Raw genomic sequence first — 72,089 nt, 5'->3', positions numbered from 1 at the left:
AGGGCTGCGTTGAATTTGGTTGTGAATCCTCTGCCCAAGATGGCATTGTATGGGTAATACAGATCAACGACGTCGAAGGTTATGTAGTCGGTTCTAGCATTAGCTTGGGTTCCAAACGACATTGGGAGTGAGATTTTTCTTAATGCTTGTATCTGCTTGCCACCGAATCCTATCAAAGGGGATTCGGAGGGCTGAAGTTGATTTCTGCTGAGCTTCATTTGGTCGAAGGTATTTACGAAGATGATATCTGCTGAACTGCCAGTGTCAATCAGTACTCTACTTATCTCCCATGCTGCTATGTTGGTCTTGATTACCATTGCGTCTACGTGAGGGTAGCTCTCTAGCTGGAGATCTTCTTTTGTGAAGGTGATTGGGACTCTGGACCAATCTATGTATTTCGCTGGGCCTTGGACTGCTATGTTGTTTACCAGGCGGAGGTGATCTTTTTTCTGTTTTTTTGTCTGAAACTCCATTGATGATCCTCCGGTGATTGGTAGTATCATGCCTATTGTTGGTAGCGGTCCATGGGGGTTAACTTGGTTTTCTGGGTTTGGCTCATTTTTTGGTGCTGGTGGTTGGTTGTGAGTTGGCAGTGGAGGCAATTGCTGCATGTGGGGTTGTTGCGGTGGAGGCTCAAACCTGATTTGGTTCTATGCTGGTGGGTTTGTTTCAAGGTAGGTTATATGGGCAGATTTTGGGTTTATGTAGGTCAGGCTTGCCTCCGACCTGTAGTTTCCCTACCGGAGGCTGCTGCGAAGGCGCTGACCACCATGCTGGTAGAAAGTTTGGGTAATAGGCAGAGGCCAGTGTGGAGGGATGTATTTGGGTTGCGTTTAGCACTGGGTACATTGGGTAGTACTGCTAGTGGCCAGTTGTGTAGGTGGTGTTGACCTCTCTTGTGCTCTGCTGTGTTGGAGGTTGGGCAGTCTGCTTGTTCTTCATCCTTTCCTGTGTATCTTTTGTCTCCGGGCAATCTTTAGTGATGTGCCCTGCATTTTCGCCGTGAAAAATGCAATATGACTTGCGTTATTTCTGGCTGTGGTTTTTGTTCTAGTTTTTGCCATGGTAACCTTGCCGACCTTGGTTCCTGGTCTAGGTCTCCGGCCGTGCTGGCGCTTCCAGTTGCCCTTGCTCGAGGTGAGGTTGACCCTCGATGCTGAGGACTTGCCTCTGACCTGGTTTATGATTTGATGCATTCTGGTTGTTATAGGTTTTCTAGGAGTTTTTGATGCTGTTGTGCTATCTGTTTTGACCCTGCTCCTCCAGCCTTTTCTGGAGGTCATTGTCTAATTTGCAGTATTTCTCGAACTCGTCATACAACTGCTGTATGGAAGTTGGTTTCTTTCTTGCTAGGTGTGCTGCGAATGGCCTGATTTGGAGGCCTTTGATCGCTGCCTCCATGGCGATCTTGTCTGGGACGTCTGGTGCCTTCGCCTTGAGTTGCATGAATTTCCAGAAGTAGTCGTGCAGTGTCTCTCCCTACATTTGCTTGCACTAGAATAGATCTGTGGAAGTCAGCGACTGTGCTGTTAGCCCCTAGAAATTTGCCAATATCTTGTCCCGGAGGTTTTCCCAAGAATAGACTGTGCTTGGTTTGAGCATAGAATACCAAGCCAACGCGTCGTCTTCGGCTGCAATGACAAATGACTTTGCCAAGATGGCGTCAGCTCCGCCGGCAGAGGCTACTGCTGCCTTGTAACTCATAATAAACTGATGGGGCTCTGTCTTGCCATCGAACTTTGGTAGTGTGATTGGCTTGTACGCCGTTGGCCATGGCGACTGTTGTATGCCTTCAGAGAGTGGGGACTTAGGATCGATAGGCCTCCGCATCGCCTGAGATGGCATCATGGTCGGGCTGATCACTGGCGGAGGTGTTACTACGGAGGCTGGGATTGCGGAGGTTGACATTGGTACTGCATGCTGCATACTTAGCATCCCAGCATGTAGGACTGCCAACTGCTGCCTTATTTCTGCTGCTTGTGCTGACGCTTGAGTAGCTTGCTGATTAGCTGCAAATGTTGCTGTCATTCTGTCCCTCTCTTGTTGCGCTCTTTGCAACTGTGCTTGCAGCTATTGCAGTTCTTGTTCGAGTGTTGTGCCTGAATTTGGTTGGGCCTCTAGATCTTGAATCTATGGATCTTGGGGTTCCGGTGGTTGACCCTGGGCATCTGCTCTGGTGTCATCCACCGCTGGTGAGGTTGCGTAGGTGCTACGAGTGGTGCGCCTAGGCCTTCCTCTCTGACCCGTGGTCATTGCTGCTCTGGTGGTGGTTTTTCTTTTCCCTGCCATCATTGGTTTGCCTTGGCCTAACCACGGTGGGCGCCAATGTTGAGACTAGCGGTCTCAGACAGTGTGGAGGAGGTGGTGACCTCCACACGCCGGGCACTGCCCTCAGGCGGAGGCTCGGTGAACAGGAATGACAAATAATAAATGCAAAATCAAAAAAGTTTGGCCTGCCTGGGATTCGAGCGCGAGTCTCAGAGTACAGAGTGCGTGGCCTTAACCGTTGAGCTAGGATAGGGAGTTCAGTTAGTTTGCTTTTCTTTATTTATTTATTAATAGAAATAATGCAGTTAGTTTATATTCTAAAATAACACAAAAATTTGTGTCTTGATTATTTAATTCTATGATAATTAATTAATGGTCTATAATTATCAAATAATAGTGTTTGTGAACATCATCTTAATATTTGATTACATAGTCAATAATTAAATTGTAGAGATGCGCACAAAATATAAATTAAATATTCAGTGCAAATTACTGATACAACGTCTGCATAATGATTACATAGTTAACAATAATCTAACTATCTTTAGGTGCATCAACAATGAGGGCCTCTTGAAGGATAGGTAGGGGTACGTTTGCCCCGAATGGATGCATTTTCTGATAACCCCTGTAGTATTCTTCGTCCGTCACTCAATCAACACCGACAATCTTTCTTTTCCCTTCTAGGACTACTTTTAGCCTTCCTTTTGTCTTGTTGTCCCTTGCATAGAAGACTTGCATAACATCTCTTGCAAGGACGAAGGGGTCGTCTCTGTATGCGGTCTTAGCGAGATCAACGGTAGTGAACCCTTCGCTGTTAGTGTTGATTTCCTTGAGTCGAACCCACTAGCAGTGAAAAAGAGCTGCCTTCAACAGACCATAGGCTAGCTCCCATATCTCCTCTATGAAACCATAGTATGTCGCTAGCACGTTGTCGTTTTCGTCATGAGCATCAAAACGAACACCACAATTTTGGTATGTGCTCTTTCCATCTTGTTTTTTTGTGTAAAATGTGAATCCAATGATCTCATACCCTTGTTACTTAAGATATGTACTCGAAGGCCCCTTGGCTAAGGCATCTAGTTGATTACCCAACTTTATTCCAAGCAAGCGACATCGCAACCAGCTGACATATTCCTCCTTATGTTTTTTATCCAGCCAAGCCTGTGACCTGCTCGGATACAGAGTTTGCAGCGATTGTTGTGCTCATCAATGTATGGCATCACACCCTCGGTTGCTGGAGAAGAACAAACTATGCCTGTGTGAAATAAACAGGGTAAACTTGCATACCATCATACGTTTTTAGTGATGTGCATTTGATCATGACAGTGGTCCCCCTTCCCAAGGACAACCTCTAGTTTGTTGAGTTCTCGAAGTATCGCAGGCCCGTCTCGATATTTTGGAGGTAAGCATTTCTCAATAGTACCATTGAAATCTTTTCTGTTCCTACGGTAAGGGTGATCCTTAGGTAGGAACCTATGGTATCCCATATAAACTATCTTTGAGTTATTTGGCATATTTACCGCATCGGTGTCATCCAAGCACTCGACACATCTAGTATAGCCTTTTGTCTTCTCTCCAGACAACAAACCTTGACCTGGCAGGTCGGTGATTGTAGCGATAAGTACTCCCTTGATCCTGACATATTCCTTTTTGTACTTGTCCCAAACATCCGGCACACCCTTTTTCAACATCTCCAAATGTTCATCGATCACTAGTTCTAGAAACACATCGATGTCATTCCTAGGTTGTCTTGGCCCTTGGATCAGTAGTGGCATCTAGATGTACGATCGATTCATACAGACCCAAGGTGGAATGTTGTATACACAGAGCGTCACTGGCCAGGTGCTATTATTGCTTCTTGTTGAGACTAGCGGTCTTAGATAGTGTGGAGGAGGTGGTGACCTCTGCCCGCCGGGCACTGCCCTCAGGCGGAGGCTCGACGAACAGGCACGACAAATGGGCGTGTTAGGGAATGACACACAAAACTAGGGTTTCATTCATTCATCATCCGACCTCCCGTACTGTTACAAGTGCTCCCTATTTATAGGACTCAACTACCTCTTGACAGAATTTATTACAATGCCCCTCAACTGCTACAGTACATTCCTGGAATATTCTGCCACCGGTATCTCGTCCGTGGGGCAATCTTGCCACACCGTCTTCATGTAATGGCCTCCACAAGCGGGCGGCATGCTGTGCCTCGGTCTTCTGCCCAGAGGCCTGGGTTCCCACCGCTGACCTCCACCTTCGGGGGCACGCAGCTGCTTACACGAGCCTCCGCCCGGCCGCGCGGGGCCATGCTAGCGCGCTCGTGCGGACCACAGGCGCCTACGCTTAGGTACATGCACACACTTAGGCAAAGTTGTTTGTTTGATTAGCTCGAGAGTAGGGCGGCCTCCGCCTTTAGCGCCGGAGACACCCTTTAGCCAAAGTAGGGCGGCGTCCGCCTGAGCGGCCGGAGACGCCCATGCTCGGCCCGAGCGGAATCCGCGACATGCTCGCTGAGCCTCGTGCAGCGCCCTACAAGCATAGCCAGGAAAGTTCCTTTAGTCAGTGCCAGATCTCCGCCCTTAGACAATCGAAGACGCCTTGGTGACACCTCGCCATCGGAGGCCTTCACCACCTGCCGAGGTCGTGTTACAACACTTCTAACGTGGTCAAAAGGATTCATCCCATCTGCGCTCAAAGCAAACCAAAGGTGTCTTACCTATCTACCGATGTCCTTTTAGAACATAGTACTGACAGTCCTCCAGTCATGCCCATCGGCGAGGTGCCTCATCATTGTATCTTTCTTACGCTCTTCGCCATGCTAGCGCAACAGCTTGGCTAACTTTGCACATGCAAACAGCCTATGCACCCGGGGAGCTATAGGGAAATACCAAACGACCTTTACAGGACCTCCTCTGGTCTTGGTACCCTCATCTGACGGCCCTTCCTTGTACCGTGGAGCTCCACACTTGGGGCACTTGTCCAAGTCTTTGTATTTTTCTCCACGGTACAATATGCAATCATTGGAAGACGCGTGGATTTTATCAACCTCGAGGCCGATGGGGCAGATCATTTGCTTGGCCAAGTATGTCTTTTCTAGCAACTTGTTTTTTTTCTGGGAGCATTTTCCTTATTATACCTAACAACTGATCGAAGCCTTTATCGCTCAATCTGTTTGTCGATTTGAACTCTAACAGCATGATGTCGGCTTCCAGTTTGCTCATTGGACAATCCCTATACAATGGTGTTTTGCCATCTTGTCTCATTTTCTCTAGTTTTCTTAGCTGTCTTTCACTAAGACATCCGGTCTCTATATTACGTAGCAGCTGAGAAATGCCATCGTTATCCTTAGTGTCGTCATCTAGTTTGTTCCTAAACACATTATCAACTGTGGGCATAGGTTCCGTGTTGACACCGGGTTCCTCGTCACCATCGTGGATGGCTACGTCAGGCATGTCCACATCATCATCGTTTTCCTATAGAACATTCATACCAACCACGCCATGCATAGTCCATATCGTATAGTTTGGCATGAATCCCATGGTAATCAAGTGCGATCGTATAGACTCAATTTGACGAAAGTTCCTTTGATTCTTGCAATCTTTGCATGGGCAGAAGACAGGGTTCCCATTCCCAGCATGGGCTTTGACATCGGTGATAAACTGGCTGACGTCATGCATGGACCGCTTGTCTGTTCGAGATAGATGCATCCACTCTCGATCCATCTCTGCACAAAAAAAATACCGAGACAGTAATTACAAAGAATTAATAAGAAATCGAGCTTCATGAACAACAGTTGTAGCTCAAAAGTACCATTTTTAGAAAACATTATTGTACACTAATTATTGGAAAATTGAAATTGGTAGCCCCGGCCTTGTAAATTGAAAATCGTAGTAAAAACAATTATTGCACAATATTGAAGAACAACTATTCTACTCTAAGAACTAATTATAGCATCACATACTAACAATGATGATCTTGACCACCATGGAATAATTAGCCACGAATTTAAATGTTTTCATAGACACCAACCGTTTGGATGATAGATTCACCACATTTTTAGCCTTGCACAAATGTCCAATTGGAAAAGTGTTCTCTAGAATGGAGAAAGAACTAGAATGAGAATCAAGCAATGTAGCCATCAAAACGAAGCTAATTAAGCAACTAAATCAAAGGAGTGGATGTTTGTTACTAACCTTAAAGCAAAAAGACAAAGCCATTCTTCAAAATTCAAGCGCTAGCTTCATGGTGAAGAGCAGCCGCAACAATGGAGGGAAGGGCCCAAACGTGCGCCTCTGTTCTCGGGGTGAAAGAGAGGAGGAAGAAGAGGACGGCTACATCCTTTTTGTGATGTAGGCTAATCACCGTAGGTTCTTGGCTATAACCGATAGTGATAGAGCCCAATCACTGTCGCTTTGTGGCTTCAACCAGCAGTGATGTGGTGCTTTACTGCCGGTTTTAACCCAGCCCCAATCATTTTCTCATTTTCGAGCTCATAACCGGTAGTGAAGGTACATCACTGTCGGTTCTCATAAATCCAGCAGTGATGAGGCCGGCAGTGATGTCCAAATCTGGCGTAGTGCACAGCCCAACATGTGGGCCTGGCCATGTAGGCATCGTGCCGAGATCCTAGACACGACACTACCCTAGCGTTCGTGTCGTGCCTACCCAGCCCAAAATATTTTGTGTCACGCCATGCTTTGGACTGTGCCAAAAGAGGCCCACTCTCAAATGGCACGGCCAAGTCCCAGCTCTACCACCAACATTGAAGGTTGTCTGGTATCATCGCCGATCTGATCCGGTACCGCTCACTATGATACTCCAGGCAGCGCTCTGTTAAAAGGGTGAGCAAAAAGACCATGCCAAAAGACCGTGCTGTGGCCCGCCCTTAAATTGCATGGCCCAAGTCCTAGCTCTACCACCAACATTGAAGGTTGCTAGGTATCATCGCCGATCTGATCCGGTACAACTCACTAGGATCATCAAGGCAGCGCTCCGTTGAAAGGGTCAGCAATCAATATAGAACGAAATTAAGAAACAAATTGCATAAAACTCAGTAAAAAGGGAGAAAGAAAGATAGGGGGCAACATACATAAAACTGTTAACGTCAGCTGCCATGGTGGCAAAATACGTTATGTAGCGTGCATGTGACCATAGACGCACGCATTCGACAAATTCATACATCTATTTGCATGTTTTATCTACTTGTTGGACTAAAGCGATACAACTTATATATAAGTTGTTGTAGGTGCATTTTACTGTAAATAAATTTTTTAAGTGATTTTCATTTAACGTGGCCACCTCCATTGATGGCTCCCACATCCCCATCAGTATATATAAGCAGCATAGTTAAAACCACTCTTAGCATAGAAGAGTATGCATCGTCTTACACAAATATATAGCTAGATGGAGAGGGAGGGAGTGAGCGACAATGATGATACATGCCATCACATGAACTGTTGGATCTCCAAATAGCGCAAAGAAGAAGGCACGACCTGTAGAGGGATATCCTGAGGCTGAAGGGGACGGATGTTCAGCTGTTGGCCCAATGCAAGCAGCATAACACAATCACGGAGCTTAAGATGATGGAAGGACAAGGACCGGCCTGCCGCCATGACGATGGAGCTGGGTGGCAACAGGATTTTGGGACGGCACCATAGTCCCCATGAAAAAATAAAATTCTCCACTGATGAAGCTGGCCCAACCTGCTTTACCTTGAATGCCATTTTGTGGGCGTTTTTATCAGCGACGAGACATCGAGGATCTATGTGCTATTGTAGTATAAAGTGCTGCATTATAGAAGAAGGTTGTCTCTTGCATCAGCAGCAAAGCTCCAACTCGACGAACTATATATCTACGGTGCTTGATAATTAAATTGAGACCCGTTAGAAACCTCAAGAATTTGTTGTGCGGATAAAACTAGATACTCAAATGATTTAATCTACAAGAATTATATTACACACCCTATAATAATGGAAATTATCATGTCACTGTAAAGATCCTGGGCTCTTATAATTTAGCCTTCCACAAGCAGGAATCCTCAAGAGCAAGCTGTTACTACAGCTAGCTAATTGGGCTCCACGGAGCCCATGTCGGAACACTTCATCGCCTTGGCAACATGGCACAGGAGGCCTACAGGAAGAGCATGCAGCGCCGCCCGCTCAGACTGGGCCTTGTCCTCGTCTGGCAACACAAGCATGTGTCCACGCACCATGGGTGCACGCACTACGTCGGAATTATACTTCACTATCGGTTTAAAATACCCCATCACTATCGGATTTTAAACCGGCACAACCATACCGATAGTGATGAGGGTAAGCTATCACTGTCGGTTCCTACAAACCGGCAGTATTCTTCAACTTCACTGCCGTTTCTTTACACAACCGACAGAGTTCAGTTCTACCAACACTGCCGGTTCGTAAGACCACCCGGTAGAGTTCATTTCCACCAACATTGTCGGTTTGTGTTTGAACTGAGCAGTGTTATCATACGAATCACTGCCGATTTGTGACAAGAACCGGCAGTGATGGCTAAGCCAACACTGCCAGTTTGTGACTCCAGCTGGCAGTGCCATTCCTGCCGGTTTGTTGCTAAACGGCAGTGATGTTTACGACAATACTGTCAGTTTTTTATTAACCGGTAGTGATGTCACGTTCGCATTTTATTGTTTTATAATTTATTTTAATTTATATTTTTTCGTGGAATCGGGTTTCGCTTTATATACGCTACTTAGACGACAGGTCCATCAATATTAAACATTACAAATGTTATGGTTACGGTTCAAATGTTCTTATCAAGATCTCAATCCCTCAAAATAAAAAAGAAATGTTCTCGGACTTCACAGATTGTGCAATGTTTCTCGGACTTCTTACAATAATATGGTGAGCTGCTCTGGGCCATACTGGTCCTTGAACTTTACGGATTGTGCAATGGAAAATACTCCATATTTTTCTAATACCCCGGCTAAGATGAATTTTGCTAGCTCCGATTGCAGCACGACGATCTCCATGTCTAACAGTCTTCCGTGGTTATATTTCTTGCGTTGTCGTTCAAAAAAGATGATATCCAAAGAGGAATCAGTAAATCATTTTGTTGAATGATTAATAGACATAAATGAAATGGGCATTATATACACCAACTTATTGGCTTCTTCCGATTTTCCGCCGATGTAGCGAAGCATTGCCCACATTACATAAAACCAGCATTCATTATTTCCTGCCGGCTGTTTTAGGTACTTCCCCTCCATTTCGACAACCCCCGATATGTCTTCTTCAGAACCTGAGCAACATTAAAAGGAGAAACATTAGAAAGCGGTATGTGTGATTAGAAAATAATATGTTATTAGGATCGCTTACTAATTCAGCACCACCAGTGCATCCAAATGATGAAATGGTTTTTTCTTTGAGTCCCACACCTCGATCAGATTTTTGGCAAGATTAACACAAATGAAGACGAAATGGTGGCTGCAATCACAGAATCCTAATTATCGAATAATCTTAACAGAAAAAGAAGCATAAAATTAAAAGTCGAGAACACGTACTCGTAGTTGTAGGCAAGAAGTATGTGGGTTTTGTTCTTAATCTTGAATTCGTCGAAAACAACAATTAATCTCTGTTTCAGGTCTTCTACGTCACATCCATAGAGGCCTAGACATGTCTTCTCATTGACTCGCAAGGGTCCAAGAAGCCTATGTTATCCCTTTTGCTTTTTAGAATACAAAATTTTGCTATACACCTACATAAAATCATGGGAAGTGCTCAAAAGTTAACAATTTGTATCCTGAGAGAGTAGTTAATTGTAATATCGTGCGTGTAGGGTACTTACATAGTCCACAGCGTCAACATTTGTCTATCGAGAGAGCGTTTCTGGTATAGCTGGAACAAGCACTCCCACTCGACATCGAATTACTCTTCTTCAAGATAATTAAAAACATGTGGCGAACGGATAATAACCTCAAAACTAAAGTCCTCCATCTCTGTTGTTTGAGCCATGTAATATTCATGCAACTGGCGCATATATGTTTTCAAATTTGTATACTCTAGATCGGAAATCAAAAGATTGCCCCTTTCATACTTCATTGCCGGTGTTGCCGTCCCTTGTACATCATAATAGATGGTCGCGACCTCTTCCATTGTTAATTTGGGGTTGTCTTCGATGAACTTCTGTATCTTCCTTAAATCTTCATTGTGTATTTCATCGGCTCTTGTTGTAGTGTACTGATTCTGTGTTTGCCTTTCGAATTTGGACTTCAACAAAAATGGAGGTAGTGAGGCACAGAAATTGAAGAAACTAATACAATCTTCGAGATATGTGCTGTAAATTTTTTCTTCCATCAAGTTTGTAACGCTGCCACTGAACGACCTTTTTCTTTTTTGTTGGTCCACATTGGGAGCATTAGCGACCAAATCCAAGGACCTTTTCTACGACTGCGAGGATGCCTTTGATCTTGTTTTGGGTTGAGGTGGAGGAGGAGGATAACGATGAGAATTCTATTTTCCCGGGGCTGATGAAGATGGAGGTGGAGGAGGAGCATTTTCTATTTTCTCGAGGCTGATGAAGATGGAGTTGGACGGGGAGGAATAGAAGGAGACATCTGTCTTCTCGAGGGTGATAGCAAGGGATGAGGAGGGGAGTGATCTCTATTGGGAGATGGAGAGTGATCATCGTGGGTGGGTGAAGACTCGCAATCGTCCTCATCATCAGAGGACAATTGGTGGTGAAGCGCTTGCGCCAGGCCACTTGAGAGCCCTTGTTGTGACTAAGTTTCGGCCTGTCTTCCGCTATGGGGTACTTAATGTGTATCTTGCTGTATTTCTTATCAAGTATTCTATGAATGGTGACACGAGCGTACCCCTATGGAATTGGGCGGCCATTAATGGTCCCATCTCCCATAGGCCAAGCCTGGCCGAGCGCCACCTTGTCCTTTGTCCATTTGTGATGGATGTACAACTTGACATTGATGGGTTCAATGATGTCGTCCACCGGATGAGGCACATTCACATCTTCTTCGTCGAGCGGGGTCGATCCGCAGCTACTGTGACCCCTAAACTATGGGCTAAAGGCAGTAGGAGTAGGGTTTTGTGGTACTCCTGACCCCTTGGATAGCAAAATTTGCTGGACTCGTGCTTCAACAGTCGCCTCAATCCGTGCATCCATTCTTTCTTCCATCTCTTTTAGTCGCCTCAAATACTCTACCTCCTGATCCGCTCTACCCCTCGAGCGGCTCCGTTAAGTGTTAGATTCTTGGGGGAATGCTAGTTTCCAAGGAACAACACTGGTTTCTCTAGTGCAACCAGGGTGCTCCTTGGTTCTGAGTGCTTGAGTGAGCACGTCTTTCTCCCTATTAGAAGTGCGAGTCCCTTGCCTCAACTCCTCATTTACCTGGGAGATCCTCTGGATGAGTTCGCTCATGGGTTGATTTGTGGATCTAAAGCTCCCATCCTCTGCGTGGTGTACATTCCTCCCCATACAGTATATTACCGATCTTGGCTCCTAATTGGTGGTCTCAACCTAAACGCCTTCCTCATCAAGCTAATCCATCTTTTTAAGTTCTGCTTCAAATTCTGACATCTTTTTGGTGTAGCCATGAGAGCTGAGATGATGAGGATTCGTCGCTTTCTGTGAGTTCTCCTTATTCTTCTTTCTCAGTTCTAAGTACTCCTTGGATAACCTGTATTCCTTGAAATCCTGCCAGAAGTCCTTCTGCTTGCTAAACTGTCCACCATCAAAATCTGGCTCTTTATTTTGGAGGACAAAATTCTTGTACAATGTCCTCTTCAAATTCTTGAAGAATGTCCCCATGATTTCTTTTGCTTTTTTCTTGACTAACTCCTTGTCATACTCTGTTGGGAAAGTGAAATACTCTGGGATCTTGATATCCCATATGTAATCCTTCTCACTTTCAGGAACCCTCCACCGGTCATCATCTTTCCCAATCCACTTCCTGTACCTAATCAGGATGAAGTCCCTAACAAGTAACTCGAGGATAGTCTTGTATTTGGTCAAAGCTATAGGCGGTGAGAGTGGATCCCTGAATTCATCGAACATGGTAATGTGCTAGTGTGCATTCCTACCAATAGGAATCTTTGACATGCCTCACTTGGATCTGGCCTTCCTGCTAATCAAACCCTCTGGCTCCTCGACCGGTGGAGGCTCCTGCTAAAGACACCATGTAAGCTATGACCCTCTCAATTGATTAGCGTGTGTGGCTACATAGTCACATGATACTAAAGTTACCTGGCCATCTTGGTCATTTTGACCTAGATCGAGTAGGCCGGATGGGGTCCATGGCTGCTCGTTCTCACCGTCCTGATTGACACCATCACCGTTTAACGGATCATGCGGCTCTCCCTTCCTAGCGATATCAGTCACTTCTTGTTGCCGATCTGTTCTTCGGCGACGGGGTAACAGGCGACGATGAGTCATGGTTGTGACACGATCGTGGTTAGTTTTGGCAATGGACAACTACTAATAGCATATGTTCATATATATATAATATATTTAATGCAAAGTCTAATAATAAGTCCAGAAACAACAAAGTCAAATAATAGCATATGTTCACCTAGGACAAATTCATTGTTTGATTGACCACATACCACAAAGTCCACCTACTGTTCTATGAAACTAAGACTACATCAACTTCCAAATAAGAAAAGCAATAACCATAGCCATAAATAAAAGCATGACATCTTTTCAAGACCAAGGAACAATTCTCCTAATCTTCACATCTTCGGCGGGTGGCTTCTCTTCAATCTCCAGTGCCAGCGGATGGCCATGGTTTGCATTCATTGTACCATAGTAGGCCGGTTGCCCATGGTTTGCGAGGTAGGCCGGATGACTATAGTAGGCCCTCAAAGCTTCAGCTTCTGTGTTGTACTTTTTGTGCAAATTACTAGGGTAGTGATTGACTTAAGCATAGCAATCTTACTAGGTTCAATAAATCCTAGGCATGTGACCAACATGCACTACATATCATGACATGGTTGCCTATACATTTAAGTAAATTAGGCATGTGGTAAGTGGTAATGGTAACTCACTGAACAAGAGTTATTATTCAAGTTATATGGCCAAACTAAATCTATTTAATGTTCTTTATCCTTGACATGATAAAAATTTACCTCAATAATGGAAATGTTTATTATTCAGAGATCAATGTGGATTAGTAATCATACTTTCTAGCATGCAGCATCATATGTCATTGGTTAATAGTTAGCAATAGGGGTGCTCATGTGAATTTCTCAAGTAAGCAAGCATACTTTACTTTGGACAGGCATGGACACCCTAGCCTGTAACAAACAAAACATTGAAGTAGGTTTCTAGGAATGCAAATAAAAGCATGTTACTCATCCTCCAAGCAATCCAGGTTACATTTCAAAAGAAAATTTTGCAGGGCTGCAAAGTCTATTTTACTAAATCACATAATGCACATAAAATACTCACTTTGCAATCATTGATCATGAGAGAAAGTAAAACAACTTATTATATGCATTGCTTTGCTAGTATTGCCTATCGCTACTGTAACAGTTGAGAGATGCTTTTCGGGAATGAAGATTGTCAAAACAACTTTGTCTAATCGCATGGGTGATCAGCACTTGAGTCATAGACTTATTTGCTATCTTGACAAAGAAGAAATGAAGAAAGTGACCAATGAGGCCGTGGTTCGACGTTTCATGACAATGGAAGGAAAAGGGCATAAATATGATCTCTGATAGGTAATGCAATGCATCTACTATTAATGGAAAATTCTATAGTTTATTTGCTAAATAACTGACCTATCTATTTTCTTTCCTTTTAGGCTAGTGGGATCTTCATCATGGCCTCCTGGATCACATATTTTGCTAAATGGGGCATGTTTTGTTCATGATTTTGGGATTCTATCAATGATGACTACACTAAAGTGATCAATGCTGTCTTCTTTTTGTTAAATGGTGAGTGTTATGTTTGGACCAAAATCTCATCTCTATTGCTAGAAGTCAAATTTGATAATAAAATATGGTAGTGGCACATTAGTTATGCTATTTTTGATTGAACATCATATCGGTTAGTGTAGTTATGAATTAAGTGGTGCACCCCCAATCATTTTGCTCTACCTTCGCCCCAGACCAGCAGTACACGAATAGCCCAGAAACATAATCACATACTATCACTTAATATAGACATAAGTCAACTTTTTTCTTCTTAGAAGTGAATTGGTAAAAATGTGTTACACAAACATTCCCCCAAAATAAGTATTACTAGATTCAAGTAAGCATCAACACCTCTACTGATTCACAGCAACACCTCTACTGATTCAAGTAAGCAGCAACACTGTGGGACATTTCATCAGACACATAGCGGGTAGTGAGCCACGCACTCACCGTGGGGGTGGGAAAGTAGTTGTCTGTGTGTTCCTAAAGGCCTCGGTGGTGGGAGTGTAGGCATGGAGGAGGAGGGGCACAATCAACATCATGGACGAGGAATGAGGGCATAGACGACATGGTGCTCTAGCGTGGGGCGGTGCTCTGGCGTGGGATGGTGGACGGCGTGGGGCGGTGCTCCGATGGCGCGTGGGGAGGGGTTGGCGCGGGGTTGAAATGAATTTGGATAGTTTCAACCCGCGCCTCTTTTATACCAATAACTCATCACTACCGATTTTGATTGTAAACCGATAGTGATGGGGTACATCACTTCCGAGTCATTTCCCAAACTGGCAGTGATGTGGTGTAGCAGTTAGGTGTTAAGTAGGATAACTTTTCGTTTTCTTTCGAACTCCTACTGGTGCAACGGTTAAGACCCCTCAATTTAGCCTCCGAGACCCATGTTCAAGTCCCAGGTGGCCCAAATTTTTTTGTTCTTTTTTATAAATTATTAATTTACTTCGGGAAATAGCTCATCACTGCCGGTTCTGATTATAAACTGACAATGATGGGGGTATATCACTACCGGGTCATTCCCCAAACCGGTAGTGAAGTGGTGTCACAGTTAGGTGTTAAGTTAGGTGTTAAGTAGGATAACTTTTAGTTTTCTTTTGAACTTTTCCTACTGGCACAACAGCTAAGACCCCTCAACTTAGCCCTCGAGACCCGTGTTCGAGTCCCAGGCGGCCCAAATTTTCTGTTCTATTTTATAATTTATTAATTTACTTCGGGAAATAGCTCATCACTGCTGGTTCTGATTATAAACCGATAGTGGTGGGGGTATATCACTGCCGGGTCATTCTCCAAACCGGCAGTGAAGTGGTGTAGCAGTTAGGTGTTAAGTAGGATAACTTTTAGTTTTCTTTCGAACTCCTCCTACTGGCGCAACGGTTAAGACCCCTCAACTTAGCCCCTGAGACCCGTATTCGAGTCACAGGCGGCCCAAATTTTTTTGTTTTATTTTATAATTTATTAAGCGACCTAAAGGTCAAAAGGAAAAAATAAATAACCCTTAGTACACATCCTATACTAACGCAGTGGTTAAGTCTCTAAACTCTGTAGCTCGAGACCTGAGCTCGAACCCAAGGGCTAGCACAATTTTTTTAATTTTTTATATGTCACTGTCGTTTTTCAAAATAAACTAACAGTGATAACCAGCATCACTATCGGTTTATTCTCATCAATGCCAGTTTTTTGAAACCGACAGTGATGTTTATATATATTAAAAAAATTCTTTTATATACTGAATAAATACAAGCATATGTATTCCTATGTCGTAATGGCTTGAAATTTTTTTGGTAAGCTTGTACGCCCAAATTAAGACCCCACACAGGATTTTAATTTTTTCTGATCAGTTTTTTTATTTATTATATTTTTCTCTATGCCGAATGAGACAAAAGAGGGTGAATTTCATCTTGGACCCAATAGATTTTTTCATCCACCTTCACAAAATTCTTATCCCTAAGGCACATTAGAGCCTGTGTAAAAGTTTGGCACCATTCCGGATTTTTTTGTGGGTAGACTCAGTTCAACCTATAATTAAACTGTATCATCCTGCGGAAATTCAATTAAACCTCAGAAAGTAGCAAACCATCTCCGGAAAATCCCAAACTAGGTGTTTCCTTCACACGTGGCACGTGGAAGCCAAAGAAAAAGTTTGAGACGAATATGACACCAGAATGTATATTTCTAGTTGTCCAACAAATGTTACATGAATTACATGCATGACAATAATTAAACTCACAAAGCTGTACAAATTAAAATTAGAACCCAATTAAACTACGACCTTGAAAACAACCTAATAAACATTAATTACTATCGGAATCACTGCCGGGTTCGATCTGATCACACACACTAACATGCCTCTGTAGCCATATATGGTTATTGATGTCATGGATTATGTAGCTTGTATCGATGAAGTCCAATGCTCGTATGAGTGCACTCTCGTGCCTCACAATACCAAAAGAATGGTCGGCCATAGATGTAACCTACTAAACAACCACTGCCCTTGTTAGTAATCCTTATGCAGTACTGATGTCCTTCTACAGTGAGCTGGCCGAGGTTACCACTGCAGAAGTCCTAATCATATCCGAGTTGCTCCGTAGCTTGGTCTAGAACATCCCACAAGCCACATGTAGCATAGATAAGGTCCTGGAGTGCAATCTGCATGCGGAGAAAAAGAAAAAAAATAGAGAATGATATTAAAATAATAAACAACAAATAACCATGACTTAAGTATAAGTGACCATTTTACCACATCCGTACGGTTGTAGCTCGCAAACCATTCGCTTACTTGCGAGACGGTGATATCACGACATTCAAAGCAAGTTCCTTGAAGTGCGAGAAATCAGGCACATCATAGCAAACATATTGAAGTGCCTCTAAACAGATGTGTGTGGCACTTAATTGGGCGGTTATCACGTCCGGGCTCTTTCTTCCCATCTCGTGGATATAGTTCCGATGATTTGCACCCCTCAAAGGAATGGAAAAACTGAGTTCACACGTCCATAGCCGACCACTTGCATTAGATGTCGTGTTCTTGATGATGTCCGAGATAAAGAACCAGCTAAGTGCTGTTCGTAGCCAATCTATTGGGGATATAGTATGCGACATATATGTATGCAACAATGATATTAAACTAATTACACTTATTTGTTAGCATCAAAAAATAAAAGATGTTGGAAAATATTTCATATAATAGCTGGAACAAGGAACCGTGGAATGGCCACATTACGAGTGAATGGCTCATCGCCAGGGTGGAAACCTGGTTCTTGTGGTGGGGGTTGTTCATTGTTCATACTACCTGATCGATAAAATACCAAAAAATATGAACATAAAATATATGCACAAAAAATTCTTTCAAGTAAAATGTGGCAACATAATTAAATATAGATCGCATGCAAGGAATAAGAATGTATATAAATGTAGAATGCAAAGAAACATGAATATAAATATAGATCAAATGAATATAGATAGAATATTGGAGAAGACAACATATCAATACCATTGAAAAATGCAGGAGCCATGACCAAATCACGTAGAGAGAGTGGATTTCTTGAGAAGTGAGAGTGAAACGTAAGAAATGAGACTGTGAGAGTTCGTGGGTGGGCGGGATCGATGTATGTGGCCGGTGGTTTGTTATATATAGGGGGGCATGGACATCACTGCCGGTTTTTAAGTAGAACCGACAGTGAAAGTTAATATCACTGCCGATTTTTAAATAGAACCGACGGTGAAAGTTAATATCACTGTCGGTTTGTAAGTAGAACCGACAGTGAAGGTGCATATATGTAAAGGATATATTTATTTAGATAGTACAATGGGAAAGTTTTAACAACAACGATATATTTATTTATATAGTAATGAAATACATCAAAAAATAACAAAAATATTAGAAATAAATTACATATACGATAACAAAGACCTTACACTAAAATTCCACATACGATAACAAAGACCTATTTGCGTATAAGTCAATGTTACAATCAATGTGTATCAACACATTATAATGTTACCACCTTAGTAGCATTCTTCTAGCACCAACTAGAGGCAAACAGCAGCACCGAGGTGGTCTACGAGCTATACCGGTTGGAGATGAGAAGGTGGCATCAATGAATCTGCCTTGTCTGTAAATGGCCTCTTTCCAGATGTGCACCGCAGCGGATGGCTCTGTGAACCTCGTGGCATCTCCAATCTTCGACGTTGCTCTATCTTCAGTAGCATTCTTCTAATACCTCTTGTGTGCACCATTTTGGTGGACTACGATGTATAACGATATATGTGGTTTGTTGTGAGAGGAAAACATTATATCATGGTTGATAAGGCCTAGCTAAAACCAACATGCATGGAGAGACTAACTCCTGGCCGAGGGCCATTTTATAGGGGCTAGCAGTCGTGGTATATTTTTATTTCTAAACTAAAGTTGTCGGGGTAGGTGGGAGCAGGTTGCAACTGTTGTGGTCAGTGGGAGCACTGTTGGCATGTGAGGAGCATCTACACATCACTGTCAGTTTTAGTTTAAAAACCAACAGTGAATGGAGCCTTCTCTGTTAGTTTGAGCAACCGACTGTGAAGAACCAAAACCGGTAGTGAAGGGCCCTGTCGCCATCGTAGCTAGTTAGGGGTTAAGTAGTATAACTTTTCCCTTCCTTTCGAATTCCTTCGACTGCCTCAACAGTTAAGACTCCACAACTTAGCCCCTAAGACCCGTGTTTGAGTCCCAGGCGGCCCAAATTTTTTGTTTCAATTTTATAAATTATTAAATGACTTTGGGAAATTGCTCATCACTGTCGGTTGTAATTCTAAACCGACAGTGATGAGGAAATATCACTGCCGGGTGAATCATCAAACCGACAGTGATGTGGGTGTAGCAGTAAGGGGTTAAGTAGGATAACTTTTCCATTTCTTTCGAATACCTCCGACTGGCTCAACGGTTAAGACCCCACAGCTTAGCCCTCGAGACCCGTGTTTGAGTCCTAGGTGGCCCAAATTTTTTGTTTCAATTTTATAAATTATTAAATGACTTTGGGAAATTATTCATCACTGTCGGTTCTAATAATAAACCGACAATGATGAGGAACCATCACTGCCAGGCCATTCCTCAAACTTGCAGTGATGGGGCTGTACCAGTTAGGGGTTAAGTAGTATAACTTTTCCCTTCTTTTTGAATTCCTCTAACCGCCTCAACGGTTAAGACTCTGCAACTTAGCCCCCGAGACCTGTGTTCGAGTCCCAAGCGGCCCAAATTTTTTGTTTCAATTTTATAAATTATTAAATGAATTTTCTCTGTGCACCTTATTTCTCCGTGGCCTTCTTAGTGTTCCTCTTCATCTTGGCCTGATCTGGAGACTAGAATAGTACACGCGTCAAGTAAATGGATCACTCAACAGTCAACACACAAGCCACAGTCATTCCCATTCACATCTCTAGGAGCACATACATCAATGATCAATGAAGGTTGGAGGAGGAATGGAGCTACTACACCTTTGCTCAATGCCGACTGTGGGCTAGGCTCCTTCGAGTATTGCGAGCAGGGCCTACAAACTGGTTGGGGACCAGTGGTGCCGAGGAGCTATGGATCTCTCACTACTAGTAGTAGCTCGAAAGAGAATGGTTGTCCCAATGTCCTTCTATCGGAAGTGTAGACATATATATTTATATTTAGCTGGTGTTTAAATTCAGAGAGTAAAGTTTAGAAATATTGCGTTCGGTGTATAATCGAGTGTTTGAATAGTAATAAGGTCAGTCTCAATGGTAGTTTTAAATAACTTTCATTCTCATTAATTGCTATGATACGTTGGCATATTTGCTGAGTTGGCAGAGTATAAACGAGGACGAGAGAGGAGATGAGAGTTTCATTAGGATCAAACATCCTTCATGGTTATGTGCATAATGATTAAATAGTTAACAATAATCTAACTATCTCTAGGTGCATCAACAATGAGGGCCTCATTGTGATCAAGCCGTACGTAAGTAGGTTTGTCACATTCTTGAAGGATAGGTAGGGATACGTTCGCCCCGAATGGAGGCATTTCCATTAACACCAACAATCTTCCTTTTCCCTTCTAGGACTACTTTTAGCCTTCCTTTTGTCTTGTTGTCCCTTGCATAGAAGACTTGCATAATTTCTCTTGCAAGGACAAAGGGGTCATCTCTGTATGTGGTCTTAGTGAGATCAACGGTAGTGAACCCTTCGCTGTTATTGTTGATTTCCTCGAGCTGGACCCACTGGCAACAAAAAAGAGCTGCCTTCAACGGATCATAGGCTAGCTCCCATATCTCCTCTATGAAACCATAGTATGTCGCCTACACGTTGTTGTTTTCATTGTGAGCATCAAAATGAACACCACAATTTTGGTATGTGTCTTTCCATCTTGCTTTTTTGTATAAAATGTGAATCCATTGATCTCATACCCTTGGTACTTAAGATATGTACTCAAAGGTCCCTTTGTTAAGGCATCTAGTTGATTACCCAACGTTATTCCAAGCAAGCGACGTCACAACCAGTTGACAGATTCCTTCTTATGTTTTTTATCCAGCCAAGCCTGTGACCTGCTCAGATACAAAGTTTGTAGTGATTGCCTGTGCTCGTCAATGTATGGCATCACACCCTCGGCTTGCTGGAGAACAGCGAACTGTGCCTATCTAAAAGAAATAGGGTCGTCTACTATAATAGATTTCTCCCCAATCGTTCCTTTGCCACGTAGTCTTCCCTCGTGATGAGATTCTGGAACTCCGACCCTTTTGATGTCTAGATAATATGTGCAGAACTCAATGGCCTCCTTCATTGACCATCCTTCAACCATGCCCCTTTTGGCCTGAATCTGTTCCTAACATACCTCCTGAAAACTTTCATCAATCTTTCGAAAGGGAACATCTGATGTAGGTACATTGGGCTAAGGGCTCTAATTTAGTCAACAAGATGAATGACCAGATGCAATGAGATATCAAAGTAAGTCAGTGGGAAATGCATCTCAAGCCTAACGAAAGTTTTGGCTATGTCCCACTACAGCTGCTCTAGCGTGGACACATCAATGACTTTTTGAGATCACATTGAAGAACGAGCAAAGCTTTATGATTGGGGCGCGGACCTTTGGGGGGAGGATACCACGTAGGGCAATAGGGAGCAGCTGAGTCATAATGACATGATAGTCATGGGCCTTCATAGGGCCATAATTGAACTTGAGTTCTCTCATGTTCACTAGCCTCTTCGGGTTCGCACAGTAGCCCGTCAGGACTTTGAGTTCATTGAAGAAAGAAATAATTGCATGATTTTCTTCCTTCTTTAATGTCCATGATGCAACCGGAAGTTTGAACTGGCCATTCTCTAGCTCCACGGGATGTAGCTCCTTCTTGATTCCCAAGAGTTGCATATCTAGGCATGTGGCTAGTGAATCCTTCGATGTCCCCCCGGTGTCCATCAAGGTGTTAAGAGTGTTAGCGCCCATGTTTTAGTCATGCGCATGGGATCAAGATAGTGGCGTACACTCAGAAATGGCCAGTAAGGTAGTTTCCAGAAAACCAATTTTTTCTTCCAAATGCTCCCATCAGGCGCTACTACAGCATTGTCCCTCTTCCCAAGGACAACCTCTAGTTTGTTGAGTTCTCGAAGTATCACAGGCCCATCTCAATATTTTGGAGCTAAGCATTTCTCAATAGTACCATTGAAATGTTTTCTGTTCCTGCGATAAGGGTGATCCTTAGGTAGGAACCTACGGTGTCCCATATAAACTATCTTTGAGTTATTTGAGAGATTTACCACATCGGTGTCATCCAAGCACTCAACACATCCAGTATAGCCTTTTGTCTTCTCTCCGGACAACGAACCTCGACCTGGCAGGTCGGTGATTGTAGCGATAAGTACTCCCTTGATCGTGACATGTTCCTTTTTGTACTCGTTCCAAACATTTGGCACACCCTTTTCAAACATCTCCACTAGTTCATCGATCACTGGTTCCAGAAACACGTCGATGTCATTCCTAGGTTGTCTTGGCCCTTGGATCAGTAGTGGCATCTAGATGTATGACCACTTCATACAAACCCAAGGTGGAAGGTTCTATATACAAAGCGTCACTGGTCAGGTGCTATGATTGCTTCTAACCTGGTCGAAAGGATTCGTCCCATCTGTGCTCAAAGCAAACCAAAGGTGCCTTACCTCACCACCGATGTCCTCATAGAACATAGTATTGATAGTCCTCTAGTCATGCCCATCGGCGGGGTGCCTCATCATTGTATCTTTCTTATGCTCTTCGCCATGCCAGCGCAACAGCTTGGCTGACTTTGCACATGCAAACAGCCTATGCACCTGGGGAGCTATAGGGAAATACCAAATGACCTTTACAAGACCTCCTCTGGTCTTGGTACCCTCATCTGACGACCCGTCCTTGTACCGTGGAGCTTCACACTTGGGCACATGTCCATGTCATTGTATTTTTCTTCATGGTACAATATGCAATCATTGGAACACGCGTGGATTTTTTCAACCTTGAGGCCGATGGGGCAGATCATTTGATTGGCCAGGTATGTCTTTTCTGGCAACTCATTTTTTTTCTATGAGCATTTTCCTTATTATACCTAACAACTGATCGAAGTCTTTATCGCTCAATCTATTTGTTGTTTTGAACTCTAACAGCATGATGTCGGCTTCCAGTTTGCTGATTGGATAATTCCAGTTCTCAAGCTTTATCAGTTGTCTTTCACTAAGACATCCGGTCTCTATATTACGTAGCAGCTAAGAAATGCCATCGTTATCCTCGGTGTCATCAACTAGCGTGTTCCTAATCACATTATTAACGGTGGTCATAGGTTCCATATTGACACCAGATTCCTTGCCAGCATTGTGGATGGCTACATCAGGCATGTCCACATCATCATCGTTTTCCTGCAGAATATTTACACCAACCTCACCATGCACAGTCCATATCGTATAGTTTGGCATGAACCCCCTAGTAATCAAGTGCGATCGTATAGACTCAATTTCATGAAAGTTCCTATGATTCTTGCAATCTTTGCATGGGCAGAAGACATGGTTCCCATTCCCAGCATGGACTTTGGCATCGGTGATAAACTAGCCGATGCCATGCATGTATCGCTTGTCTGTTCAGGACAGATGCATCCACTCTCGATCCATCCCTGCACAAAAAAAATACTGAGACAGTAATTACAAAGAATTAATAAGAAATCGAGCTTCGTGAACAACAATTGTAGCTTGAAAGTACCATTTTTGGAAAACATTATTGTACACCAATTATTGGAAAATTGAAATTGCTAGCCCCGGCCCTGTACATTGAAAATCGTAGGTAAAAACAATTATTGCGCAATAATGAAGAACATCTATTCTACTCTACTTCTAAGAACTAATTATAACATCACATACTAACAATGATGATCTTGACCACCATGGAATAATTAGCTAGGAATTTAAGTGTGTTCATAGACACCAACCGTTTGGATGATGGATTCATCGCAATTTGAGCCTTGCACAAATGTTCAATTGGAAAAGTGCCCTCTAGAATGGAGAAAGAACTAGAATGAGAATCAAGCAATGTAGCCATCAAAACGAAGCTAATTAAGCAACAAAATCAAAGGAGTGGATGTTTTTTACTAACCTTAAAGCAAAAAGATCAAGTCATTCTTCAAAATCCAAGCACTAGCTTCATGGTGAAGAGCAGCCACAAAATTAGAGGGAAGGGTCCAAACGCGCGCCTCTGTTCTCGGGATAGAAGAGAGGAGGAAGGAGAGCACGGCTGCAGCCTTTTTGTGTTGTAGGCTTATCACCATCGGTTCTTGGCTAGAACCAATAGTGATATAGCCAAATCACTGCCGGTTTGTGGCTTGAACCGACAGTGATAAGTGGCCGCCAAAACACTGCCGGTTCAAGCCACAAACCGGCAGTGATATGGTCCTTCACTACCGGTTTTAGTCCATCCCCAATCATTTTCTTATTTTCAAGCTCGTAACCGGTAGTGAAGGTACATCACTGCCGGTTCTCATAAATCTGACAGTGATAATGCCAGCAGTGATATGCAAATCAGGCATAGTGATGCACTGACCCTGGCCAATGGACCTACATCGTCGTGTGTAGCAAGGAGCACGAGACCTCAGTGGATCTAGTCTCGAGCGGCCAGGGCCAGTGGCAGTAGAAGTGGGGGCGGGAGCGCGGAGCTTGAAGTGGCCCCTACATCAAGAGCTCGCCAAGACCCCCGCAACAGCCTCATTGCTACCAGCATGGCTCGGTGATGTGTTGTGGAGAAGGGTGCAGCCTAGGCAGCCCATCGCTGTTGGCACAATGCTGGAGGGCATGGGCTCGAGGCGGGGCAGCATAGATGCCAGTGTGGCTAGCCACATATGATATCAAGGCTTGTTAGGACCTCTTTTGGGACTCGTCATGATTTTAGGGACCAAAAGTACGGATTTTAAAAGTTGGTCGATTGGGATGGTACAACGAGCTAGAGCTAAGTTTCTGGGCCGGGTGTGAATTTTACTCATAATAGCAATTATATCTAGAGGAAATTATTTCTATGGTCCAAAAAAAAGTGTTGTTTAGTTTCTTGGCCCTTTTTATCTCGAACTTAGCTATTTGACCCTAAAACGAAATTTGTTTGGTTTGTTGGCCCTTCCGTCCAGTCCATCTGCCTGTACCATGAAACAGCCCTTTGGAGCAGCACCACAAGACGAAAATGCCCCTGTCTCACCCGCTCCCTTTCTCTCCTCGCATTGAAGCGCAGCTGGTCGGTCGCATTTGAGAAGGGCGCCGCCACCGACGGCCAAAGCCTAGGATGGAGAAGGGCGCCACCACGGAGGATGTAACACCCTAAAAAATTCAATTTTAAAGATTGGTTTAAATGATTAATTTATGAATTTTTGTGCCATAAAATATAGGAAAAAGAATATTTTTCATTATATTAAAATTCGTCATAAGGAGTAGCAACATTGTTGTGCATACATGTCGGTGCATTTGATTTATTATAATTAGTGGTTGAATCCAAAATTCAAAATGAATTCAAATTCTTTTGAAAATGGTTTAAATTGTATTTTGAAAATAAGTTGGAAAATGGCTTTAAAATAAAAGAAAAGAAAATTTGAAAATAAAAAGCATTTAAAAAGTTGTAAAATTTATTTTTGAAAACTTACCAAAATTGCTCATTTTTATTGGAGTTGAAAAGTATACTTGAAACTACATCGAAATTCGATTTGGTTCAAGTTTTAAATTTAGTTTGAATTAAGAAAAGAAAATAGAAAGGTTTTCGAAAAAAAAATTGGAAAATCTCATTCTCTCATTCCTGGCCCAAAGGCCTGCTCGGCCTTCTCCTTCCCCTCACTCTACCGCATGGGCCAGTCCTCTCTCAGTCTGGTTCCCTTCCCTTCCCCACTGGCAAGCCAGCCCATCGCTCTCCCTCTCCTTCTCTTCATCTCACTCGGCCTCGCCCCAAGCCTGCAGCCAGCTCAGCCAGCACGCCGTGCGCTCCTTCTCTCACCCTCTCTGACAGCACGCCCTCCCTCTCTCTTATGCCGATAGGTGGGGCCACCCTGTCAGATCCGTCTCCCACCTTCGTCGTGTCCTACCCGGACTCGTGCAGTGGTCGTGTCCGCTCCGTCCACGCCCCCTCTCGGTACCTACGCTGCCCGGCCTTAAATAGCGAGCCCCTTGCCCTTGCCTCCCTCGCCTAGCCCTAACCGAGCCGCTACGCCACCTCGCTCTAGATTTGTCGCGCGCCACAACCCTAGGTTGCCGTTGCCAAGTGCATCTAGTCGCTGTCCTGCCTCACCATCACCTCAAGCCGCTCTCCGGTCTTCGCATGGAGGTAAGAAATCATATGGTACCGCACTATGCCCCCCTCTCGCTCTCTGTCTCGTCTTTGCGCATGTCGGAGCTTTGCCGGTGAACCCAAGCCACAAAATCATGCACACCGTCATCTCCGTCTCATTTCGATCTCAACCAATACCACCATCGTGTGTCAGCTCAAGATCTACCTACCCGTGTTATCAGTTGAAGCAACCGAGGCTAGATTCGTCGAGAACGACGAACTCCAGCGAGGTCCTCTGTTCCCCGACCATGGCGCCGCCGTGCACAGCGCCGCTCCGGCGACCCCCGTTCCCCGATTTGATCTGCACCGCCCGATCTGAGATCAACGGCCTAGATTAGAAGATGCCAATTCAGCTGGCTTATTTGCTAAAGAGACCCTAGATTTTTTCCAAAATAAACCCATCGTCCAGCATAGTTCAAAGTAATTCAAAATATGCCCTTGATTTATCAGTTTTGGCCCATGTGTTTTTCCCAAAACAAGGCCAGGTCCATTAGGCATTTTAAATTTGGGTTTTAATTATTTTTAATATGAAATTGATTCAGACTATTTACAGAATTGCAACTGATTTTATTTTATGCATAGTTTCTCAGTTTTAACTCCGATTTGACCCGTTCAAGTTGCGTTAGATTTATAATTGAGTAATCTATATGTTCATACTACTATTAAGTATGTTTTCAACTTTTGAAATTCAAGGTTAGATTTAATCTATTATTTTATTAAAGAAAATCTTGTTTAATTCATATTTTTCGTTATAGCTCAGATTAGAGTGTTTTTTCGCGTCTGTGTGTTCATAGCGAGACGTAGATTCGTTTTACAAATTTTTCATCCTGATTTTATATTTGATGTACTATTCTAATTTATATCTATTGTTTGCTTCGTGTATGATTACGTGGATGCTTGTGTGGTGCTTTATGATCATGTTTAGTCGGTGAGAAGTACGTTGATGAAATAGAAGACTTGATGATCCAGAAGAAGTCCTTTGGAGGTTACAATTCAGTAGAAGAAGGATCTGAGTTTTAAGGCAAGTATAGCATGGGATGATCCTTGTTTCTTATCAACTTTAATACATTTAATTCATATTCATGTGTCACCTTGATAGGAATTCCCTAGAATTGAACTTATATCTTATCTCCTATGGGATATGTATTGGGTAGTATGATGCTAGTGCTCAATTAAAGACCATGATCTTGTAACTTGAATAATGGTATATGCAATAAACAATAAAAGATGTTTTTTTAGCAACATGGAATCAGGGGGCTAGAGCATTGGAATATTTTATGGTGCTCTAGATTTGTCTCCCTAAGGACTTATATGTAAGTGATCATCCGGGACTTACAGGACAACTATGAGGGCTACATGGCTCTGGCTTTAGCTCAGTACAAGGACCTTTTCTAGCTTGTTAGAAGTTACCTTTATGGCGCAAGAGGGTTGTGTTTTGGGTTGAATATAGTGTGGCCTCTGACCGTCAGTGTATAGGCTGTGCGTTATTGTGCCTGTCGGAAGGGGAGTCCTACATTAGCAGGTTACGGAAACCTAGCAGCGCTAACTTGTTAGACGAACCTTTGAAAGGCTTCATAGTGAACCCTGCTGACCTTACTTGGAAGTGGGTTAAGAGGCTCGCAACCTCGGGTGAAAGGGTAGATCACGACTCACAGTGAAATTGTACAACCTCTACAGAGTGTAAAACTGGTATATCAGCCGTGCTCATGGTCATGAGCGGCCTTGAAACCCTTACGGAATAGATGATGAACACAGATGATTATTGTTTATGCTATTCATTATTCATGTTTACCTGATCATGTGTTTATAGGGGCTTATGAGTAAATTTGTTGCCACCCTATTGCTAAAATCATGACTAATTAAAAGCTAATCGTAGTTAACCAGTGTTAGCCTTTTGAGCCTCATGAGTCACATGTTATATTTGTTGAGTACGACATGTACTTATGCTTGCTTTACTTTTCAATTATTTAGAAAAATCCCGGATGGATACCAGATTGCTAGAGTTTGAAGGAATTAGGCTTGTGATCGACCAGTCAGTTGTCCCTGTGGAATTAGAGTTTTCACCCGAAGATCAGAGTTGTCTTTCCGCTATTTGTTGTCTAAGGTTATATCATTTATACTAAGTATGTTATATATTAAGCATTGTCTATTAATACTATCTTTATTTGTAGCTATATGTGGGATTTGACTTCCTAGACTCATATATGATGTGTATCCGATTTCTCCGTACAACCGGGTGCTACAGAGGAGGGCCAATCGCGGGATCCACCGCGGCCGCGCCATGCCACGGCGGCACGGCTGGTCGCGGGCGCCCGAGCCGCCCGTGCAGACTTGGGCGCCAGGTCGGGGCTGGCTGCCGGCCACTCGGGCCTGCCCGCCGTGTAGAGCGCCGAGAGCGAGGGCACCACGAGCCAGGGCACCGCAAGCAGGGCCTGGCCACCGGCCGCTCGGGCGCTGTTTCATGTACAACACCCTCATCCACCGCGCCGCGCACAGTGACACGCCCCGGGATGCCGTCTCCATCTACGCGCGCATGGCCTGGCACAGCGCCGGCTGCGGCGATGGCGTGGGCGAAACCGGGGCAGGTCCACACGCACGTCGTGAAGGCCGTGTGCGAGTCGGACGCCTTCGTCAGGAATACGCTCATCGGCATGCACGCTACCTGTAGGGACCTAGGTGTGCTGCGGCTACGCTGTTCGACGGCAAAGCGCGCGAGGATGCCGTGGCGTGGTCAGCGATGATCTCCGGCTTCGCAAGGAGAGGGGACATTGGTGCCACCCGGGAGCTGTTCGACGAGAGCCTCTGGTGATCTGGATTCTGGCCGCAGACTGCACAGGTTTCTGTCAGGGAGGTTTTCAAGAATTCGGCCTACTACTGTTCTTGGAAACGTGCTGATCGACTTGGGACTCGATCATAGGCACGGCATGGTCATGTCACAGAGTCCATAGATGTGTTCCAGAAGATGCTGCAGGGGAATGTCAAGCCAGACGAGATTACCTTTGTTGCTGTCCTTGTCGCGTGCAGCCATGGCGGAATGGGTTTTTTGTTAGCATCCATGGCGGAATGGTTGACAAGGGGCATGAGTGTGATGTTGTCATGTGCAAATATATATATAAAATAATGATTTCATGCTTGAAAAAATATTATACCTTATTTTAGTAAATCATTGATAGTAGGGAGCTTGAAAAACCTGTATAGTACATCTTTAGATTGCTGAACTTTTGCTTTTGGCGCCAGGGCAAAAGAGTAATTTCTCGTACAACTTAACACTGTTAGCCCACCAAAGTAACCGAAGAGCCAAGAAACCAAAGAATTTTCGTTTTAGGGACAAATAGCCAAGTTAGAGAAAAAAGGTCCAAAAAACTAAGCAGTACTTTTTTTTAGGTCCTACAAAATAATTTCCTCTTATGTCTATTATTGATGCTAATGAAACATTGTATTTGTATTAGGAGCTACAAAATTCTAGATGAGGAGTTCTACCAGGAGCTCATCCCTACAAAATTATGGTGTAATAAATCCATTATTGGTGCTTATACTGATTATTACATTTTGAAGGATGAGGTTTCATTTTGTTGCAGCGGTGGTGTTGAACACTACGTAGAAAAAGGTTTTTAGGGGCGGCTGGTAACCCTCTGTAGGGGCGGTTTTGCCAGGCGCCCCTATGAAAGTGTGGTTAAAAATCACTGATTTGTAGGGGCAGTTCCCAGGCCACCCCTACAAATCCGATTTGTAGGGGCGGCTGGATATTGAGCCGCCCCTATAAATCAATTTCCGGAAACCACGAAAAAGGGGCAAAAATAATAGCAATTTTTTTAACCGAGGATGTCCCCACCGGCAGCCACACACACCCTTACTCTATGGTTGCAGCATTTTTCACGATTTTTGCACACTTTACATCGGCCGGGATTCGAACCGACGACCTCTCTCTTGCGCGTCATCTCCTCTACCACTACACCTCACATTGACTTGTGTCCACAATCCATTTTGATTCCCCATGTATTATACAAAACTGAGCATAAATTGATTGTTTGAGGCCCTAAACTAATTCAAATGAAAAGTTGTCAACTACAAAGTTTTATAACTTTTCAAGATCTACAACTTTCATTTTGGTAGTTTCTCCATCCGAGGTCACTTATAAAATTTGAATTTCAAATAATAGAAATTCGAACGTAGTTTTCCATGACAAGATGATTTCAAATGAGAAAGTTCTCAAGTACAAAGTTTCATAACTTTTCAAGATCTACAACTTTTATTTTTACTGTTTGTCCATCCGAGATCGTTTAAAAAATTCAAATTTCAAATTTTTGGAAATTCAAACGTAGTTTTTCTTGACAAGATGATTTCAAATAAAAAAGTTGTCAACTACAAAGTTTCATAACTTATCGAGATCTACAACTTTTATTTTGGTTGTTTCTCCATCCGAGGTCGTTTACAAAATTTAAATTTCAAATTTTAGAAATTCAAATGTAATTTTCCATGACAAGATGATTTCAAATTTAAAAGTTACATATCCCTCTTATTGTTTATGAAATTATAAGAGAGATATGTAAATTTTGTGAACAATGTTATTACCACTTTATCGAATGAAGAAATGACCAAAATAAAACTTATAAATATTGATAATTTCTGCAACTTCTATGTTCATGATTTTTTCATCTGAAATCAATTAGTGTTCCAAAATAACGTTTGGCCTTCTCTATGTGCTCCTCTAAATATTGTTCCTCTTTTGCCCCTCTCTTTTTTTCTATTTTTTGGGCTGTCGTTGTTTTTTTGGGAAATTTTTACTTTTTTATTTTATTTTTTTGATATTTTTTCTTTACTTAGGAGCACAAAAGAAGTAACCACAAAAAATATGAGCTGAAACAAGTGAAAGACGTGGCATGTGGAATTTTCAGAAAACTTGCTCAAAATCGACAAATACCTTGTGACCACGAAAAGAGGATCTTGTGACCACTTTTTGACCAATCTAAATTTTTCGAAACCCGGCAAAGCCGGGATGGACGGATCCGAATTTTTTTTCTGATCGATTTTGATATATGGAACGTCGAAATCGGTGTTCGTATGCGAAAACTAGACAAGTTTTAAGAATTGGCTCCGAATTAGAGGACAAAACGGGAACAATAATTTCAAACAGTCCTTTTCAAGTAGTAAATGATCTCAACTGAAAAAGTTGTCAACTACAAAGTTTTATAACTTTTCGAGATCTACAACTTTTATTTTGATTGTTTCTTCATCCGAGGTCGTTTACAAAATGTGAATTTTAGTGTTTACTTTTTAATATTCGGCGTTCATTTGTAGAGGCACTTCATTGTTGAGCCGCCCGGCTGCTAACACCGACCGCCCCTACAAATTCATTTGTAAGGGCGGCTCATTTGGCAACTATTTATAGGGACGGCTCTATCACCAGCCGCCCTAAAAAAATCATCCCGTTACTAAAAACGTTTTTTACGTAGTGGAAGAAGCGTGCCGGCATTGATTGTTTCTTCATTCGAGGTCGTTTACAAAATTTGAATTTTAGTGCTTACTTTTTAATATTCGGCGTTCATTTGTAGAGGCACTTCATTGTTGAACCGCCCCTACAAATCAATTTGTAGGGACGGCTGCTAACACCGACCGCCCCTACAAATTCATTTGTAAGGGCGGCTCATTTGACAACTATTTGTAGGGGCGGCTCTGTCACCAGCCGCCCTAAAAAAAATTCATCCCGTTACTAAAAACGTTTTTTACGTAGTGGAAGAAGCGTGCCGGCATGCCCGCGCGGAATAGCTTAAGGAGGTGTGGCGCGTGGCCCGTGCACTGCCCCAGATGCTTGTATGTGTGATGGGGCAGCGGGTGCATGGATCTGGCCTGATTTGGGCTCCAAGGTTCTGGTTGTTGTTAGAGCGAGGTGGCTAGCTGCAATAACATGATAAAGTTGCGGAGTTTTTTTGGCAGTGCTCGAGTAAGCCCTGTGTGGTGGTACAGTGTGTTCATGCTGTTGATTGGGTGGCTCGTCCTGGTTAGGCGGTGGTCTTTAATTTGGAGACCGATCTTGAGTCATGGACGGATTCCAGTCGTGGATCAAGGTGCGTATGTCAACTGTGGTGAATGCCGGCTAGGAGAAGGATGCATGCATCGCTTGTGTTGGTAGACAGTATGGTAGGGCCGTGAGCCATTGGTGTCCACGAAGTTGGCAAGAGTGGCTGGCACATGAAGAGATGGACTACATGAGTGCTTTGCTGTGGTGTTGAGGCAGCAAGCGATCCTCCATAGTTGTTGGTCGTTTTGGTGTAAGGTCTTTGGATGCAATTTGAATCCCCACTTTATACTTGTGTTGTCTTGGATGATGTGACTATGTTGCTGAGAACTATGTGTGATGCATGCAATCGAATCTCAAAGGATGTGTCTGGCTTTGCCACGGTTAAAGACAGCTGCTCATGTATCGGCTTGTCGGGTTGTAGCAGACTATGGCGGTTAGCCCTGCACACCAAGGGTAGTCCGGTGTTGGACAATGTCAATAAGTGGTGCATGCAGAAGTGATGGCGTGACGGCTACTTGGCTTTGAGCGGACTACGATGACATGCCCTTTCATCACAGTGGTTGGATCAATGTGGGACAATGTTTTTACTTCAAAAAAAATGTGGGACAATGTTGGTGAGGATGGCATAAGCGGGTGGGATGGTGTATTAGCATGACTGTGCAAAGCGGGTGGTTGTGTGGTTTATGTCGAGTGATAGCAGTTGTATACATTTCAGTTATAGAATGGTGCAGTGGTATTGAGTTGTGGTGAGGCAGTGTTGTTCTGTGTGAGTTGATGTCTCAAGTCAACTAGCCATTGTCTTTAGTTGCTTTGTTGTATTCTTTTGCCCAAGTTTCTCTTTTCATTTAATATAATCTACGGCCTGCCTGCTGATTGGTTTTAAGGAAAACCAAACAAAAAGGTGAAGGCCGAGTTATTCAATGCTTACAACTAAATAGCTAGTTCTTTCTAGTGTCGGCTCTTGCCTTCTTCCCATGGTTGAACAACTCCTAACCCACAATATTGGTATTAGGTATTATTATTGAAATTGAAATGGGGTGCATGGGGAAAGAAAACAGCACGCCCGAAACCCTCCCTGGCACGGCAAAGTAGAGAGCCAGTTTTCTGCCCGCAATCAGCTGTCAATTTTATTCATCACACCCATTGCATACTGGCATGCTGCGCGTACTGCTGATTCTCCACATACCTCGAATTGTTTACTTCACAATCGGATCCTGATTCATTCTCAGCTGCCGGGTGAACGGACTGTGAAAATAACTTGAGGATATAACAAATGCTCGCACGAAGCTGGTTGTCACACGATCTATCGTCTGATATAAAGACTTGTACTCAATCTCTCTCTGTTGTTTCATTATGGGAGCCCAAGTCCTACCTGTAAAGCCCAATACCGACTAATTGAAATCAGCATCCCATTAATTGAATTTGTTTTCCTTTTTTCTGAATTGAACTAAGAACCAACCTTACACAAATCATATCTCACTTACAAACTCTGATTTGGTTTGATTCTTTTTCTTACATTCACCTTAATTTATTAACATCAAACTGTATATTACTAGATTCTCCTTAAATTCACCTTAATTTATTAACATCAAATTGTCCATACTGCTAGTTTCATAAACTTTCAATCTCATGAATTTGAATTTATATTCATAATTGTCATTTAGCGGCATAATTTTATCTTATATATTGTCACCACCTTATTTTTTTGAGTAGAACAATGTTTTTCCATAACAATTCAAGGGCATATTTGGTAGTTAGAAAATACAATGCGTGCTAAGTTTCCAGGTTTAATGGACGTAGCAATTCTGGGGCATTTTATTTGCTAGTTAAAAAAAAGTATAATGCTTGTTGTTTCCAGGTATGGTGGACTTGTAATTTCATTGCCTGACTCTGTATTTGCATCTGAAAGGTACTCATTCGCAATTGTTGTACAACATGGTTCACTAACAAAAGGACCATATGACTACATCGTAATTAGATTACCTTTTTGCCTGCTGAAACGTTTGTTCCTTAATTAATCTTTATGATCTACCCAGTCTGAGAAATAGACGACTGGACACCACGAACGGTGCTAGCATGCATGGCTCGATAAACAGATGCCAGAACAGGTGGGGCCAGAGCTCATGGTCTAGCTCTGCATCCAGGGTCCTCACCGCAATTCTCAACACAGCACTGCATGCTTCAACAAACTCGAAGTCCCCTGCATGCCGCTGTCCGCCCATTACAAGAATTAGGGCCAGAACAAGCACTAGATAAGACGCAGCAAGTCTATGTCTGGCTAACGCAGATCTTTCCAATACCTCCAAATACCAGTGCGTTGAGCTGAAACGAAATGATTAAGAAGAAAATTGACCAACTGTGTGCTGTTTTGTTCCTAATAGTACCTCATGGAACCTATAACAATACTCATTTTACGGATAAAAGGGAGTGTATCATAGGATCCATGTAAAGCTGTCACAAGGAAAGGATTGAATGGCTTATATTGATTCGGGGGTAGTGTAACACCCTAAAATTTGCCACTTTTGAAAATAGAGTTAAAATGATTTATTTGTGAATTTTTGTGAACATGAAAACATAGGAAAATAAAAATTTTCATTAATTTAAAATTTATTATAAGGTAGAAACATGTTTGTTGCATTCATGCCGGTCGCATCTCGTGTTTCTATGTGCAAAATGTGTGTTTTTTAGGTTTAGGAGACGAATATCTATCTCTAGGAATTTTCCAGCTTCTTTCTGGAATTTAATTCCTACTTCCTTCACCCAAATCTTTATGTTCCAAGTTTCCAACAATCTTTTCATGAGCTCTAAATACTTTATTTGGGTTCATCATGCTCCAAAGTGTCTCTGAGAATTTTTCCCATATTTTCGGAGGTCTCGGAGTATTTTTCATGGCTTAAATATCAATTCTGGACTTTTCTAGAATTATTTTATCCACTAAATTAATTAATTCCGAAAATAATAAATCTCTCATTTTTCCCAATGCTCAAAGCCCAAGTGCAATAATCCTAATAAATCCTAAAGGCCCATGCATTTATTTACTAATGGACTTTAATGATTATTTAGGTCCATTAGTAAATGTAGAGGGGGTAACATCAATTAGTGCCATATCGCTAGTTGACGTGGATATGGGGAGTTTTTCTTCCTATATATATCAACCAACTCTTTGGGCAAAGCACATCAAAACTATCGTATGGGGAGCCCCTAGTTTGGGAAATCCCTCGTGTAGTAAATCAGATTTTTCTCATCCTTCTCTCGAAGTCGCCGCCGCTGTTGACGACCTTTGCTGCCCTGCCGTCTTGCCTAGACCGTTGACGTATTTTGCATCAAGGTGAAGAAGCTTCAGGCGCGGTTCCTCCTCTCTGTCTTGTTCTGCGTTCATCACACGTCGCCGTCTCTCTGTCTTGTTCTGCGTTCATCACACGTCGCCGTCGAATTCGCAGGTAGCCGCACGCCGAGCCGTTTCGTTGCATCACCGATGAATTCGACTCCTTGCCGAGCTCCACCATCGTCGTTTTCAGTTCATGCATGGCTCGAGTCAGCCCAAAGCAAGATGAGCCAAGCACAACCAAGAGCTTGCATGCCTTGTTAGCTTGATGATGTCATTGTTAGCTTTGATGACATCATCTCATGTTATATCCTTTAGAAAAACAAATCCACAAATACAATGAAAATACGGATGCTGGATCTTGTCTGCTTTTCCTTCTTTGGTTCCATGCACCTTTTGCCACGTGTGATGTTCATAATCTAAGGACGCAAGGCAACTAGGCATGGCGTATCTGATACACGTTAACCTGTTGCTGGCCTCAATTCTATCGTTACCTATGAGGAATCCGACCATATTTCCTATACCAAACTATAGGCCGCAACATCTATCTTTGTCACGTTTGTCAAGTACGTCTTTAAATAGGAAACTCAGCCATCGCATCCTTTTCCAAACTCTTGCAATCTCAATCTAGGTAATCAAATTGTACGCAGCCCTACGCGCTCCAAGACTGCTCAACCACGTCCGGTCATTGCTGATTCCATCGTTTTTGTTCGCTATCTTGTGAACCGCCGCCACACCCGTCGATTCTGCCTTTGTGCCGTGGATCGTCGGATTCATTATCAAACTTGATCAGTGAGAACTCCAGGCACACGTTCATGTCTCCCTCGTCCATCACGTGTGAATTGCATCTTGCCTCGGCTTGGTCGGGTGTCTGTACCAAGCAAGCTATCCATCCATATACTGCTCAACCCGTTGCCTAGCAAGCACACCTGCATGCTTCCAAACTCAGCGCCATGCATGCTTGTATACACACAAGCCAGTACCTTCATCCATGCACTATGCCATGCAGAAACAACTACTCGTCTACACCTCCAATACCCTGTAAACTCTTGTGTATAATCTGGCCGTATTCTCATCTTAGCTTTGTTTTATTTAATCCTTTCTTTCTGTGTTAGTTTCCTAAAGACGTGACGTACCCGATAGTCTGTACGTTCACCATGTTATCTATTTAAGTGTTTATATAATCAAATAATAATTTTATTAATCTACACGCAACTAGTTTTATAATAAAAACAATATAGGTTTAACGTCCCCTTTTATATGTCAAATGTTAATTTGATTTATGAGAACATGAATATATTTAATTTATACCCTGCTTGGTCTAAACACGTTAGTGATGAATCTCGTTTAAATTTTTATCATAAATAATGTTTGTTTGCTTATAACGATTCTTCAAAACAAAATATGACTAGACTGAACTCAGTGTTTTAATTAAAAAATATATAAATTGACTAAGTTATATTTTGCACATGATCCTATGTAATTAAAAGCAAACCATGCGCCTAGTCTTTTCTTTTATAATATAAAACTCCCGTTTCTTGTTCATCGTAGTTCCGGTTAAAGTGCTTCTCGCGTCTTTGTGTTCGTAGCGAGACGTAGATTCGTTACATAAACTTTTCGTCTTGATTTTATGTTTGGTGTACTGTTCTAATTTAGATCTATTGTTTGCTTCGTGTATGATTGTATGGATGCTTGTGTGGTGCTTTATGATTTCGTCCGGTCGGTGAGATATACATGGTGATCAAGAAGAAGAACGTTGAAGATTAAAGCTTACCGAAGGATCGGTGTTTAAGGCAAGTATAGCATGGGATCTTCTTGTTACCTATTCGCCTTTAATCATTTAGTTCATGCTGCATGTGTCTACCTTGACTACTAATAAGGATATCCTAGTCTTTTGTACTTATACCTTATTACCTTTGGGTTATTGCATTGGGTAGTATGATGCTAGCGCTCAATTAAAGACCATGATCTTGTAACTTGACTAATGGAATATGCAATAAACACTAAAAGATGCTTTTTAGCAACATGGAACAAGGGGGCTAGAGCATTGGGCTATTTTATGGTGCTCTAGATTCCTCTCCCTAAGGACTTATCTGTAAGTGATCATCTAGGACTTACAGTACAGCTGTGAGGGCTACATGGCTCTGGCTTTAGCTCAGTATGAGGACTTTTTCTAGCTTGTTAGTGGTTACCTTTATTGGCGTAAGAATGGCTTGACGAATCGGGTATAGGACAGACTCTACTCTTATGTGTATAGCCATGATGGAATTGTGTCATTCAACAGGGGGTTCCTACATCTGTTTGCCGAGTGAATCTAATGGCCCTAACTTGTTAGACGAACCTTTGAAAGGCTTCATAGTGAACCCTGCCGACCTTCCTTGGTAGTGGGTCAAGAGGCTGATCTCCTCAGGCGAAAGGGTAAATCACAACTCACAGTGAAAGTGTACAACCTCTGCAGAGTGTAAAACTGGTATATCAGCCGTGCTCACGGTCACGAGCGGCCTTGGATCATTTACGGAATAGATGATGAACACTTATGATACTAATGATAAAGATGCTCACTAATGATTACTGTTTATGCTATTCATTATTCATGTTTACCCTGATCATATGTTTACATGGGCTTGTGGATAAACTTGTTGCTACTCCTATGCTAAAATCATGACTCATTAAAAGCTAATCGCAGTTAAACCAGTGTCAGCCTTTTGAGCCTCATGAACCCCATGTTATATTTGTTGAGTACGACATGTACTTACGCTTACTTTATTTTCAATTATTTGGATAAAAATCCCGGATGGGTACCAGATTGCTAGAGTTTGGAGGAATTAGCCTTGTGATCAACCAGTCAGTTGTCCCTGTGGATTTGGAGTCTTCACCTAAAGATCGGAGTTGTCTTTCCGCTGTCTATACTCTAAGGTTATATCCTTTATACTAATATGCTATGTATTTAAGCGTTGTCTTTTGATATTACCCTTATTTGTAGCTATATGTAAGATTTGACTTTCTGGGCTCATATATGGTGTGTATCTGGTTTTGCCATTAAAACCGGGTGCTACAGGTAGTGTACCGGTGCAAATGTCATCTTTTTTGTATCCGCTGTGGTGTCAACTCCATCTTGAAGAAATCAACTTATTCCGGTTGGTCTATTAGTTCACACGCAATCAAATCATTTTGAACCCATTTTAATTCGAAATCAACTACTTCTGCACAAAATCAGGATGCACTTATGACAGCTTTGATGTGCTGCAATTGGTTTGGTACTGCTTTAGTTTTTAGTTACAGTAAGAGAAGATAAAGCATGCATTGTCGTTACACACCAAAATTTCCACATTACAAAGTGGCTAGACAACACTCCATTGAACATACACTACTACAGAATTGGACATCACTGTCGGCCTTATCACTGCCGAATTTTAAAAAACCGACAGTGATAGCCCATCACTGTCGGTTTTTGGCTAAAACCGACAGTGATAGGACCAACCGACACTGAAATTCAGGTATTCACTATCGGTTCATATCACTATCGGTTTTAGCAAACAACCGAAAGTGATATTGGGTCATCACTGTCGGTTTTAGCCAAGAACCGACAGTGATATGCTGCAAGAAAACTTCATAAGTTTCTCATATAATGTCTGATGAAGACGAACTTTATATCAAAGTTGTAGTACTCGACGAGATCTACAACTTTGTAGTTTAAACTTTTTTTAATTTGAGATCATTTGAATGTCCAAATATTTTCATTTGAAATAATCTATCTAACGAAAATTCCGTTTGATTTCTAAAATTTAAAATTTGAATTTTTCAAACGGCCTTAGATGAAAAAACGCCAAAAACAAAAGTTGTAGATCTCAAAAAGTTATGCAACTTTGTAGTTGAAATCTTTTTTATTTAAGATCATTTACTACATGAAAATATTGTTGGAAATTAAAATTTAAAATTATCGAAGAATTCTGATTTCTCTTTTTAATCCCTAGCTAAAACTTGTGACTAGTCTTTCTCACTCGTACTAACTTCAAATTTGATGATTTTTTATCTAAAAAAATCTAAAATCATGCTCTATCAATTTATTGTGTTCTTACCGCTATTATTTTATCCATCTTTTCATGTGACTGTGTTTTATCTATTTGAATTTTGAATTTCAAAAAATAGCAACTTCAAACGTCATTTTGGAACACTAAATGATTTCAGCTGAAAAAATCATGAACATAAAAGTTGTAGAACTTATCAAGATCTACAATTTTTATTTTGGTTATTTCTTTATCCGATAAAGTGGTAATAATATTGTTCACAAAATTTACATATCTCTCTTATAGTTTCATAAACAATAAGAGGGATATGCAACATTTGTGAACAATGTTACTACCACTATATCGTATGAATAAATGATCAAATGATCAAAATAAAAGTTCTAGATCTCATAATGTTATGAAACTATGTAGTTGATAACTTTTTTATTTGAAATCATCTTGTCAAGAAAAATTACGTTTGAATTTCTAAAATTTGAAATTTAAATTTTATAAACGACCGTGGATAGAGAAACTACCAAAATAAAAGTTGTAGATCCCAAAAATTTATAAAACTTTATAGTTGATAAATTTTTTATTTGAAACCATCTTCTCAAGGAAAACTATATTTGAATTTAAATTTTTTTAAATGACCTCGGATGGACAAATAGCAAAAACAAAATTTGTAGATCTCAAAAAGTTATGAAACTTTGTAGTTGATAACTTTTTGATTTAAAATCATCTTGTCATAAAAAACTACTTTTGAATTTCTCAAATTTAAAATTTAAATTTTGTAAACGACCTCGGATGGAGAAACTACCAAAATGAAACTTGTAGATCTCGAAAAGTTATAAAACTTTGTAGTTGACAACTTTTTCATTTGAATTCGTTTAGGGTCCCAAATACTTATTTCAAAATTAGATAAACATAAAATAGCAAGGACGAAAATCTCATTTGGAGACAAACAACTTGCAGGTGGAGTGGTTAAGGGCCGAAGACGCAAAGCAAGATGACAGGGGTTCGAGTGCCGGTGGCCGCGAAGCACACGTTTTTCGGGCCAAAAATCGCTTGACTTGCGACGCGCGACCGTGTGGATGTCCAGTGGGGCCTCCCACTGCTGGTTCACATCACTGCCAGTTCATGTCAATCCCACATCACTGCCGGTTAAAATTCCGACAGTGAAGGAGGTTTTTAAACTAACAGTGATGTCAAGAGCTGGGGTAGTGAGACAGTTTTATTATTTCCTTTCTATGAGCAGCTGCGGAGTGACTGCAGCGAGTGGGGTGGTCATGGGCTGGGGCTGGTTGGAGGGTGCAAGCAAGGCTAGCGGGAGGGCCTGACCACCTCTGGCAGCGCTCGGACAGGAACTTGGAGGTTAGCTGGTTGCCAACCCTGATCGGTTGGGCTGGCTGTGGCAAGCAGGACTCTGTTTTAGGGCCAGCCCTGGTCGGCTCGAGGTGGCTGATGGTGGCAGGGGCGTTGGAGGCGGTGTGACTGGAAGCTGCAGACGAGATGTGAAACCTAGGGCGCAAATGAGTACCAAGCGAGGCACCAAAAATCTTCAAGCATGCCTGTTTTTTGAATTTTGTTAAAAGCAAATTATTAGAATTGTTGGTGACAAGGTTGTTTTTTCCCTTTCTAATATTTATTGTAAAGGTTGCAAAACCAGAATTTCTGAATTATTTTTTTGGTACTATTGGAGATGCACCAAGGCCTAAGAATGTGACTGAAATGCTGATTCAATTTTTGGGACGAGCACAACTTAGGCAGCGGGGAGGAGGTTCCCGTGGCTCTTTTAAGGGTTTTTGGATTTATGTTATTTCTTATAAAGATGCTTGTATGTTGTATCTTTTAAACATATCATCAGAGTAATAAAAGATTAACTCTCTTACGTAGATGTGTCGATTAATCACGTTCCTCAACTCCACTTTACGATTTACATGACTACACGAGATTTTTGTTTTAGATTGATTTCTTGTTATGAAAATAGAGTTGTTTTGATCAATCTAAAAGTATGCTCGGGTATCAAGTTATTGATTTGAGAAGTTTGGTTGATTAATCCTTGATAGATTCTGTTTAATTATAAAGGGCCTTGCTATGGTACAACTATTACCGCTTAGGAGGTAAGAGTTTGAACAAATCACAACCCGTCATTTTTTTAATAGAAAAAATAATTATACAATAAAATAATCAAGAAACAAAATGCCTGCTAGCCATCTTTTATAATCCCTGGAAGTGGCGCCCTTCTTTCCTTTTCAAGCTAGCTGATGCACTCCTTTTTTACATCCCGCGAATCATCTTCTGATCTGTGACCCGCGTAACAAGCAAGAAATGTGACACGTGACAGTATGTATGTACATTTTAAAAGCTTACACTTTTAATAAAAAAGTAAAATATTGTCAGCCAATTATTAATCATATTAGCACTACTATGATCCAACTTGGGATGACAACTATGTACCAGATATACTAGGGAAATTATAAGAAAAACAGCAACATGCGGCTCAAAACAAAAAAGTAAAAAAATAAATGGAACATTTCAAGATATGTTCATGTTAAGAGCAATTAAATAAGTTGTCAAACGTTAGTTTTTTATATTAAAAATATTACAAAAAATGAACACGTGAGAAGAAAGATATTTTAGATCTTATATCCACATGTCAAATTACAACAAATAGGAAAGTAAGATCATGTAGTTCTGCTAGATCTAATATTAAGATATTTTCCTTATTTTTTCTATTTTTCTACCGTTACCTCCTAGGAAGTAATATATCTTAATTAACATTTAGATTGACGGTCCATAGTTATTATGAGGTACAGTAGCAAAGCCTTTATAAAATTAGGGTTGGAAAGAAAATCATCAGTATCTGATATAGCTGAGTTCACATCTGACACCCCATGGTAGTGCGTGACACCGACAGACCGAGACGTGACCACATGGCCACATCAACACAGGTGGCAGTTTCTGTGTCGCTTGGCTCTTTGGCTGATGGCCGCTGAGCTCCAACCAACTCCAGCCAACCGGATCATGGACCCTGATCATTCTTCCGCCCCTGCACAGAGTTGTTCGGCTTGACTCGATGTTTCAATATCCAACCAGCTATTGTGCTAGCTTTTTTTTTGTTACCTGACACTTTTCGGGTTCCTTGTTGCTTGGTTGTATTTTTCTGTCCGAGTTTCTCTTTTTAATGTAATCTACAACCTGCTAATTGGTTGTGAAGATAACCAAACAAAAAGGTGAATACCAAGCTATCCAATGTTTACAACTAAGTAGTTTTTTTTTCCAGATATTAATTTGCGCATCAGGGGAGAACAAATGCTCTGACCAAGCTGGTTGTCACATGATCTGTCTTCTAATATAAAAGCAACACTTGCCTAGCACTGCCTTAGCATCCGTTCTTGCTTTCTTCCCTTGCATTGGTTGGACAATCTCTAGCCCACAATATTGTATTAGGTATTATTGAAATGTGATGCATGGGGAAAGAAAACAGCATGTCCCCAAACCCTCCATGGAAGTGCGAAGGGTAAATCTAGTCCTCGGCCCGCAATCAGCTGCCAATTTTCCAGTCATCACACCAATTGTACAGTGCTTGCTGTGTGTGTGCATCCTGTTCATTCTCACGAAGTTCTTGTTTTCTGGTACGGTAGTGCCTGCTTCCTGTATTGGATTTATCATCAGGTACTGGGTAAACCATTCCCCGCCATTCTCTATTGACACGTTCTTGCCTGTGCATGGGGTTTCTGTTTATTTGTGCATGTTCTGGCCTGCGTGGGTGAAGCCTATTATCAAATTGCTTGTATGCAGTTGGTTGCAGAGCGGTTCTGTTTTTAGTAAATAAATTGAATTGTCGAGATAAAATAGTTTATAACCATTGGATGTCAAAATGTTTTCTCAAAGATATATACAAATAAATAGATGGGTCATGGAATAGATTTGCGAACTGTCATAATTGAGGATAGGTCACATATTATACTTTGGGAAGACAAATCGATGGGAGGCTTAACTTTGCGAGATGAGTGCTCTTATTTGTTTAATGTTGCTCGACACAAAAACAGGTTACTATAGCTGAGGTGTTTAGCAATACCCCTCTTAATCTATGAGAAGGATGAAGGAATTCTGCTATAATCTCCACAGAATTGGTTAATTCTCGGTGAAATCTCACTATTCATTGACAATTTGGATGGATGGACCTAATAATATCAAGAGATTATGCAAATTAAAGGTCCCATTAAAGATTAAGTTTTTTCTGTGTTTGTCTTTGCAGAAGAGTGATTTTACACTAAAGATAACTAATTAGCTAAGCGTAATTGGAAGGGTAACAAGAATTGTTGGTTTTGTCACAAAGAGAACAATTAAACACCTCTCCTTTGAGTGTTACTATGCTTGCACTGTTTGGGCTATAATCCAGGCTAGTTCACACTTTCTGAAGCTTATAGTGTAGCACATTTATTTGGAAGTTGACTAAGGGGGGTGTTAGTAAAGAATTGGCAGCAGCAACTTGTTGGTTGTTTGAATTTGCAGGAACGATTTAGTATTTCAAAAGAAACATACTCTTTCCCCTACAGAATCTATCATCAAATGAATTGGTTGTAGCGACGTTGTATTGTTTAGAGCAGTTGGGCATGAAGTTTTATCCCAGGCCCGTAGGTAGCAGTCCAGATTGCAGTTTGACAGCACTTTAGTATACTAGTATGCAATGTTTTCTGTTTGGCTGTGGATTTTATCTGGAGCCCTGAAGTATATATGTTCGTGATGATTGTATCTAGTGGTTATGATTATCTTTAGTATTATCAAAAAAACTTCCTTTATCGATAAAGGCATTTAAACATGAGGATATATATAACAAATCACTACGGGAGACGCGCTCTTTGCCGAGTGCTCGGCGCTTTGCCGAGTGTCGAAACACGGGCACTCGGCAAAGAGACAGTTTGCCGAGTGCCGCACTCGGCAAAGAGGGACACTCGGCAAACATCCTCTTTGCTGAGTGTCAGACATAGAGATGTCTGGGTTTTAGGCATCGTACGTCACAACTTGCTCGGAAACTTCTAATTTTTTTATCACAGCCTCTACATGCGATGACACGACACCTCGACAAGTTTCATGATTTTCGGACTTCGTTTGCATTTTATATAATTAAAAAACACTTTTTTAACAAATTGGTGGTAATATTTCGTGAAATAGATGTTCGAAATTTCACGAATGTCCCTGCACACGGCCTCAAAATACACTCAAAAACATGAATACTATTTTTTGAATCGCTAAATTCCAATATTTCATGCACCTGCAGTTCAAATTTACTTTTTCGAGAAAAAATCAAGTAAACATAAAAAATTAAAAAATATACCAAAAAGTCATAGAAAAGTTCCAAATTGGAACATGTGCTTCAAGGTACTGTATAAATGCCACAGAAAAAATTTAAAAAAAACTTTGCCTAGTGTCGGAATGGGCACTCGGCAAAGGAACCTCTTTGCCGAGTGCCAGGCTTGCAGCACTCGGCAAAGAATATTCAGAATTTTTTTCATCTTTTGGATTAAAAGAACCCACTGAATTTCTTTGCCGAGTGCCTGCATCTCGGCACTCGGCAAAGGGCCGCCCCACTCTCCCTCTCACAGCCGCGCGCCCCGGCCCCGCCCCGCCGCCGCGACCACCGGCGCCGCCGGACCTCAGTCACGGCCGGCCCACGCCCGGGTCTGCCCTCCCCAGCCGGTGGTGCGCCGCCCCGCCCCGGCCCCATCCCGCCGCCGCCCAACCTCCGCCGCAGCCAGCCCCACCCCGGCCCCGCTCCACCGCCGGACGCTGGACCCGCCAGAGGTGCCCTGCCTCGGCTGCCCCCGCCCCTGAACCGCCGGAGTGGAGAAGAGGAGGAGCAGGGGAGTAGAGGAGAGAAAGGAGGTGGAGGTGAGGAGAAGGGAGAAGGAAGAAGGAGAAGGGAGGAGAAGGAGAAGGGAGGAGGAGGAGCCTCGGCCACCTGGCCACGCCCCTCGCCATTCGTCCCCGCCATCGTCCCCGCCCCTCGCTAGAGACGAAGGTGACCCCGGCACCGCATCGCCCGACTCTACCGCCACCCAAGGTATAAAGCCACCCCGGTTGTCGGCCTTCGTGCCTTGTATGTCATTGACGGCCTTCGTGGCGTTTGTGGATGTGTGGGCCTTCATGCCATACGTGGATGTGTGGGCCTTCATGCCGTATATATGCTGTCGGCCATCGTGACGGCTTTTTTCTTGCAGGTTTTGGAAACCTCCCCGTACAGGGGAGGTTCTGCCAAAATTTTTAACTTATAGTATTATAATTCTTCTTTTGCAGAGCAGGACCCATCAGAGAGGACTCGGAGTACGTAGGCGACCCCGATCGTCTTCGTCGGCCACTACCCCTGCTAGCCTGACTCCACCGCCACCCTAGGTATAAATAACCTCTCTTCCTTATCGTTGTCGTAGATCGGTGTAACCCAGTTAGGCGTCTCCCATTCGAAACAGATACGGTTGGAGGTATGCGGATCTTCGCATATCTAAGATCGTATCTGTTTCAGATTGTCCACTTTTTTGGACAACCCGCGGATGCATAGATGGGGTAGTTTCCATAGTTCTGCTTTGATCCGAGATAGAGTTTCGGCACCACCTCCCTGTTGTTCTCCGGATACACACTCTCCCTTCTAGGATGTGTATCGAGAGAACAATGGGGAGGTGCTGCCGAAATTCTGTCTTGGATCAGAGTAGAGCATGTAAACTAACCTCATCTACGCATCCGCATGTGGGATTAGGACCTATCCTCACCCATTAGACAGTAGGCACGCCGTTCAGATGCAATTGGTGGTTATATTACTCGCTCATGTATATGCTAGAGGATGGATAACCGTGAGTGGATGTACACGGGCCACCCAAGTCAGGCTGAAATCACCCCTGAATGGATGGACAAGACCGAGGGTTTCTTGAACCAAGCATTTTGCAAGGCAACTAATGGAGCGAGAGACACATTCTGTCCCTGTAGCGAATGCTGGAAACAGGAAAAGAAAAACAAGGAAGATCATTGGGGAACATCTTTGCAAGTATGGATTTACGCCAAACTATACCCGGTGGGTGTTCCATGGTGAAGCCCATCGTACTAGAGAGGAGGTGGTGAGACCACTGCTTGGAGGCGTTTGATGCTGATGGTGGGGTAGCAGGATGGTTAGGTGACTTTCACGAAGCAATGTTTGCTGAAAGACCTACAGAGGAGAAGGAGGATGAGGAGGAGGAGCTAGAGCCAACTGGAAAGGCGTTCTACCAAATGTTGTCTTCGGCACAGAAGCTCCTACACGAGAAGGCAACAGGTTTCTCAACTGGATGACATTGGACACCTAATGGGGTTGAAGTCCTAGTACAACATGAGTCGAGCCTGCTTCGATGGTATGTTGGCAGTTATTGGTGGGCTGCTTCGGAGGGTCATATTCTGCCGAGCAGCTTCTACGAGTCATAGAGACTCCTTCGTGCACTTAAGATGCCGTATGAGCAGATACATTGTTGTCCGAAGGGGTGCGTCCTATTTAGGAAAGATCACAAGGATGCAAAGTACTGTCCAAAGTGTAAATCCTCTAGGTATATGGAGGTAGACAAAGGTGATGGCCAGAAGGAGCAGCTTGAGATCCCCATGAAAGTCCTACAGCACCTTTCGATCATACCGAGGCTCCAACTGCTATTCATGACCGAGGAGTCTACGAAATAGATGACATGGCACAAGAATGTCATTCGATACAATCCTGACAAGATGGTACATCTAGCTGATGGTGGATCATGGAAAAGCTTTAATCGCAAGCATCGTGACAAAGATCTCGAGGCTCATAATGTACGTGTTGCACTGGCAACGAATGGGTTCAATCCTTATGGAATGATGTCGGCCCCATACACTTGTTGGCCCGTGTTCGCTATCCCCCTCAATCTCCCCCCCCCCCCGGGGTCCTCCTTCAACTGACAAAACATATTCTTGACGTTGATAATTCCTAGACACCCAGGAAACAAAATGGGTGTGTACATGGAGCCTATTTATGATGAATTGATCAGTGCTTGGAATGAAGGGGTATGGACTTACGACCGAGCTACAAAGAAAAACTTCAAAATGTATGTTTGGTACCAGTACTCCATGCATGACTTCCTGGCGTATGGGATATTCAGCGCCTAGTGTGTCCACGGGAAGTTCACATGCCCGATATGCAAGACAACTCTGGAGTTCATTTGGTTGAAGAAGGGTGGCAAGTTTTCGTCGTTCGACAAGCATCGACAGTTCCTCCCTCTTAACTATGCATTCAGACAAGACACCAAGAACTTCACGAAAAGGTGTCAAGGTGACCTGACCCTGAACCTCAGAAGATGACTGGTGCCCAGGTTCATGCTCAGATAGATGCTCTCATGGTCAATCCATAGAAAGATAGTCGAAAGAAAGATAATCCAAAGAAAGATTGCTTTGTGGGATATGGTGTCGAACATATGTGGACTCATAAGTTGGGCTTGGAGAGGCTTCCCTATTTTGATGACCTTCTCCTTCCACATAATATAGATGTAATGCACACTGAGAAGAATGTCGCCGAAGCACTTTGGGCAACACTCATGGACATTCTTGACAAGACAAAGGACAAACCTAAGGCCAGAGTGGACCTAGCAACGCTATGCGATAGACCAAAGCTAGAGATGTTGCCTCCAAGAGACGGCATGCCATGGAAAAGGCCTAAGGCCAATTATGTCTTAGAAAAGAAGCACAGGACGGAAGTGATACAATGGATGCAGATGTTAAAGTTCCTGGATGGGTATGCAGCGAATCTGAGGAGGGGAGCGAACCCAGAGACTGGCCGAGTCTTAGGGATGAAGAGTCATGACTAACACATATGGATTGAGCGGCTTCTTCCATCGATGGTTCGAGGCTACATCCCTGAGAATGCCTAGAAGGTGCTGGCAGAGTTGAGCTTTTTCTTCTGCCAGCTTTGTGCCAAGGAGGTATCTGTGAAAGTGGTTGAGGAGTTGGAAAAAGTGGCACCTCTGTTGCTCTGTAAGTTGGAGAAGATCTTTCCACCTAGCTTTTTCTTATTGATGCAGCATTTGATTTTGCACCTCCCGTCCGAGGCACGAATGGGGGGGCATGTAGAACCGTTGGTGCTATCTAATCGAGAGATGTCTAAAGACTATTCGTAAGAAATGTGGAAACAAAGGCAGGATTGAGGCTTCCATTGCTGAGGCATTCATTCATGAGGAGGTGTCAAATTTCACAACAACATACTATAATGAGAACCTTCCTAGCGTGCATAATCCACCCGCTCGGTACAACGAGGACGAAAATGAATCGACCCTTAGCCTTTTCAAAGGGCCACGCGGGAGAGCAAGTGGAGCGACCACAAAGACCTTGAGCTATGAAGAGTGGCGCAAGATCATGCTCTACGTGTTGACCAACCTTGACAAAGTGGAAACGTATCTGGGGTAAGTTCTCAACAAACTTGTTACATACTCCGTAACTTTTGTACATCCAACAACATTGTTCTTTCAGCACACGGTGACTCACGGGAGCCATTGACTGACCATGGGCACAGCTCCTCACGCGACTCTATGCACGACGACGACCTTCAGCACATAGTGGATGGGGACAAGGGTCCATGGACAGAGGACGAGGAGGCGGTTCTAGCGACGAAGGACGAGGAGGCAGCGATGGTAGGGGGTTCCACTTCCTCTGGTACGTTGAAGCCCTACCAGCGAGGTCCCGCAAAGCTCCCGAAGCGACCGATACCTATTGAGAGGCGCCCACTGATTGCACCCGAGGGCGATAAGTAAGTAACTTCATATGTTCTTCATTTGATATGTTGAAAAATCATAATAACAACTAATAACTATTGTGGACCACTTGTGCAGGAACTGGGTGCTTGTGGACCAGGCGGCCCCGGCACGCAATGTGAATGGCATCTTGGGACTTCTGTGCAAGGAACACTTCCCTGACCTGGTTAGGAAAGGAGATCAGGATTGGGAGCCGGCTTGGATGTTCGACCACTATGCCCTCGTGCAGGATGCTCTAGATCATAATGGCATCCGCTGCAGAAACAAGGCAGATCGGGTGATTAGGGAGTTGTGGGTAAGTCTTTCTTGCACTACATTCCTCAATTCCTCGCATTCATTGGACATTCTTGAAATAAAATAATGGATACCTCGTGTCTTTATGCAGGACTTCTTCAGAATCCAGGAGGGACAGGAGGAAAGTGCGTATCAAGTGGCTTATGCTTTCTGTAAAAGGCGTGTCACGGACTTGCACTACGAGTCCCGCCTCTAGGCCCACATAGACTACAACGCCAAGTTCCTACTCAGGCATGTCAACACAGAGGAGGCAAGATGGATGACGCTGACAAGGGAGCAGTACATACAGGTAAATACAAAACATGAATATTCATTTCTTTTGAGATTAAGTATGCCTAATTTGATCTTCTGATATGTCGTCTACTTGATGTCCTATAGGCGATTCCAAGCTGGTGCGCCACCCACCCTGATTGCTGGGAATATATTGTGGACACCTAGTTGGACGAGGACTGGCAGAAGAAGCATGAGGAGGCCCATGACATGCGTTTACAGATGCCAGGTGTACCTCACCATCAGGGCAGTCGTAGCCTTAGCAAATATGCAAAGGCATATGTAAGTCTCTGCCATTGCTCTAATCTAGCCGCGCTCAATTCTACAGCATTTCTAACCACATGTTGTTGTCTTTCTCGTAGTCGGATGCACACGGTGGCAGCCAATTGGTCAACTCAAGGCATATGCTCTAGCTCACATGGGCAAAGCGACGACCGACATCGAGTATGACCCAGATGCCCTGCTTGAGGCGTACACCAACTCCAGCGTCCACACCCACCTCTCTTCGTACACGGAGGCGGCAAGGTCAGTCCATGGGCCAGGCTATGATCCAAGAACTAAGGAGCGCCTTGATCCTCATCTCGTGATGAGGGTGGGGCAATGCAAGAAGCATGGGCGGTTCTGGATTGGCGACGGCGTCCTTGACATGGCCTCTACTACTCCTCTCCACCAGCTCCGAGCAGCGAGCACGAGCTCAAGCGTGCCCATACGCCAACGGCCGACCGCGGTGTCGGCACTCCAGGTAAGCATTCCTGTTGCATTCGTCGTTCTTTGACTTTTACATACCTTACCTATGCATTATTAAAACATTGGGGTCAAATGCTGCAGGCCCAGGTGCAGGAACTGCAGGCCAAGCGGGAGGCCGAGCGGGAGAGGCTACAGGCTTTGGAGGCCCAGCGGGAGCAAGATCAGCGGCAGATGGCCGAGATGATCAAGTTCAGGCAGCAAATTGGCCAACAACAAGGTTGAGCGATCCCACAGACACTGCTTGCTCCAGATCCACCTCCACAATGTCTTGATGCTACCCCGGTGAGTATAAGTATGAAGTTTTACTTTCTATGCTGAAACTTAGAGAAACCTAGTGAAACCTAGATAAACCTAGTGGTGGTGGTGGTGGTGTGGTGGTGTTGGTGGTGGTGGTCGTGGTGTTGTGGTGCTCATGGTGGTGGTGGTGGTGGTGTGGTGGTGGTGGTCATGGTGGTGATGTGGTGGTGGTGGTGGTGGTGTGGTGGTGGTGGTGTGGTGGTGAAGTGTTGGTGGTGAAGTGTTGGTGATGGCGGTGATGTGGTGGTGGTGGTGGTAGTGGCGGATATTTATCTTGCATATTTATCTCTTCTCTTGTCGCTCACATGCAATCTCTTCTATTTTGTGCAGCATCAATCGGGGGTGGCGTCGAACCACCTCGGAGGGTCGCCGGGATCGCACGTTGGGCCATCCCAACCCGGACCGTCGCCGTGAGCTTCAAATGGCAGCCGTTGTGATATAATGCACTTGTGAACTTTATGAATTATGCTAGTGTGTTTGGACTTTGGACTTGGGAGTCGAGATTGTGATACTTGTATGCTATGTTTGTGTTTATGGTGGATTGTGATATACATTTGTGTGATATATAGTTGTGTCATATATATATATATATATATATATATATATATATATATATATATATATATATATATATATATATATATATATATATATATATATATATGATGTATATCTTGTTTGCAACGATGGAAGACTAAAAACAAAAAAAAAAATTATTTTTTTCACTGCTTTGCCTAGTGTCATGAGCATGACACTCAGCAAAGCTGAGAATCTGGGACACTAAGCTTCCCAGCTTTGCCGAGTGCCATGGGCAAGGCACTCGGCAAAGAAAATTAAAAAAAAAACTGCTTTGCCGAGTGCCTACCTACAGCACTCGGCAAAGTATATATATATATGATGTATATCTTATTTGCAACGGATGGAAGACTAAAAACCCAAAAAAATTGAATTTTTTCACTGCTTTGCCTAGTGTCATGACCATGACACTCAGCAAAGCTGAGAATCTGGGACACTAAGCTTCCCAGCTTTGCCGAGTGCCATGGGCAAGGCACTCGGCAAAGAAAATTAAAAAAAAACTGCTTTGTCGAGTGCCTACCTACATCACTCGGCAAAGAAAATCCAAAAAAAAAAGAAAACAAGCTTTGCCGAGTGCCAGATGCAGGCACTCGGCAAAGCATTTAAAAAAAACACATTTCTTTGTCGAGTGCCGACGCGTGGCATTCAGCAAAGGGGCCGTCACCGTGACCTGGTCGTCACGGCGGCTTTTCTTTGCCGAGTGCCGTCGTGGCACTTGGGAAATCCTTTGGCGAGTGTCCGACATGCGGCAATCGGCAAAGAAGCCTTTGTTGTGAAGGGATATGCCGACAGCTCTTTGCCGAGTGCAGCACTCGGCAAAGGCTTTGCCGAGTGCAAAGCCTTCTTTGCTGAAGTGCAATTGCACTCGGCAAAGCACGCGTCTGCTAGTGAATGCTTGGACAAAGCTGACCGTTGTCCCACAATCTATCTTCTCTTATAAAAGAAGCACTTGCCTAGCACTGCCTTAGCACCCATTCTTGTTTTCTTCCCTTTGGTTGGACAATCCATCACCAACAATAATGATATTATTAGCTATTATCGAAATGGGATGCATGGGAAAAAAATGTCCGAAACCCTCCATGGTACCCTGATTCTGCGAAGCACATGAAGAGTGATCAATTTCCAAATTTCGAGTCATCACCCTCAGCGCACATACTCTTACTGTGTGTAGATGGCTGCCTTCTCCACATACCTCCAATTGTTCACTCCCCGAACCTGGCTATTTGCTTCCTGCTTTGAACTAATTTCTCAGCTGCTCAGTAAACGACCGTTGGACACGGCCATGTTCGCTTATCTTATAATTCATCTTTTTCAGCTTGTATTTTAGCCGGAACAGTGTTTTTCTCTCACAACAAATCAGCTGGAACGGTGTTTCGGCTTATTTTTTCAGCGAAGCGAACGGGGCCTAAATTTTCACAGGACCCTTCTCTATTGGAATTCGTACTGCCGACTGCGTAATACGGATTAAGTTGGGGTGTGTGTGTGTGTGTGGGGGGGGGGGGGTGTCTATTTATTGTGCGTTCTGGCCCGCGTCGGTGAAGCCAAAAATCAAATTTCTTGTCTGCATTGTGTGGCTGGAGCAGTTCAGTTTGTAGTAATCAAATTAGAATGTTAAATAAAATAGGTTTACTAGCATAAGACAAAAAAAGTTTTCTCAAGGAAACACAAACAACAAAACAAAGTAACTTTTGAAAATTTGTTGGTGAGGCAATGTTATATATTACAAAGCAGCTAGAAAACACTATATTAAATAGACCATTTTATTATTTGCCTTTCTATGAGCGGCTGCAACTTGGTTGTGAGCGACTGCAGGGGGTTCAGGTGGCCATGGGATGGTTCACTACTACATAAAGGGTTTGTCGGGGCGGCTCAAGATCATTTGTAGGAGTGGTTTGGTCAGCCGCCCCTACCAAACTGTCTCTATAAATCATACATTTATAAGGGCCATTCCCAGACCGACCCTACAAATCGATTTGTGGGGGCGGCTGGTATTAATACCGGTTTGTAGGGGCGGTTCGATCTAGAACCGCCCCTACAGTATGTTTTTCATAAAAAAAAATTAAATTTACAATTCAAATTCGACCAGAACATACATATGGCCCTGTTTGTTTCCGCGTATTCCCGCGTTTGCGTTGCGAGTGAGCGAGGAAAGCGAGATAATCCCGCCGAACGCCCCGCGACCAACGTTCCGAACTGCGTTCGCTCAAGAGTATTATATAAACTACAAGCACAAGAGTATTATATAAACTACAATTACAAGTCCAATTCACAAGAATATATACAATCCATCATTAAATAGATATATTTCACAAGATAAAACCAATGTCAAATTCCATACACATTGTTATCAACGTCCTAGAGCTAGCCTTTCAGTCTAACAAAGGTATTGGTACTGAGGATTTCTACCTCAGTCAGACTCTCGGTCATGGTAGGTGCCTTTGATGTGTACAATCTGGTCCAATATGAAGTTGCAAAGGTCGCCGACGAGCTCTAAAAGTTGGTCATCCTTGTATGGGTCTCTTTTCATTTCTTTCTCTTCTTTCCACTACATGAGAACAAGTTTCGGTTTAGTATTTCATACCATGTATGAAGTTTTTATACTACGGGTGAAGGGGTTCAAACTTACCCTTAAGGGGTGTCTCCTGTAGGCACCAGTGTTAGTCATCATAGAACATACATAGTATCCACAATGTACACTCCCACGCTTCTGCTTGAGGCACTGTGTATTTTGCATATGGAAATGTTAATTAATGCTTTTGACAACCATGTAATGGAGTACTGAAGAAGTAAGTTACACTTACCGCACATAGTGTTTTTATAGCCAGCTTTTCCTTCCTTATTAGATCACGCCTTCCGTGATGTTTAGTGACATAGAACCTAAATCCTCTGTTAGAATTATTTTAGCAAATACAACTTGTTAGTATCCAAAAGTGAACGTTACAAGTATGTATACAAACATATAAGCTAATGAGGATTGTCGATATGTATACATCTTGAGAATCGATATGAAGTCTTTGTATGTCACTGGGTCCCTATCTATTGAATCAAAGAGCCATGTCATGCTCCTCCTGACATCGACGCCTATACAAATCCAGTGGTTGCTGCATGGATTTAATCATAGAACTAGATAAGCTCTTTTGCATTGAATAAAATATATCGAACAAAGCTTTAAGTATAGAGTTGAACTTACTCGCAGTTGTACGGTAGCCATATAGTAGAGTGCTGTTGGAGAATTTTAAAAGCTAGGGCAATGTATGCCGAAACCTTAAGGGACTCTTCCCTTAGTTTCTTTGTACGGATGTGCTATTTCTCCCAAGGGGTCTTTCTAGCAGCTAGCTCTTTGTCATCCAGTTTCTACTGTTTGGGGTAATTAAAATTTGTTTGTGCTATAGCTTAAGAGTCTATATACCCTGGCTTTCACACTTGTTATTTGTTTTACAATGTGCACTTGCATTCTACAAATCACGGCGTGGGTTAGTTACAACAAAATTCAAAGATTACATTCACATCATATCGGGAAGACAAGGACTTACAGGCACCACGTGCGAATTAGATTCATCTCCATTGCTCCGAGGTGAAAGCATGTCTGCATGTCATTAAAGTCAAAGACAATTTTTTGGCTGGGCTTCCAAATGTGCCGGTGGGGAAGCATGCTTGTATGAGGTCTATGCTCGTTGGGAGAACACGCAAGTACCAATCATGGAACCTTCTCATTCTAAGTGGTAGGCGCTAGATGTCCCAATTTGGTAGGAAGGGCTTGCCTCTTTCATATGTTTCTGGGCAATCCTTTGACCATTTGATGGCATCAACATTTGGATACTGCTTTGCTGTTTGGTGGAGTTTGCTAGTGATGGCCTCCTCAGAAGCCTGATGGGATTTTTAACTTGGTTCTTAGGCTTGAACTGGTCATAGAAATACCACTTGTGCACCGACGAGACGTCCTTCATTGGAACATAAATTGGTCTTATGGTGATTGGATGCTTCTTTCAAAGTTCCCATTCATGCACATCCTCATCTTCTTGTGCATCACCTTCTTCAGGAGGCACTCGTTGTTCATGTATCGGCTGTGCTTGTTGAGAAGCCTGTGGCATCTCATCATGCACTTACTTGGTATGAGCTGGAGAAGGTTATGGCTTATCAGGCACATGCTCGCTAGGAGGCGGGGAAGAATGTGGCATCTTAGGAATGTGGTTGTCACGAGACGGTGAAAATATCTCCCTGACCACAACAACTCGCTCCAAATTTGAGAGAGGAGGATGCGGCGAAGAAGCAGTCAATATAATGTCCCGTTTGTGCCAGAGGATGAACTACCCCATTACGTCTCTGAGTAACACCAGCCCCTCAGGAGTTGCATAGTCTATCCTCCACTACATGAACTCAGGCTTCACAGTATGCACCTCGACCCTAGTGTAGTCCGGTGATATCTTATTATTGTGATGTAAGCCACCAGGAGGATGTGCCACACCCATTGCCACCTCCATTACAATGTTCTGCCGGCCGTTGAGAAACACCAAGCTGCAACTGTAGGGTCGAGATGGCGATTAGAGGGGGGTTAATAGTCATTTCTAAATTTAATCGCGTCAGCTAACCGAAATAAGTGTGGAATTAAAACTATCGGTCTAGCCAAGACTACACCCCTCTATCTATGTTCTCTTGCACCTTACAAAGATCCTAATTAAGCAACAAAGGTGCTGGGGTAGCTAGAGCTCACCTAACCAATTCTAGGAGCAAGATCACATAAACCTATGCCACTAGTATTTCAAGCAATGAGGGAGCTCCTACACATGCTAGTAAGCAAAAGCACAAAGCCAACTAAGCTCACTAGTAATGCTCAATAACAAGGCAACCAATGCCAAATTAGAGAGCGCAAATACTTAGCTACACAAACTAAGCAAAGTGACTAATAAGGTTACACAAACCAAATTAGTCACGCAAGGGAGCTACTTCTATGCTACACAAGCAATAAGGTAACTAGTGAGCTATACAAGCAAACTAATTACAAGAGCAACTACACAAGCACAATGTATGTGAAAGTAATTACAAGCTTGTGCAACGAGGATGCAAACCAACGGGAAGAATAAAGTTGACACGGTGATTTTTCTCCTGAGGTTCACGTGCTTGCCAACACGCTAGTCCCCGTTGTGTCGACCACTCACTTGGTGGTTCGTCGGCTAATTGACATCACCCACCAAGCCCGCACGTCGGGCACCTGCAAGAACCTACCCCAAAAGTGAGGGTAGCTCAATGACACACTTTACTAGAGTTGCTCTTCGTGGCTCTCGCGGGGCGAGCACAATGCCCCTCACAAAGCTCTTCTCTGGAGCACCGCACAAGTTTCTTGCGGGCTTCGACGAAGACCACCACCAAGCCATCTAGGAGGTGGCAACCTCCAAGAGTAACAAGCACCACCAACTTGCAACTCAATCACCTAGTGCCACTCGATGCAACCTCATGATGCAATCGCACTAGAATCGCTCTCTCACACAATCGGATGATCACTATCAAGCATATGTGAGATGGAGGGCTCTCAAGCACTCTCAAGCATGGACACAAAGTTCCCTGAGGTGCTCAGCCCAAGCCATGGCTGAGACCACCTTCTATTTATAGCCCCATGGGCTAAACTAGCCGTTACCCCTTCACTGGGCAAATTTTGGGATGAACAGACGCTCCGGTCAGATCAACCAGACGCACCCTACAAGCGTCCGGTCGCTCTACGCCGTCCATGTGTCGCTCTACGTTCAACCGGAGCCACCCGATCTCAACGGTTAAGTTGCATCCGGATGCTGCACAGTGAATGTCCGGACGCTGCTGCGCCTGAGTCTGGTCATTTCCAGAGAGCTCCCTGAGCCTTTGTTTTGCAATCGGATGCGTCCGATCCACCATGACCGGACACAAACCAGCGTCCGATCAGTTATGTGCCCATGTTCCTAACTCCAACGCCTCCTTTGTCACCATACGTCAGCACTGACCGAACATAGACCCTGAGCGTTCGGTCACTTTTTGCGCCAGCGTTCGGTCACAAGACCGAGACCACGCGCTCACTGCTGCCACTGACCGGACACGCCGGTCCTACTGAGGCCAACGTCCGATCAGTTTGGGAAACCCTATCTTTTCTGTATAGGGCGTCGGTGGCACCATTGGACTGTCCGCACTCTACGGGCGGACAGTCCGCCGGTGAAGTTTCAAACCCTTCTCGCCTCTGTTTCATTGCCGAGTTGATCCACATCAACTCCAACTTCATCTCCTTTGTAAATGTGCCAACACCATCAAGTGTACACCACCATGTGTATGTGTGTTAGCATTTTCATAATCATTTTCCAAAGGATTAGCCACTCAACTTGCCACGCCACTCGATCCTAGCGATGATGCAAAGTTAGATCACACGAGTGGCACTAGATGACCGATATGCAAACAAGTTTGCCCCTCTTGATAGTACGACCATCTATCCTAAACCTGGTCACCAACTTCTCTACACACCTATGACCGGTGAAATGAAATGCCCTAGGTTATACCTTTGCCTTGCGCATTCCATTCCATCTCCTCCAATGTCGATGCAACACATGCAACAACATGGTCAACAATGATATGATCCACTTCATATCATCATGTGATCATATTGGTTCATCGATCTTGACTTCGCTTGCTTTTCACCGTTGCCTTTGTCCATCAGCGCCAAGTCTTGCTCAAGCTTCACCGCCATGCGGTCCATTGCTCCAAAGCCTCTGACTTGCCCTTCACACTTGCAACTGGTCCATCAAGCCAAGTCTTGTCTTGATCTTCTCCACCTTGATCACATGACTCAATGTCATGTCTCATGTGCAATAAGCTCCTTCATTATCACATGTATGAGCTTTGCAACATCTTCGAGCCATTTCCACCTCCATGGCATATGTTGCTCACACATATGTACCTGTGGACTAATCACCTGTGTGTCTCACATAAACACAATTAGTCCACCTAGGTTGTCACTCAATTACCAAAACCATACAAGGACCTTTCACTCTCCCCCTTTTTGGTAATTTATGACAACTCTATAAAGATATGGAAATTAAGTTCTTTTGGATTCATGTTGCTTGCCCAAGCAATTTTACCATGTGTAAATGATTTTGGACAAGTAACACAAACCCAAAACGGTAGTATTAGCTCCCCCTACATATGTGCTAGAGTGTTTGGTTTGAAGCTCACACATATGCATAGATTGGAATTGTGGGAGAGTAATTACTACCAAATGATGCTAAGGTGTATAGAGTAAACCTTCAAAGCGTGATACCAATCAGAGTTGCACCTTTAAGTTCATCCTTAGCACCATGGTTAGCTAGATATTACTTGGAAATAAAATCACTAGATACCTCATGAGATCAACATTAAAAGCAAGGTACTAGCATTACTTGTAAAGCATACCAAGTGTCTAGCTACCATCCTATGCATGCTAGTTTTCATTTCATCAATCAAATTCTACAACTAGCATACCTCACACAAGCATGCATATTGAAATTTAAGAACTTATGCAATGCAAGCAAGCACATGAATATGCATATATCAAATGCAATCAATCAAAGTTCATGAGCTTGCTCCCCCTACTTGTGTGCTTCTCTTGTCCAAGCATTTTGATCCATCTCTTTTCTTCAATGTTGCTCCCTCTTTGTCCATATCCATGTCCAACCTCTACTTCTTTGTTTCAATCTCTCCCAAAGCTTTCATACCTTATCTCTCCCCTTGTACAATCTCAATCCCAAAGCTTTCATATCTTTGTACAATCTCTCCCCCTTTGTCATCAATTTCCATAAAAGGTGTGCTTCTCATTGATGCAAAGGTACGCATTTGGGTAGATGGTTGAGGCTTGAATCTTGCATTTTTTGATGGACATCACTTGATTGTTGGAATGACACCACTTGTAGATACCACTTGTAACTTGTACTACTTATATCTTGTGTAGGGCTTCTTGAGATACCACACATAGAATCTTTGATCTTAATATCAATTTGTGTGACACCTCCCCCTATGTGATAGCATGGGTCATCCATTTGATACATTTGAGCTCTTGTAGGTGAGGGATGCATTTTTCATTTGATGATCACTTAAAGTTGAGGATCACTTGTGGAACCATTGTCTTGCATGATTGATACCACATGTAGATGTGATACCACTTGAAAGCATTTTCTAGTATGAAACCACTTGTTGGATTTATCAATAAAAACCATTTCTTGAACATTTGCTATCTTCATGAGTACCACTTATAGGATATCACTTGTGAGTTGATCTGGACATCACTTGTGAATTTGATGAAATACTTGAGTCTAGATACTATTTGAAACAAACAAACTAGATATCCATTTGCATTGTTGTCTTGTGGTTGTACTCTTATCATTATCATGAGCTTCTAATGTTGACTTGAACTGAATCAATTTGCCTAAGCTTCCAAGTCCGGTTTGAACCAATGACAAGCTTCTTCACACCTCTTGCAAGGGTTATCTTGCCAATGTTGTACTTGTTACTTGTTGGCAATCCAAATTAAATCAAGTACATGGGTTTACTTAGCTCATGAACAAATTCATATACTAACCACTAGATCAATTAATCATTCAAGCAATAGTGGTAGGCTATGAATGTAAACATTTCATTGGTTATGCATGATCCTATGAAGTATGTACTATATGCACTAATCGCATACTAGTAAGGGATGAAATGATCATGCACATTACAATGATACTTTTGCTATCTTGGAGTAGAGGATAGTCTTATAGATTCTAATTCATTACTCCAATAGCAATGTGAAGTCCAATTATAAGCTTGGTGAAGACCAATAGATACCATTTTGAATTCCATTCTTCACCCATATGAAATGAATACCACTTATGATCAAGTGCACTTTCTTGTTGTGGTTGGCTTGCTTCATCTTTTGAACAATGCTTGCATGAGAGAACTATTTGGAGTATCACTTGAAATATCATGACTAGCTCTCTTTTGGGTGTTGCTTGCTTTTCTTGATCAACCCTTTTGATTTCTTCAACTAAGCATCTCAAATATTGCTTGGATCACCACTTCCATGTTAGCCTTCCAAGTACCACACTTGGTTTACCTACACATAGGCAACAAGCCCCTACACTAGGGAGAAGTGGCCTCTCTCCAATAACCATTCTTGACACTCACTTGAAATATCTTGACTGATTGATCCAAGTGATGGACTTAATCTTAATGAGTAACCTTGATTCCTTCTTTAAGTATGCTTCTTTCTACTTGTTTAAGTTCTTTTCTTTCTACCAAATGATCTCCAATCATCACTTGAACTTAAACTTCATCTTCATCTTAAGTTTGATCTTGATCTTCCAATTTGAGTACCGAATATGTGCAAAGTACACTCCACAATCAAATGGTATTGTACTCTTTTCTTGTCATGCTTCTAGATCATCTCAAAACCAAACTTAGGTGCCTCAATTACTTATAAACATGTGTTAGGGACCTAATACCGGGGTACCCAATGAGGTGGAGCTAATAACCATCAAACATTAATGCTTCCGGTCAGACAAGAATGCTACTACACTTTTTGCCCGAACGACGAAAGATTGGTTCCGCCTCGACCAACCCCCGAGGGCTAGACTCCACCTCGCCCGGCGGCTGAGGGCTGGCTCCGCCTCGCCCGATGTTCGAGGGTAGGCTCTGCCTCGCTCGATGACTAAGGGCTGACTCTGCCTCACCCGACGTTCGAGGGCAGGCTCCGCCTCGCCCAATGGCTAAGGGCAAGCTCCGCCTTGCCGACGGCTGAGGGCTGGCTCTGTCTTGCTCGACGACTGTGCCTTGCTCCTTCATGATGATGAGCACGAAGTAAGATAGGACTTTTGAGTCAACCGTAGTATCGAAGACCATACCCTGCACGCCTGCAAAAAAGTACCATCAAGATACGACGGGATGGGCGCTTTAAGCCCTCCTAGGCATGGCAGAGCCTAAATAGTGTTGTAGGCGCCGACTTTTGTCCTACAGTGTTGTAGGCGCCGCCATCAGCCCACGGGTGTGGATCCTGACACAAGCATACAACAACCACTACAATCCAAGGAAGAACTCACATCATGTATAGTGATGGGCGTATGGTCATCTCCCCATCTACTCCCTGCATGGTCATGGCTCGGCGCCCTAACACACCACACCATCTGCTAGGGGAGGATGGGATGTGACCACTCGCTGAAGCGAAGCCAGAGCCCATCCCTATTAGGATCAGTGAAACATGCTATCCCTAGCGTGGTCTGCCATGTCAGCAGGGCAGGCTCAAGGGAAAAGGAAGACCCTGACACCTTCGAGGGACCTTCTCTACCTTTGGTTTTTTCATCTTTCTCCCATCTGTAACCCCTACTCCACCCTTGGTCTATAAAAGGAAGGGCAAGACGCCCCACTAAAGGGACGGATCGATTACACACAACACACACAACCAAGCAGCAACTGAGCTCTTGGCACCCTTTCGACCTTTCCATCAGAGACTTGGGACTTGTCCCTCTCTCGATCATTTATACCCCCTACTACGAACCTTTTTTGATACTAATAACACGAGAAGCAGCAAACTGGACATAGGGACATTCTGCCTGAACCAATATAAACCTTGTGTCCTTTAGTGCACCATCCGAGCCTAATGTGCAACAAATATAAATTTACTAGTTGGTGTTTGTTCAAAACACCGATAGTTGGTGCGCCAGGTAGGGGCCTTTGCGCGTTCCAAATCAGGCCACAGACGGCTAGCCATGCAATTAGCTAGGTCCCAGGTGCACATGTGTGTTTCGGTGACCTAGACTTCATCGTCATGGTGGGAGGAGAGTTGGCGTTGGCCCACGCCACCATCCAATCTCTCCCCTCCATCGGCTTCAACTATGGGAGGCTTGAGCGCCAACCCAGCATCTCCCTTGGACCCTAGCCATCCAGGGAGGACCCACGCCACCTCAACCTCTCTCTAGAACACTCCGCACGGAGTGCCCCGATGGCACTTCTGTTCGGTCTACGCAACGCCATGACAACCGTTAGCCACCTTGTGACACAGCGCATGATCCTGTCCCCCGCGAACAACGAGTTTGTGGGGATGATCGAAAGCATCACGAAATCCCTCCATGGCCTCCTCGCAGAGGGGCTAGGGTTGGACTCTGGCTCTGACTCTAGAAGGGGGAGCCATCACCCCTCTCGGGAATGTTTCATGGCAGGTACCCCCAAGGGACACGTCGAGAGCATCTCCGTGGAGGAGGCTACCCCAGCAGGCAACCTCGGCGGCAAAACCAAAGGGGAAATAGCGGCCCCACCTCGTGTAGGGGTTGAGAAGCTGAGTGCCCAAAAGCGAGAGATCGATGAAGCTAGACAATAGCTTGTGCAGGGAATACATGGAGGTCTATTGACAGATCGAACGCCGCAGAGATGGTGGGCGCGCACGCGCCGTGGCCCATGACAGTAAACTGAAGGATCATCGCCGATGATGAAACCCTTCCTCACTTTGCTCGGGCAAGCTAGAACATCACCGCCACAACAGCCTTGCTCCATGGCCTTCCTGAGGCCTCAACTGCCCGAGGATCGTTAGGAAGGTAGTCCACCAAGCACCACAAGGCGGCAGGCAGTGCAGCTGCGATCCCAATACATCAACGTCTAGGCCACCATCCGCGACCCAAGAGAAGGAGCCCACCACGGCTATCATCCTTGTTGTGGCAGATGCTATGACAGCGGCAAGGACCTGAAGCCTGAGCCCTAGCCTGCCATGCCCTCGGGCCTTCGGCCGGCACATCCTCAACACTGCTTTCCTGCCAAGGTATCGACCACCTACCAATATCCCTAAGTACTCTAGGGAGACAAACCCTAGACTTTGGCTCGAAGACTATTGGCTTGCCTATCAAGCCAGTGGTGTAGATAATGATGACTTCATTATCCATAACCTTCCACTGTTCCTGGCTGATTCGGTGTGAGCATGGTTGGAACACCTGTCGTCCAACGCAATCTAGAGTTGGGCGGATCTGAAGGAGATCTTTGTGGGAAATTTCTAGGGCACATACAAGCGCCCTAGGAACCCATTAGACCTCAAAAACTACCATCAGAAGGCCAGTGAGACCCTCCATGGGTACATTCGGTGCTTCTCCCGACAGTGCAATGAGCTCCCTAATGTCGTCGACACCGATGTGACAGGAGCCTTTCTGTCTGGGACAACCTATGAGTCTTTGGTTCATAAGCTGGGGCGTAAGGACCGATGAACCACCAAGGAACTCCTGGACATCGCCACTAGCCATGCCTTAGGGGAAGAGGCGGTCGGAGTGATCTTCGATCGCCTCGAGGGCAAGGCAAGGCGGGACAAGGGTGCTGACAAAGGCACCTCCAATCGTTCTGCCAAAAGGAAGAATAAGAAGCAACGGTGCGAGGACTCGCTCATGGCCGCTGCTGACCGCAAGGGTGGTCAGAAGCCTACGAAGGGCACTCCGATCCACTTCAAAAATTTACTTGAGGGGTCATGCCTGAACCACACCTTTCCTATTAAGCATCTGCTCAAGGACTATGGCCTCATACAGCGATTCTTGTCCGGAGGCTCCAGCAAAGGGGAGCTAGGGAAAGACACTACCACCACTACGGACAACACCGAGGAGAAGGATGATGGCTTTCCAACACCAGATAGCTACCTTATGATCTTTGGAGGATCAGTGGCCTATGACTCCAAACGCCGTCAGAAGGTCGCACGCCATGAAGTCTACCAGAAGGCCAGTGAGACCCTCCATGGGTACATTCGGTGCTTCTCCCGACAGTGCAATGAGCTCCCTAATGTCGTCGACACCGATGTGACAGGAGCCTTTCTGTCTGGGACAACCTATGAGTCTTTGGTTCATAAGCTGGGGCGTAAGGACCGATGAACCACCAAGGAACTCCTGGACATCGCCACTAGCCATGCCTTAGGGGAAGAGGCGGTCGGAGTGATCTTCGATCGCCTCGAGGGCAAGGCAAGGCGGGACAAGGGTGCTGACAAAGGCACCTCCAATCGTTCTGCCAAAAGGAAGAATAAGAAGCAACGGTGCGAGGACTCGCTCATGGCCGCTGCTGACCGCAAGGGTGGTCAGAAGCCTACGAAGGGCACTCCGATCCACTTCAAAAATTTACTTGAGGGGTCATGCCTGAACCACACCTTTCCTATTAAGCATCTGCTCAAGGACTATGGCCTCATACAGCGATTCTTGTCCGGAGGCTCCAGCAAAGGGGAGCTAGGGAAAGACACTACCACCACTACGGACAACACCGAGGAGAAGGATGATGGCTTTCCAACACCAGATAGCTACCTTATGATCTTTGGAGGATCAGTGGCCTATGACTCCAAACGCCGTCAGAAGGTCGCACGCCATGAAGTCTACATGGCCCAACCGACCACACCTCCGGTGGTCGGAGTCCACCATAACCTTCAATCGGACCAACCATCCGGATACCATCCCCGCACCTAGGGAGATATCCAGTTGTGGTTGACCCAATCATTGGCCCAAAGAGACTCACCAAAGTACTGATGGATGGAGGCAGCGGCCTCAACATCATATACGCCAATATGCTCGACGAGATGGGCATTGACCGAACATGCCTCCACCCAACCCGAGTGCCCTTCCACAGCATCGTGCTCGGGAAGCAGGCATTGCCACTTAGGTAGATTGATCTACCCATTACCTTTGGGGATCAGTTCAATTACTAGACTGAGACCCTCACCTTCGAGGTGGTTGGGTTCCCTAGAACCTTCCACGCCATCCTAAGATGTCCATGCTACACGATGTTCATGGCCATCCCCAACTATACATACCTCAAGCTAAAGATGCCGATCCCCCATGGGGTCATCAGCATCGGCACCTCCTTCCAGCATGCCTATGAGTGCGAGATCGAGTGTTGTGGCTAGGCCACAACAATTGTTGCCTCTGGGGAACTCGCCGCCCTCAAGGAGGAGGTCACCGAGAAAGCACCCAACACGAAGAAGTCGATCGGGTCGTTTGAATTGGTAGAGGGCTCCAAAGGGGTCCTCATAGATCCCAGCAGCTCTGAGGGTAAAACGGTACGCATTGGTACCACGCTTTCCTCCGAATAGGAAGGCGCGCTAGTCGACTTCTTCCGTGGCAACAAAGACATCTTTGCATGGAAACCCTCGGATATGCCAGACATTCTGAGGGAGGTCACTGAGCATAACTTGAAGATCCATCCAAGCTCCAGGCCAGTGAAGCAATGCCTATGTCACTTCGATGAGGAGAAACATAGGGCCATTGGTGAAGAGATACACAAACTTTTGGCAGCCGGATTCATCAAGGAAGTATACCACCTAGAGTGGTTAGCTAATCCCGTTCCTGTATGAAAGAAGAGTGGTTAAAAGAGGATGTGTGTTGACTATACAGGTCTCAACAAGGCATGCCCAAAGGACCCATTCTCTTTGCCATGCATAGACCAAATAGTTGACTCTACCTCTGGGTACGAAACCCTTTGCTTCCTTGATGCATACTCCGACTACCATCAAATTACGATGAAAGAGTCCAACCAGCTCATGACATCTTTCATCACCCCCTTTAGATCATTCTGCTATGTCTCAATGTTGTTTGGTCTAAAGAACAATGGGGCTACATACTAGCGCTGTATGCTCAAATGCTTCGAGGACCTCATCGGGCGGACTGTTGAGGCCTACGTTGACAACATCGTGGTTAAGTCCAAATGGGCTGACCATCTTGTTGCCGATCTTGAGCAAACCTTTGTGAAACTCTGAGCGAATGGCATCAAACTCAATCTCGAGAAATGTGTTTTTGGGGTCCCAAGGGGCATGTTGCTCGGCTTCATCGTCTCTGAGCATGGCATCGAAGCCAACCCATAGAAGATCATAGCCATCACAAGGATGGGCCCGATTTAGAACATAAAGGGGGTTCAGCGAATCACAGTGTGCCTCACCGCCCTCAGCCGATTCATCTCACACCTCGGTGAATGAGGTCTCCCCCATTATCGGCTCTTGAAGAAAGCCGACAACTTCGAATGGACATCTGAGGCCTAGGAGGCACTTGACATGGTCAAACTGCTTCTAATAAGGCCCCCGATCCTAGTTCCTCCAAGCGACGGAGAATCCCTCCTGCTATACATAGCGGCCACCATGCAAGTGGTCAGCGCCGCCCTGGTGGTAGAGCAGGAGGAAGAGGGGCACGCCCTCAAGGCATAGTGCCCTGTGTACTTCATCAGCAAGGTACTATCCGACTCTAAGACTCGCTACTCCCAAATCTAGAAGCTCCTATATGCCATCCTCATCACTAAGAGGAAGCTACGCCACTACTTTGAGTCACACCCCGTGACGGTTGTGACGTCATTCCCCCTCAATGAGGTCATCTAGAGCCAGGATCCCACGGGAAGAACCGTGAAGTGGGCACTCGAGTTGATGGATCAAGGCATCACATATGCCTCCCGAACGGCGATCAAGTCCTAGGTGTTTGCTGACTTCATCGTGGAATGGACCGAGGTCCAAACACCACCAGCGGAGGTCGATCAAGAGTATTGGACAATGTACTTCGATGGATCACTGATGAAGAAGGGTGCCAATGTGGGGCTGGTCTTTGTATCACCCCTCAGGGTTCGCATGAGGTATATGGTCCATCTCCATTTCCCCTCATCCAATAATATGGCTGAGTATGAAGCGCTCATCAATGGCCTATGAATCGCCATCGAGTTGGGCATCCGATGCCTTGACATCTGGGGTGACTCCTAGCTAGTCGTCAACCAAGTCATGAAGGAGTCAAGCTGTCACAATGCCAAGATGGCTACGTACTACCATGAAGTCCGATGGCTGGAGGACAAATTCAATGGCCTTGAACTCAATCACATCCCAAGGCGTCTGAACAAGGCGGCCGATGTGTTTGCGAAAGCGGCGTCCGACCGAGAACCGGATGCTAACAGGAGTCTTTGCCAGCGACCAACACAAACTCTTAGTACGCTATGAAGGGTCAGAACAGGCCAATGACGGTCTGTCTGATCCAGCCTTAGGGGCTAACCCACTGACTGGCTCCGTCTAGCCCTGAGGTCGTGGAGCTTGAAGAGGATCCAGCAACAGAGCTCGACCCTCTGGATGACTAGAGAACACTCTACCTCGACTACCTCCTCTGTGACACGCTATTGATGGACAAGATGGAAGCTCAATGGCTCGCACGTCGTGCCAAGTCCTTTGTTCTTGTGGAGGGCGAACTCTACAAATGAAGCCACACCGAGATCCTGCAGCTCTGTATCCCCGTCGAATAGGGGAAGCTTCTGCTCAGCGATTTCCATGGTGGGGTCTATGGTCACCATGTCGTGCCTAGAACCTTGGTTGGGAATACATTCCGACAGGGCTTCTACTGGCCCATTGTAGTAGCCGACGTTGATCAAATCATACGCACCTACGAAGGGTGCCAATACTATGCTCGGCAAACTCACCTCACGGCCTAGGCACTCTAGATGATCCCCATCATGTGGCCCTTCATGATCTAGGGGCTCGATCTCGATGGGCCTCTCAAGAAGGCACCCGGGGGCTATACCCACTTACTTGTCACCATAGACAAGTTCACAAAATGGATCGAAGCTTGATCGATCACCATGATCAAGTCTGAGCAAGCTATGTTGTTCTTCCTCGACATCATCCATCACTTTGGAGTACCGAACTCCATCATCATAGACAATGGCAAGCAGTTCACCAGCAATAAATTCCTTCAATTCTATGATCAACAACACATCCGGGTCAATTGGGCCGCCATCGTGCACCTCCAAATGAACGGGCAGGTAGAGCAGTGCAAATGGCATGCTCCTATAGGGCCTCAAGCCCAAGATCTTCAACTGGTTGAACAAGTTTGGCGCATGCTGGGTCACCGAGCTCCCTACAGTGCTCTGGAGCCTAAGGACAACTCCTAGCCGAGCCACTGGCTACACACCTTTCTTCATGGTCTATGGTTCTGAGGCCGTCCTCCCAACCGACCTCGACTATGGAGCACCAAGGATCAAAGCATACGATGAACAGGGAGCCGAGGCATCCCACAAAGACACCATGGTCTAGCTAGACGAAGCCCGTGACATCGCCCTCCTCCAATCAGCCAAGTACCAGCAGGCGCTGCTATGGTACCACAGCCGACGGGTGTGAGACTGAGCCTTCAACGTCGGGGACCTAGTTATCCACCTCGTGCAGAGCAACAAGGACCGCTACAAGCTTTCCCCACCTTAGGAGGGGTCATACATCATCGCAGAAGTACTCTGGCCAGGCACCTACAAGTTGAAAACCATCGATGGCGAGGTCTTTACCAACGCCTGGAACATTGAGCATCTACGTCATTTTTACCCTTAAATAAACGCTTACTTTCTCTTATCAGTTCTATCATCAAAATCCCCAATCTTTCATGACATCTGAGCCCTACAAGTGCAAGGGGTCAGACATCACTCGAGGGCTGGTATGAGCATGTTTACTTTGCAAAAACATTCTCTGTGTTACCTTGCAAACATTCTCTATGTTTTCCCTCTTTTCCCACGGCAAGTCCTAAGGGCTAGGATTTTGAGGACCAAATCATAGTATAACCCATGCCCCAGCGGCTGTAGTCTCTTTGCTCACCAGCATGATCAGAATTGACCCTCCCACACTTCGAGTCTTTTGCGACCATAACTATGGGAAGGGTCGGAAGGCATTAAGCCTCTTTTGCCAAAAAGAGGGAGAAGAGCTTAAATGTTGTTTGCCATAACGAAATTTGAGAACATGTTCATTTTTGCACAAATTCATCGCTAACAAATTGATTTCATCATGAAAAGGGACTGACGTATTGAATACATAAAATAGTTCACACGGGGGCTCCCCCATAAATTAAACGATTACATCTGCTGACCATTTCTACTCTAAGTACTACTATGGTCACCGCGCCACGCTCTCCATCGGCAACATCCTACCGCTCTGAGGGATCCCTGAAGGTGCCATCGTCTGCAACATCGAGCACCACGTCAATGACCATGACACCTCTGTTGGGGCATCCAGGGACTACACCATCGTGATCAGCCACAACCCTGACAACGGCGTTCGGACGGGGGGCGCTTCCCACCGAAGAAAGGCCGCCATGGCTGATGGATGTCTCTAACATCTCATCAAGCTTCATGAACTGGCTGATCTGAGTGGCTGCAAGGGTGAAGCCCCCCATCGACTCAGTCCTAGGTGGCTTCCCCACCAACAAGACTCACCTAGAGAAGATTTGGCGAAAGACCTTCCCATGCGGCTCCATCCTGAAGAAGGCCTCACGGACAACAGCAAACCCGACGACGCTCAGCACCCTCTAGTGTGCCTCCTCCTTCAGCGGAAGTGGCCCCTTCTCAACAAAGGCAACCAACACCATCTCATCTACATTGGATGACCTCCAGCTCGACATCACGCTCTAGATTCATGAACAGATCTGTGAGTTCTCCTCTCCATCGCATTACCCTCTCTCACTTAGGAACCACCGTGACATGCGAACGCGCTCGATGAAAAGGAAGGAGGAAGAGAAGTGGTAGCTCAGGAATAGGTAGAGGAATGGGATGAGAACTCCCCCCTATTTAAGGATGAGACACAACGGTGGGACAAAGGCTAAAGGTTGGGATGAAAAACCCTCTCCCTTCCCCTATTCAATGCAGATGAGAATTCGATGCTGGTTGGGAATTCGAGGGGACGCGCCTAGACCAACAGGATGCACTCTAATCAACAAGATGTCGCCTGGTCAAACAGGACGTTGCCTGGGCATGGCCCACCACTACCACACGCTGGGCATGAGAATCAGGGTGCACCAGCGTGCAGGCGACTCTCCGCTTCCCCCGATAGGACCTAGAAGGACCCGACAATGGAGCCCCCATCAAGGGGAGCCCAACGGGCCTCTTGGGTCGATCGGAGGTCCTAGATAAAATGACAAACAAACGGCCACCGAAAGATACGCACCTCTGTTTACTTACTTTATGTGTTAATTTCATTACCGAGCCTTCGACCCCAGCAATGGCAGGGGCACGGACATCACTCGGGGGCTGTCGAGAGTGTCTACTTGTTTAGACATCCTCTTTGCCTGACCCCTCCTTACATTTAAAACTAGAGACACGGTGTGCGGGTGTAAAACTTTGAATAAAACTGGACAAACCGCTAGACCCTACGCCTCGGCGGCTACGATGTTTTTGTTCACTGGCATAATCAAATTCACAGTCCCTCATACCCCAAGCTTTAGCATCCACCTTCCCGAGAAGGGTTCAGAGGGATATGCCTATAAAATCTCCTTCAAAGAGAAGCTATTAGGTCGCCTAAGTCAATCGAACGGCTCGGATTGCCACCGAGAGACAAAAACAAAAAATTGTGATCCTCGTGCAGGTCACGCTAGCCCCGTCATAAACGTCAGACCTGAACCCCGCACAGACATGCCAGGTAAGAGCTTCTCGTCGCTCATGCCACCAAGGTAACATTACCGACCCCCACTTTTGGTTCAATTAAATTGTACATTAATCCCATACATCCAAAATGTTGCATATGCAATGGCAACATCTCAACGCTTCATGTTGCATCACGAAGCGGTAGTCGCTTCATTCGATATGAGCGGCAACTGACTGAGGCTCGAACACTAGCCCACAAAGGGCTCGATGCTGCCTCAGGTCAAATAGAGCCAGGGGAGAAAAACCGAGATGAGCCCCAGCGGCCTTGCCCGACCCCGCTCGGAAGTGGACAGGGACATCTCAACCTTTCTCGTTCGATTCTAACCTCGAGCCAAACCCACAGAATCTCCATCGAGGAGAGGCCAACGGGCCACCTGAGCCTATCAAACGGCTCGAGCATCTACCAGGAGGTGGGTTAAGAAGTAGTGGAATGCCACATACGGGCTCTACCGACTCCATCATCGAATGATGGACCCGGATTCCACACGAACGTACCCATTAGCAAGCTCATTGAAAGTGACACTCGAGCCATCGTGGCAAGTGTCGTTAGCTCAGCCCCTCTGGTTGCAGAAACCGAGAACGGGGTGACGCGCAAAACACAGCCGACCCCTATTAGACCCCAAGGGGCTCAGGGGCTCAAGCCGCTCGATCCGAGATCGAGAGACCGAGGTTCAAAGGCTGGCCCATGAAGGGTCCAAGGCTAGCTTGCATCAAACAAGAGCCAGGGGAGAATACATAGATGAGCCTCAGCGGCCTTTGCCCAACCCGCATTGAGGTGGATAGGGTCATCTCAACCTTGTTCAATCTAGCCTTTAGTCGAGCCCATAGAATCCCCATTGAGGGGGAATCTATTGGAAGGTAGGTCAAGGAGCAACAGAATGCCACCCCGGGGCTTTGCCGACCCTGTCACAAAGCAACGGGATTGGATTCCGTTCGAACATCCCTGTTAGTGAGCTCATCAAGCACGTCATTCAAGCCGTCGAGGCAAGTGACATTGCCTCAACCCCTCTAGTTGTGGAAACTATGGACGAGGTGATAGTCACAAAATGAGCCGACCCTTGATCAAATCCCTACCATGCGCGGGGGCTCGGGGAAGGCCAGGCTAGCAATGGCGCCAAACGCACGGTCACAGAACAATCGCTAAAATCCTAAGTAAGGGGTACGAGCGAATACAAGAGTAAAGTTCGCTACCCTTGCTTTATTTTCCAGTAACATCCAGCCCCAGCAACCGCAAGGGGTCAAATCTCACTCAGGGGCTGATAAAGGTGTGAATACCTCCTTTTTTCAAAATAGTTGTTGCATCAGACCTCTCCCTCACATTAAGGTTGGCGACAAGGTTTGTGGGAACAGACAAACAAGCATGCCTAGTAAGACTACAAGAAACCCACGCCCCGACGGCCATGGTAACTTTGCTCACCAGCATAATCAAAATTTCCCC

This window comes from Miscanthus floridulus, chromosome 4 (assembly GCF_019320115.1).
Source record: "Miscanthus floridulus cultivar M001 chromosome 4, ASM1932011v1, whole genome shotgun sequence".
NCBI lineage: Eukaryota > Viridiplantae > Streptophyta > Magnoliopsida > Poales > Poaceae > Miscanthus > Miscanthus floridulus.
Note: the sequence above shows the minus strand (reverse complement) of the source record.